Genomic DNA, 72,089 nt, shown 5'->3' with positions numbered 1-72,089 from the left:
CTTTTTTTTTTCTTTTTTCCTTTTTGAGACAAGAGTCTCAAAAATGCAGCAGTTTACCAGACTCTGGGAGACATGGATGCATTCCTGCAACATATTGAAGCTTTACAGACAAACACTCCGTATTGTAGGAATGGAGTGACCTGTTTGTTTTATTTCCTTATGGCCCCTCTTCATAGAATCATAGAATCATTCAGGGTTGGGAGGGACCACAAGGATCATCTAGTTCCAAACCCCCTGCCATGGGCAGGGACACCTCACACTAGATCAGGCTGGCCAGAGCCTCATCCAGCCTGGTCTTAAAACACCTCCAGGGATGGGGCCTCAAGTACCTCCCTGGACAACATCTTCCTGTCTCTCTTTTGTTTTCTTCCTGTCTCTCTTTTGTTTTCTTCCTGTATCTCTTTTGTTTTCTTCCTGTACATTTGAATTGCTGACCTCTCTTCAGTTTTCCACTTTCTTTTACACACACACACACAGAGCAGTATTACTAGAAAGACACAGAAGAGGGGGGAAGGAAAAGCTCGACCAAACCCTGGCCTTGCTGCTGTTATCTGGTGTTAATAGTGCTGTAAAGAGCAAATGCCTCGAGTTCCTGTTATTGCAAACAGCCCTGCTGCCTCTCTTTCCAGCAGACAGCTGCGTGGAAGCGACTGATGCTTATCAGAGCTGAATCGCAAGAAAAGGTACCTGAGTGGTACAGCCAAAAAAGCTGCTACCAGTGACAGCGAGAGGCAAAAAAATGCACAAGCAGAGACAAACCTTAAGTGACAGTCTGTAAACATGGTTATCACAGATAATACATGGTAAATAATGCAGGGCAGGTACTCCCATGTTTCCCATGACAGTAGATGCAGGCTGCACTTCTTAACCCTTAAGTCACACCACTGACCTCCTTTTTCTTAAGTATCCGAAGGAGGAGTAGATAGCTGGATGTATGGTAATCAGATGCTGGGTTACCACCAATGTCCTTGTTCTGGTCCGTTTTACTGTGACCCGTGTTAGGGTAGTTAATGTTTTTTTTAAGGGAGTATTTTTATTTTCAGTCCATATAACTTTACAAGAGCACATCCAGGCAGAGACAATCATGGTCTTTAAAATAAGCTCAGTCCTTAATTAATTGCTGAGAGAGGACTATCAGCGTTTTCCTTGATTGGAAATTAAATTTCCCAGAAAGCCTCTTATCTCATTATCAGCACCAAAGGAAAACAGCAGCATTGTTATTCTATGGATTGCACCTTCTCAATAGCTGAACCGCCAGCCGCAGGCTGTGTCTGATTGTGCAGGGGCGAGGAGGGAGAGGGGGGGAGGATTTGCCTGGAGTTCTTTGGTTTCAGGCTGTGCCATTTGTTTTCCTAGATGAGCGTTTTGGCAGGCTGTTGCAGTTTTTGTCTGGTCAGCTTCATTTCTGTATATAGAGCCCCGCATATAGCCCCTGCACGTTGAGGTCTCGGTGAGCTGGGTTTGTGTCCAAAAAAAGTCTGAGAAAAATCTGAGGAGCAGCAGAAGTTCACGTGGTCAACACGCTCTTCAACTGTTCTCTCTTTAATATTTTATTTTCATTCTGTTGTTTTTTTTCCCCACCAAGCTGTTAGTAGCCTTTTTGGTCTGATTTGTGTTGTTTTGTTGTTGTTGCTGCAATGTTTTGTTTGGTTTGTTCGCTGTTGGTTTTGGGTTCCACCAAGCTGTTAGTAGCCTTTTTGGTCTAATTTTTGTCTTGTTGTTGTTGCAATGTTTGGTTTGGTTTGGTCTCTGTTGGTTTTGGGGTTTTTTTGGTTGGTTTGCTGTTTTGGGGGGGTTTGTGGGGGGTTTCTTTGTGTATTTTTTTCCCCTTTGGTTTGGTGGTTTTTTTGGTTGGTTGGTTGGTTATTGGCTTTGCTTTGTGGTGGGGTTTTGTTTGTTTGTTTCTTTGTGTGTGTGTCTGAACCATGCACGCTGAAAAGTGATTCATTTTGTTAATCAGTCTTCCTTTGACCAAAAAGGTCTTTACGGAGACTATACATCCAGCTTGGTGGTATCAGATTTCAGTGTGAAAGTGTTACATTCCTGGCTGCCCTGCGCTCTCTTTGTCCTTAATTTTGCCTGGTAACATAAATTGAATACTTAGAAAGACTAATCCCGCTCAGAAAAATGAGTGAAAAATTTAAAAAAAGGGGGGAAAATATAGCAAAGGGGAAAAAAAGTTTTTATATATATATATAAAAATAAAGAAATATATAAATAATATATATATTAATTAATTAATTAAATCAGCTATTTCCCCCCATGTTTAATTCCACTTTTCAATCCATTGTATTAATTTACATTCTTTTGTTGTGGTGGTTGCATTAGTTCACATTAGTTGTTAGAGTTTTGTTTGTTTGCTTTGTTTTGTTCCCCCTTCCCCCCGCCTTTAATTTACTTCAGGCTTGATTCTACTTCTTGATTTCTGGGTTCAGATGAAGAAAGCCCTTATCTAGATCTTGGAAATTCACATTATATATATTTTTTTTTAATGAAAACAAAATCTTACTTTGAAAGACAGCTGTAATTTACACCTTTTGCTTCTATCAGCAGCTCATGACAGAAGTGGCTCATGCTGGTAACACTGCTTGAGTCATTTCAGAATCTTAAAAGCACTCTGTATTTGTATATGAAATTATTTAATTTGTTGTTTCTTTGACAGCCAGGACCTGCATTTTTAGATGTATATTTTCTTTTAAACGTTGTGGGTTTTTTTAAACCCTGCCTTTGGTATTGTCCAGACAGTAATTTTATAACATAGCACTTGAGGGGGGGGGAAGAGCATTTGCATCGCTGTAGCTTTTTGTCTGAATGCAGTTACAATGCCACAAAATAGTATAATTGGTGCCACTGTTAAGCAACAGAAATGTTGACTAATTCTTAGAAGAGAAGAAAAGGGACTTTAAAATGTGCACCCCCACCATATGTTTGAAAATCCAAAGGGGCTTTTTTGTAATGGTGAATCCCTAATGTAAAGAAACAGGCATCAGTAGTTCTTTTAAATCCTTCCTGCCTGTGTTAGTGAGGATGGCAACCTTCAAAAGATCATTAGAGTATCTCTTTGTTTTGAAAGTTACAAGTTAAGGAGCACCACACTTTGAATCATATGTCAGAATTGGTTTGGTTTGCATGTAAAGGAATATTTCAGTAAGCTGGGGTGTTTTTGGAGGGTTTTGTTTGCTTGTTTGTTTTGTTTCCTTGGAAGGCTGAAGTTCTTTTCCATTTTTAAAGGCTGTCTTTTTATTGTCTGCTTGAACACTATCCTCTCTGCTACTGTCTTTTCCTTAAGTAGCTTCACTCCTTTCAGAGACACAACTAAGAACCTGAAGATCTTCAGAAAAGGAGCTCTCTAAATGAATTATTCTGAATATTGTCATATTAAAATAAAAATAAAAAAGTTTGCATTTCTAAGCATCCCTCCTGGTCTTTAAAAACTGAAGCTGGCATCTGTGTGGGTTTGAATTTAAATGGTCCCTGCAGGCTCTTTAATTCAAAGAGTTATTTTATTCATTTGGTTGTTTCTTATTTCTTCCCGTAGGGTAACTGCAAACCTAGCTCTTACATTTGTTTACTTGCCTCACTTTGTTAAAAGATTATGTCTTCACCAGCACTTATGAATTTATTAGTGCTTAAAATTCACTTAAATCGTTGAACTCAGTCCAGTTTGCCTTTATCACTGCATTTTACCTGAAGCATTTTTTGCTGTGATGGTTCCCCATGTATCCCTAACAAAAATATAGAGTTTGCTGAGCAGAGGATGTAGGGAAGTGTCAAACATCATTTGTCTAGCTTTATTTGCCCCTATTAATATAGCCTTCATTTGTATTGCCTGCAGTCAACATTTTCAGATACAAGAAATTATGACTGAGTACCTTACCTCCATATCTAGTAAAAAGACATCAATGAAACTTTCTTTGACAAGGATAAACTTAATTTTCAGGCTGTGTTTCCTCCTCTCCTGATTTTACTTTCTCCCATGTCCTGGCCAGCATACTTCTCCTTCAGTGCAGTCAAAAGTTGTGCCAATCACTGGGAACACTGGAATTCCCAGGATGACCCTCTGTTCAGAGTCACAGAGGTACCACAGCAGAACACAGCCATGTTGTAAACATCAAAGGCTAGTCAGATCGCAAACAGGGATTAGGAGATTTTGATACTTGTCTTGAATGTGTTGGAAACACACTACAACTCAGGATGGAAAGAGCTGTCCATGTAACTGCTCCACCACCAGTTCACCAGATCACTCCAGGAGAGGGCAGGCTGATGAACACTGCTGACTCAGAGCAAAGGTTGATCATTTCATATCAATTAACAAACATAAGAAATATATCTGAGGCAGTGGAAACACAAAGGTCAGCACCTGGCTCAACTTTTTTCCAATGCCAGCAAGAAAGGACAGCATTTGAGGGGTTTTGTTTGTTGGTGTTGTGTTTGGGGTTTTTAAGTAACTATGTGTATCACCTGTGATACTAAAGGAAGAAAGTAATAATTGGGGGGAGGCGGGGGGGGGGGGGGGGGGGTGGGAAGGGGTGTGCTTGTGTAACTTTATTTGTGCCAACATGAGGAGGTTTGAAGTATTTCTGATATTTCTTGAACTAGGTCCTGAGAAAAGTCTTTCTTCTTCATAAAGGTAGCAGTACTTGTGCCATCAACAGATTGTTGGAGGGTGAAGTGGAGGTCCTGAAGGTTGGTGAGAGTAACTGTCATGCACTGGGAAATACACAAATAGTGTAACATTCAGAACAGGCCACCCAGTGCCCATTTATATGTGAGCAAGGAGAAAGCAGATCATGACAGGGCAATGAGGCCTGTGAGGAGAGGCTGAGGGAGCTGGGATTGTTTAACCTGGAGAAGAGGAGGCTCAAGGGAGACCTTATTGCTGCCTACAACTACTTGAAGGGAGGCTGTAACCAGGAGGGGGGTGGTCTCTTCTCCCAAGCAACCAGCACCAGAACAAGAGGACACAGTCTCAAACTGTGCCAGGGGAAGTTTAGGCTTGAAGGTGAGGAGAAAGTTCTTCACAGAAAGAGTTGTTAGCCATTGGAATATGCTGCCCAGGGAGGTGGTGGAGTCACCATCCCTGGAGGTGTTCAAAACCAGATTGGACATGGCACTTGAAGCCATGGTTTAGTAGTCATGATGAGTTGGGTGACAGGTTGGACTTGATGACCTTTGAGGTCTTTTCCAACCTTAGTGATTCCATGATTTGGGCAAAGATACCTGAATACAAATTGGTGAGGTAAAGACTGTATGGTCTTCACTTTAAATCTGCAAAGCAAAATGTATGCCCATCAAAACACAAGGATTACTTCTACTATATGAAGAGATACTAGCCACTTCTAAAATGCTCTAAAAGATACATGCTACAAAGAAAGGCAATAGATTTCAATAGAAGAAAGCATAGCATCTGGAAAAGATCTGCTGAGGCAGAGGTGACACAAGGACTTATGCTGATCCCGAGGGCATCACAGTAGCTTTCATAGCCCTGGACACCATTGATGTTGAGCTTATTTTTCCATCTTTAACTAGTGGCAAATTGTGCCAGTATTAGAAATAACTGTTGTATCACTTTGTGGTAAATTTCTCCTCAAACTCCAAAGTGTTTGCTTCTTATGTTGTTGCACAGTCATGTAGATCAGCTGCTGCTATCACTTTTCTCCCAGTTTAGCAGACAGTCTTGCTTTATAGATTCTAGTATAAGCACTTCTTCTAGCATCACCACTTTTGTTGTACTATATCTGTTTCTGTCTCTCCCCATTTTTTCCTTTTTCCTGCCATATCAAAAATACTACTTTTCTTGGTCCTGTGGTGGTCAAAGTTTACTCTGTATTTACTTACATCTTTTCAAGCTGCTCAACTCTTGGCTTTTTCTTTATTAGATGACATCATCTTTTATTGCACAGGTTTATTAGTTTCCTGTTTCAGTGCTATCTGCTGAAAATCAAGACATCAGGGCAGAATACAGTTGGGAAGGTTTGAGTGATGATATTAGCACAATATCATATGATAAACAGCTCCTGCTCCACCACCACCATTTTTGCACCCATCCCAGAGCTGGGGGCAAGATCCTCAAACAGCCAAGCTACCACACAGAGGAGCTCAACCCCAGTAAGGAGGCCCAGCAAGCACCCGTGGATGATACTGGAGGAGTCATCAATCATTGCCCTACCTAGCCGGGGGGCCACCAGGCCCCCCGGCCTTTGTTGTCACCACCACCATCACCCAGTGTGCACTGTGAGCACTCACCAGTGATGAGAGGAGGATCCTCAGCCCAGATGGGCTCAGCTTGGGGCTGCTGCCTCTCCTGGTGGGATTAAATAGGGGAGTGGGTGGGGAGGGCCAAGTGGCCACACCTGGGGTGGGAGGAGACTCCAACAAAGGTGCTCTGGATTTGAGGATAAAAAGAGGGAAAATGTGGCAGGTGAGGCACTTTTAGGGTGTTAGATAATAATAGGACTAGGGGGGAATGGAAAAGAATAGAAATAGATAGATTCAGATTGGATGTTAGGAAGAAGTTCTTCACCATGAGGGTGGTGAGACACTGGGTTTACCCAGGGAGGTGTTTGAAGCCCCATCCCTGGGTATTTTTATGGCCAGGATAGATGTGATTCTGGGCAACCTGATCTAGTGTGAGGTGTCCCTGCCCATGGCAGGGTGGTTGGAAGTGGATGATCCTTGAGGTCCTCTCCAACCCCAACAATTCTATGATTCTAAAACAATTTTGCAGTTTAAGCTGGATGTTAAGAAGAAATTCTTCATGGAAAAAGTGATTGGCCATTGGAATGTACTGCTCAGGGAGGTGGTAGAGTCACCATCACTGGAGGTGTTTAAAATAAGACTGGATGAGGCACTTAGTGCCATGGTTTAGTTGATTAGATGGTGTTGGGTGATAGGTTGGACTTGATGATCTTGAAGGTCTTTTCCAACCTGTTTAATTCTGTGGTTCTGTGAACACTTTTCTGCTTTCTGCTTGCCAGTGGAATCAAAGGATATCCCCTGCCAAAAAACAAACAAAAAACCCCAAACCAAGCAACAACAAAAATCCAACAACAATTAAAGAAAAAGGTAAGGCCACTAAGTTAATTTATTTCACACCCATGCCTCTCTCTCCCAGGAAATACAGTTTGCTAGTAAGTATGCACTTAGGTGTTATTACTTGTATCACAACCCTCTCCTTCTGTCTGTACCATACTTACCTTAAAGGCACTTAGTATTTTTCCTCACCAGACATCTTTTAACATTTTGCATACATTGACTAAATTACATACCTTGTGTCATACCCTGGGTTGGGGTATTTTTACAAAACAAGGTCTGTTAATTTATTCTATTAGGTCTATTGGTAGGGAGAAGTGTACTCTCCATGCTTCTGGTCAAGACTATAAATATTTGGGTTTAGTTCCCATGCTGCTAAAGGATAGCATGTATAAAACACTTAGCTTCAGGCCAGATAAAGCAAATTATAAATATTTGCATTAAAAAGAAAAGGACAGTTGATAGGGTATCCTGCCCTGCTCCCTTCACTAAGATACTCCCCTTTCAGCCTCCATCCATCAAAAATTATATCAGGCAGCAAAAGCAGGAATGAAAAGGAGTGCTCTCCTTTCTTCTCTTTTCTGGTCACTCCAGTTCACCCTGAACCTCCTTGATCTGATAGGTTTCCAAACAGTACACTAGACAAACTGAGGTATGGGTACACTTGCTGTTTTGCTGCTGCTTCTTTTGGAACAATAATCTCCAATAGAGAGAAAAGAAAAACATCTTAGAAGATAGCAGGAAAAATATGCTAGGAGGCTACAGGCATAAGAAGAAGGGTCTACTATGGAATAAAATCACACTGAAAATGAATCTCATTTGACCTGGTATGAGGTTACAATATCAGGTCAGTTATCATCTGTGTCATATTACTTTGTGGTAAAATTAAAGTGCTGTATCTCCACTGGGAATGCATGTTGAAAGAGCTGTATCCACAATGAGAGTTTAATTGCACACCTTTAGGAGCACTAAAAAGAAACACTAACTTCAGAGGTCAGAGTAGTACACTTTACTTAGGACGTGGATCAACATCATGTTATGCTTACTTAGTACACTTAGTGAAATAGAGTCAAAACTCCTAACTGGAGCCTTTTGACACCACTGTAGCACAACTGACAATAGTATACATAATTTTGACAGTCTCTAATTAGTAGATTTAGCTCAAATGACAATCTCCTGATGTAATAATCCCAGCCACAGGGTCACCCTTGTCTTTTTGCAAAAGTGACCATCCTGCAATGATGCTATCAGGAATTCATATGCTGGCCCTCCTATGCATACTCATAACCAGCAGCTAGTAATTCAGAAGCTGATTCTGCAAGTGGGTAAGGATGGTTGAAGCCAGCAGCGGGGTTGTTTGCTACTGCCTTAATTATCTCAAGCTGCTGCCTGGGAACTAATAGGAAGCCATACCTTTCAAGGGGAAGCTCTGACATCACAGAGCCCCATGAGAACTGGGCCTTTCTTTCCAGTGGTGCCTAGACTTCGCTTTCAGCTTGTACCTGGTATCAACAGTTTTCATTGATACATGCTGTCTCAAGATAAGGTTTCACAAGACAGCTGGGCTGATCTCAAAGTTTGCTACTGCTGCTGAAAGAGGTAGACCTTAACCCTCATCTGTCCTGGACTGATGGTTCTTTCCCTCCTCCTAAACTGTGGGATTTGCTGCTGCCCAACAGCAAAGGCTTAGCAGGGAGCTAAGAGAGGATGGGGGAAGGGAAGACCAGGACTGCTTCTTTTGATGTCACTGCAGAACAGGCATCAGGCTTTGTCACCCTGAACTGTAAACAGATCTCTGAACTTTCAGTGTGAGGTCACAAAAGGCACTAAACTGTCCTATGAGGCAGGCATTATAGCATCTATAATATTTCTTGCACAGCAGTATTTCATGTATGAAGGGGTAAGACAAAGTGTTTTGCCAAGTTATTTGCTTTAGTGTGTCATACTGTCCCTTGTAGACAAGCAAATACAATAATAGAATTATACAATTATTCTGATGAAACAACTGGGGAACAGGCAGATGAGGGAAACTGCCCAGGGATTCCAGCAAATAGCAAAACTGAGACTTTGTTCTGCCTCCCCACTCTCCTCACCATGTCATGCCATTTGTCTCTGAACTCCTAAATACATTTTGCTCATCCTCCTGGAGCAGTTCACTAATTGGTGAAAGGTTAAAATATAATTCAGAACGACATTCACCACTGAAATCTGCCTCTACAAGAGGCAATAAGCTGAAACCATGGCAGAAGAGAGAAAACTGCTTTCAGAAAACCAAACCAAAACACAAACCAAGAAACAAACAAACAAAACAACACTGCAGAATTTGTGAAGTAGTTTTGCCTCTTTGTGGAGGACTACTTGCAGAATGTCCCTAAATAGACCACAATTCTGCAATAAGCACCACGTGTTAATAAGCAATGACATTGTTATTAGCTTGCTGTCAGATTAACAGTGCTAGACTTCCAGTTAGGAGCTGCATATAATGGGCAAATGCTTTTCCTGGGCCCTCTAGGAGGCCATTTAAAACAGGTTTCATTGTAAATAGTTACACAAGACGTGACAAAGGTTGTTATCAGGGAAAATACACACTCCTGACATGGTCAGCATTTTTTTTTCCTGAGTTAATGTAATTACAAAGCACTATTGAAACCAACCCAACCTGTAGGAAAGGAAAATTACATAACCCTATGTAAAAAGGAAAAAAGAAACCCCACCACTGAATTGAACAATCCCTTTACCAAGTTAATTTTTTACAGATTTTACAGCAGTGTGATGATCCAACTAGAAACACATCCAAGCCGACCTGGAACACCGACTGAAACTCTCTGTTACAACAGGATACTCTTAAAATGCACCAGGCAGGGAAGAAAAGTCTCAACAAAGGACAGCTGAACCTTTCAGAGGGCTTCTGTTTGGGTCAGTGAGCAATGTCCATCGTTATCTCAGTGCACCACATCATAAACTTTCTTTGAGAGACTCATAGCATTCTGCACTGAGAGTTGTTAGATCTTTACTTTTGCTTCCATGGGAGCTTCCAACTCAGACAAGCAGAAACTTTAGTCTGAAAAAAAAAATAAATGTGATCTTCCTGGGGCAAAGTCCCTGCCATACCCAGCAGGTGTGGCTGCCATGAGGGAAGGAACTGAGGGCAAATAGTGACTTGTACACTTGCCAATGTATCAGTCAGCCAGATTGACTCTGAGGGTACATGCTTGGTACCCAAGGTAAGGGAAATGGAGAACAAGATAATGGAGGTGAAAAAAACATGGGATCAACAGCATGACTATTCTACTTGCAGTTTGCCATTTAGTAAGCTACATCAGCTTGTGCAGAGCTACCTTGATCAGAGTATCATAGTGTCAGTCAGGGCTGGAAGGGACCACAAGGATCAGCTAGTTCCAACCCCCCTGCCATGGGCAGGGACACCCCACAGTAGATCAGGCTGGCCAGAGCCTCATCCAGCCTGGTCTTAAACATCTCCAGGGACGGCGCCCCAACCACCTCCCTGGACAACCCATTCCAGGGCTTCACCACTCTCACAGTGAAGAACTTCCTCCTCACATCCAGCCTGAATCTCCCCACCTCCAGCTTCATTCCATTCCCCCTAGTCCTATCACTACCTGAATACCTCGATACACAGAACAGTTAGATCAGGCATGTCTATAAGTGACTCCCAAGAGCAATTTCAGAATTCTCAAGCTTCTAGGCACTGCTAGACAAAATCTGGGGATTTTAGGGACTGCCATAGTTACATTTGTCCTGGATACATGTCCACCTGAGGGGGAAAAAAAAAAAGAGAATTCAAGGAAGGGAACCTGAATCCAGGAATCACTGAGGTTGGAAAAGACCTCAAAGATCATCAAGTCCAATCTGTCACGCAAGACCTCATGACTACTAAACCATGGCACCAAGTGCCACATCCAGTGCCCTCTTGAACACCTCCAGGGATGGTAACTGCACCACCTCCCTGGGCAGCCCATTCCAACAGTTAACAACTCCAGAGGCAAAGCTGAGGGTTAAGCAAAAGAGGCAGGGTTGTGTAGAAATGATGATGGTAAGGAGGAGGTAGAAAGCATCTCAGAAAGGGCTAAGAAACTCTGTTATATAATATTGCCAACCAAAAAATTTATGAGTAAATCCCTTCTCCACACATCCCCAAATACTGAGACTGCATTAAAAATAAAGAATTGAGGAATTAAAGTTAAGCCTTTTTTTCCTTTTTTTGTTTTGTTTTCTTTTTCTTTTTGGTTGTTTTCAGTTGGCTTGCAGTTTTTTGTGATTTATGCAGGTGTTTTTCCTAGCCTATGAGCTGTGAACTGGTTCTGATATTTGCAAATTTTTAATGAAAGTCTTGCGTTTCATTGCAGTAGAAGGTGATACCTTAGAAGAAAAGAGCATGCCACACAAGGTTTCCAACAAGCTGGAAAAAAATTGCCATTCTCAGTGACCTCATGTATTACCCATAATAGGCATTCCCTGGAAGTACTGTCACAATCTTTATAACTGAAGGTTTCGTCAGAGAGATCCTCAGCATTTGTTAACTATTCTCTTTGAAACAACAGCAGTTACCACTGAGGTGCTTTTGAGGAGCTTGGCTGTAACGTCTAAACTCCTGTGACAAGCAAATTTTACAGCCAATAGCTAACCAACTAGGCTTGCCTGGGGAAGAGCAATATCAGAAACCCACACAAGAAATATTTCAGGAAGCAGCCATCTGAGCATAGTGTGTCTCCCACTGGTAAAGAGTGAATGGTGAAGTGTGGGACAAGGAGTAAACTGTAGGCACCTAAGCTCCTGATTCTGTATAACTAGCTGACAGACCTGAAATGGCACCTATCTACCTGTGCTTGGGGTCTACAAACACCTCCCCTGTATCAGCATCATATATCAGTCTGCCAGTACCAGATGAAACACTTTCCCTCACCCTGTTCTGCACTTGCACTCTCTATTATTTTTGCTCTGTCATTTTATTCCTCCCACTATATTTTGTGTTCTTCCATCCACCATTGGCTTGTACCCAGACCTTCAGGCATGGTGAGCTGGCAGGTCACAGATGTTAGGAGTGGTCTGGGTATGCCTGTGGGATCTGGTCTCTCTGGAAGAATAAGCAAATGAATGTTAGATTGAGTATTACATTCACTTGGCTCCTGTCTTAGTGCACCTTCTTGCTTCTTCCAACAACACAGTTGTTAAGGTAGTCACTAAAAATACTGCATAGCAGGCTTGTGCACTCCAGGTCACCAGCTGTCTAGGCCACTTAACATATATGCTTCAAAGCTTGGTATGAAAGGGCAATTTCCCCTGGTTATGGAGGATCTTGCCTCAGGGGGGCCTGAGATTTCATCTCGAGAAAGGGCTTTGAACAGCTTACTAGTGACTGGGCAATGTCAGCAGTGACAACCAGGAGAAACTTGGCTGCCTGGCAGGATAGTGGCAGCTGAGTAACAGTTCAGCAAATGTCACTGGTGTCCTAAGTGATAGATACTGACACCAAAGACTCTGATAAGTGCTAAAGCACCATTTATAAATGCCTTACATGAAAAAAATAAGCTGAAAGTTCAGTATAAGCCCCTACCAGCTACTGGCTTTGCAATATTAATAATGACCTGAGTTCATTTGGGGGTTAAATGTGAAATGCAGTTGCCTCTGGTGTATCTTTGATTATCTTCTTGTTCACCTCTACTCCCTAAAGAGCTCAAGAAACCCTTTCCCCACTATTCTTAGTTCATTAATGCCTTGCTTTTTAGATACAGTTTTTCCTCTCTCACATTTGCAAGTATGGACCCTATTCCTAGGCCTGCTTGTTTGGCTCTAATAAAACAATCTCTTTTTTCCAGGCACTAAACCAAACTCCAAACATCCTCATTCTACCCATAGATGTCAGCTTTTATACTTTTCTGGGCTTTTTTATGGGTGGTTTCCCTATTTCCCTTGGCCTTTCATCCCTCTAACAATTACTTGCAGCCTTGACCACACAAGAACCCCCAAGAAGTGTTGACCAACTCAAAGCAAGTACAACTCATGCTAACCCTGTGGAGAAGCATGTAACTTTTGCCTTTCTCTGGCTGTAACTTTAAATATCCATGTTGTAGGTACAACCCCTGGGTTGATGCTGGATGTTGACACTGAGTTTCCTCATAAGAAGCCAGCTGTAGGACTGTGGATACAGCACTTCTTCACAACTGTAGTTGTGCTTGAGCTAATTTCACTCAAAGGGCATTTCATGAGGCAGCTGAGATGTAGTTATTACTACAACCAACAAGCACGGGCCTTTTCTTCCAAATCCTTTCTCACAACTTCACAAGCTTGTGCTTGTGCTGCTTTTGTGGTACCAGTAATGATCAGTCATCTATTCTGCAGGTTAACCAAAAAGATTAAAAAGTGGAGGGGAGTAATTATTAGCTAATATGGTGAACTAAATTAGCTCACTGAGTTGTGAGATAACTATCAAAGCTCTATCAAAACTGGCATAAGGGAAAAATATTGACTGCAAAGCTGAAAGCAGAGAGGGGACTAAGATTGTGCTTTCTGTGAAACACTCTTGCTGGGTCACACAGGCATCAACAGATGTAACAGCTGAAATTCAACAAAGAGAGAACGAGCAAAGAGGAGAGAGAAATGTGAATATTACCTCTTTTGGAGACAACAAATTTTCAGATCACAAAATCAGAGAATCAGAATGTTAGGGACTGGAAGGGACCTTGAAACATCATGTAGTCCAACCCTCCTGCCAGAGCATGATCACCTAGAGCAGATCACACAGGAATGCATCCAGATGGGTTTTGAATATCTCCAGAAAGGGAGACTCCACAATGCCCCTGGGCAGCCTGTTCCAGTGTTCCCTCACCCTCACAGTGAAGAAATTTTTCCTCGTGATCGGCTGCCAAAGAACCAGGTCCTTATCATTTCTGGAAACCACATATATTTTTCTTCTTAAGAGAAAGTTTCTTCATTATTCACTTTTCTTTAATATGCACTGTGGTGACTATTAGCTCAGGAAAAAAGTCTGCTACAGGACAGAGCTGTATTTTCAACTGCATTACTGTTCCAGCCAACAGACATTGCATTTTTATTGCCATGTCACATCCTGGATGCACTCAGGGATAGTGTGGCCAGCAGGAGCAGGGAAATCATTCTGCCCCTGTATACAGCAATGGTTAGGCCACGCCTTGAGCCCTCTGTCCAGTTCTGGGCCACTCAGTTTAGGAAAGGTGTTGACTTGCTGGAACGTGTCCGGAGAAGGGCAACAAAGCTGGTGAGGGGTTTTGAGCACAAGCCCTATGAGGAAAGGCTGAGAGAGCTGGGGTTGCTTAGCCTGGAGAAGAGGAGGCTCAGGGGAGACCTTATCACTCTCTACAACTACCTGAAGGGAGGTTGTAGCCAGGTGGGGGTTGGTCTCTTCTCCCAGGCAACCAGCACCAGAACAAGAGGACACAGTCTCAAGCTGCACCAGGGGAGGTTTAGGCTGGATGTTAGGAAGAAGTTCTTCACAGAAAGAGTGATTGCCCATTAGAATGTGCTGCCCAGGGAGGTGGTGGAGTCACCATCACTGGAGGTGTTTAGGAAGAAACTGGATGGGGTGCTTGGTGTCATGGTTTAGTTGATTAGATGGTGTTGGGTGATAGGTTGAACTTGATGATCTCAAAAGTATTTTCCAACCTGGATAATTCTATTCTATTCTATTCTATTCTATTCTATTCTATTCTATTCTATTCGAGTACTGTTCTGGACCCCTCAGTTTAGGAAGGATGTTGACTTGCTGGAACGAGTCCAGAGAAGAGCAACAAAGTTGGTGAGGGGTTTGGAACATAAGCCCTACGAGGAGAGGCTGAGGGAGCTGGGGTTGCTTATCCTGGAGAAGAGGAGACCTTATTACTCTCTACAACTACCTGAAGGGAGGTTGTAGACAGACAGATGTTAGTCTCTTCTCCCAGGCAGCCAGTACCAGAAAAGAGGACACAGTCTCAGGCTGCGCCAGGGGAGGTTCAGGCTGGATGTTAGGAAAAAGTTCTATACAGAAAGAGTGATTGCACATTGGAATGGGCTGCCTGGGGAGGTGGTGGAGTCACCATCACTGGAGGTTTTCAGGAGGAGACTTGATGGGGTGCTTGGTGCCGTGGGTTAGTTGTTTGGGTGGTGTTGGTTGATGGGTTGGACGCGATGATCTTGAAGGTCTCTTCCAACCTGGTTTATTCTATGTATTCTATTCTATTCTATTCTATTCTATTCCATTCCATTCCATTCCATTCCATTCCATTCCATTCCATTCCATTCCAATTCTATTCTATTCTATATCCCACTCCTCTTCTGGACTTTAAATAAACCAAATCTGTCTTATATTACATGGATTTTGTGTCCCTTCCATAGCATAAGTATGTACCCCTAAATTTGGGTCAAGTCTAACTAGCATTAGTAAGGGGCTGGTGTACTTTCTTTCTGATGTTTCTGCATCTACAGCTGCAAACATTCAAGTAACCCCTGAGAGAAAATTATTTAAAGCAAATTATATTTCTAAACTTTAGCATCACAAGAACACAAAGGTGTAAATTGCTGCCTTTTCCAAACCTCCTTGCTATCCAAAAAGTGGAATAAAGCAAGGTGTGAATTTTGCCCTGATAGTAACTATCAATTGATTGAGGTGCTAAATGTGAAAACTGTTATTTTAACACTCCACAAGACAGTCTGTGGAAAACATTAATCTGAATTAAAGATAATTAAATCTTAACTATTGCTGGTTAATTTTTCCTTTACTTCTTATTTCCCCTAGTAGTGGGTTGTATTTAGTTTTCATCATAAAAAGGTAGCAAGTGAATGAAAGACCCTGGTTGTTAAAGGCAGAATCAAGCCATCTGGTCACCCCACATGTATGGATCAGTGACTCCTCCAAAGCATCACGTGGGTGCTCTGCTTGTGGAAGCTGAGGTAAGAAAAGGGATTAGGCATACCTGGCTGGACCTGTCCCAGTGGGGAAGGTAGGAGGCTGCACTCCCTGGCCTCAGGAATGTGACAGCTTTGGGCTTCTGGGCTATAATGTGAAAAGCCTGCACTCAAATCTCTATTATGAAATACTTAGCGCTCTTTAACTTTGCCTTCTAAAATCCTTTGCTGTAATCTCCCCATGTTGATGAGACCTTAATGTAGAATATCTCTTGACTCTGGCTGCTATTTTCAGCATATCAGCCTGATTTGCCCTGGGCTGGTTTAACTAATGCTGATAAGGACAGCTAGTGCCAAAAAGCTTAGCAGTACAAAAGTGCCCGTTCCTTGTATCAAGGCACAGACACCAGCGTAAGCCATGTGAAAATGATTTTGGGGAAAATGTTTGCGCAAGCTAGGCTGTCCGCTTCTCACGGCTCTAGATGTGGTGCCACAGCAGCTTAAACTGATCTCAGCATATTCACAGTCCTGCCCTTTTCCTGCCTGCCACCCAGCCTCCCTTTTATTTTCAAGCCAGCTGGCACTCAGGCAAATCATCAGGAAAACAGTTCAGGGAACTCAGCAGGCTGAAAAGGCAAGGTACCCATCTTTGGCCAGCCTGGCTTCCCTACATTACCAGCTACTGTCGTGAACACCAGTGCCAGCACCAGCACACATGGGGATATTGTGGCTGGTGGCAAGACTTTTAAATGACCAGCATCCAGGTGGATTCACACCTATGACCAGCAGCATGCAACTGCTAAACAGAAATTATCCCATCCCCCTGCTGAGTCTCCCCTCTCCTGGCCAAATCCCCCTGCATCCTTCACCATGCTGGCTCTGGCCTGAATGATGGGGTCTGCTGATTCACAAGAAATTGTGTCCCAGAATAAAATGCAATTACTCCATGCTACAAATAGATATCCAGAACTGAAGTTTAAGAGTACTATTTGTTCCTCCTTATCTTCCTCCCCGCCCCAAATTTTTTTCTTTTGCCTTTTTTTGAGATGTGTTGTTATCTATGTTAGGAACTGAACAGTCCTTTGGGGGAATTTTCCCTCAAGAATTGCAGTGTCTGGCCATAACAGCTCCTCCCGTGAAGGATGGAATCTGAACAGAAAATACCCCTGTTTTCTTTGCATGCTGTGGTCATGTCCTGTGTGATTTGTGTAATGCAAGTATGGAAGATTTTTATTTCATTGCTTCTGTAGGCCAAGCCCAGGAGTAAGAGAAGTTATCACTTCATACTCTTCCACTTTTCCCCTCAAAAACTCAAACCAATAGTAATTTCACACGGTGGAAAGTCAGGCAGATAAGGAAGTGTTTCCAGGGCAGGGAGCATAAATTATTCACAACCTGAGGTTGAAATTGGCAGATAATTTCACTTTAAGGAGTGGAGGGAAGTTTCAGAAATATGCAAACCATTGGAGCTCTGAAAAGCTTAGTTTTGGATATACCAAACAGTCTCTCTACGCCAATTCTGAATTTTTGTGTAAAAAATATGTAACATTTTTAAAAATATTGATTTTATTTCTTTATTTCAAGATATTTGTAAGTATAGGCTGGTGCTGATGTAGGGGTTCTCATATTGAAGTTTTTCTTAACAACATGGATTTTTTAATTGAATATGTCTTAAGACTCCTGAGTATGAGACAACATTCTCCATTAAGGAAATACTAAAACACTAAATGCTGTGGACTGTAGGCCTCTGCTGCAGTGGATATCTCTTTCTTGTTGCCTGGATTCTGCCTTCACTGTGGTGCCCCTTTTGTGCATGATCAAAAATGCTGGCACTTGTAGAAATCTGTTATAAAAAGTTCTGAACCTGATCTTTCTCTTTTTCAGTGGTCATTTTTAGAGTTACCTTTTTCCTTCATTGTGTTTAGTGTTCCAGGTCACTCAAAATCATAGAATCATAGAATCAGTCAGGGTTGGGTCATCTAGTTCCAACCACAAGGATCATCTAGTTCCAACCCCCCCTGCCATGGGCAGGGATACCTCACACTAGATCAGGCTGGCCAGAGCCTCAGCCAGCCTGGTTTTAAACACCTCCAGGGATGGGGCCTCAACCACCTCCCTGGACAACCCATTCCAGGGCTTCACCACTCTCACGGTGAAGAACTTCTTCCTCACATCCAGTCTGAATCTCCCCACCTCCAGCTTCATTCCATTCCCCCTAGTCCTATCACTACCTGATAGCCTAAAATCTACAGAATGTCACATCCCCTAATAAATCTGGTAGCTTTATTAGCCAGACCAGCATTAGCAGTGGGGGAGCAGGGATTTGGTTTTTGTTTTTTTTTAATAATTATTATGGTACTTCAAAGTACTCTTTTCAGGAGTGTGAACAATTTTCAGGGGTGTGCACATGACTGCATCAGTTTTGCTTTTGATTTAAGTGAGACCAGGAATAGGTCTATCTAGGCTAGACAAAGTGTGGAGCTCATGTTTCCTAAATGCAGTGCAGTATTTATTTTAATTACTAGCTAGGATTTATGCCACAGAAGGGTGAGCATCTCCTTTCTAATGACGAATCATTTTCTCTTTCTGTAACGACCATGATTGCCTCATTCTATTTGCCACGGTATATAATTTCTGTGTTGACACAAGTGAATGTACAGCAAAAACACCTCACTCATCCAGTCGGCCTAGGATGCTCAAGTAGATTACCATTTAAAGGACAAGTCTGTAACACACATAAAACAACAGAAGAAAAAAAACCTCTTAATATCCCTGCTTTGAGGTTCTGTTTCCTTTAGCTTTGTATTACATGAAGGATTCTTTCTTTCTTTCCTAGGAGGGAGAGAGGATTCTTTTCTGTCATTAAATACAATGCTTGAAATCTCCTGATTTAAAATTCTATGCGCAATGCGCAGTATCCAACATCTTACTGGGTAGATCTGGTTTTAAAAGGAGAGCTAACAGACACTGTGAATTGTCATGTCCTTACAAGATGTAAGCAAGCAGTGCTTATCTGAACCTTCACGGGAAACAATACATTTTACCCTGCATCTCCAAACACTAATTCTGAGCTGGCAGGTAAAAGCTGCTGCTATACTTAAGAGCAACCAGCTACGTTGACAGATGTCTGTGTAGAAATGGAGACATTGCTGATTTCATTGCTAGGAATCTTTACTGAATGAAAGGTGTAACACCTTTTTAGCCAAGCATTTGGGAAAATATCCTTATAAGTAGTTACCCATTTGACCTAATATTTTCAACATGGGCAAAAAGAACTTTTGTTTTTTAAACTCTTACCTCATACAGATAGAACATAATCATATAAAAAATTGAATGTGACTTTTTATGGACATCAAAGAAAAATAATGAACAGTAACATGATGCCTTTCACAATTTGTTTGGCCTGCACGATCTGGACTACATAGCTTTTGCATTTGTGTAAATATTTGGCTATGGGGATGCTTTCTTAATATAGACTGAGTTGTGGACATAACAGAGGAGTTGCCCCAGTACACCTTATCCATTTACAAGGATAAACCATAGTGAGAGAAACACATTTATGTCAGTCGACAATTTGCTATTGAAGTATATGGTAATATGTGCATAGCAATGAATTCAAAGAATGCATACGATTATGGAGAATAAACCTCGCCAAGTCTGCTTTGTCTTCAGATGAATGCAACTGATGGTTCTGCTGCAAACGGAGTGCAAACCCTGTTTTCCTGTCATCAGCTGGGGCTGCCATTTTGGGTGGCATGCAGCTGCATCACACTACGGAAGAGTCTGGCTGCATGCTTTTGCAGAGGATCTTATCTTCCTTTTGTCTTGTTTGCCAGTTTTCTTAAATCCCAGATCTTTCAGTCAAAGCCGTATACTCTGTGTAAGGGAAGCACGCGACGTTACAACAGCGTTGCTATGGGGACTGATAAGCCAAGTCCTTTTTGCTGCTCACAGGAATAGCAAGGGCCACGATTATCGACGGGAGGTCTGCCCTGCATCGGCCCCCGCTACGCTCTTACCACACCGGGCGTCACTTCATCTATCGCGGACACCCTCCACCCGCTCAAGTGGGGTTTTAGGGTGCTGGGGCCAACATACCACCCGGTTTCTATTGCCGGGCGGGAGCTCGACGGGCGCGGGCCAGCGGGGTGGGCCGCGGTACGAGTGAGCCCCGCCTGCAGGCGGCGTCGCTGCCGCCGGGTGAGGTGCGCAGTGTCGCGGCCACCCCGTCGGAGGGCGGGGGCTGCCCCTCGCTGAGGTGTGTGGGCACGTGCTACCGCACCAAGGGCGGCGCCGTGGGGCTCCGTACCGGCCCCGGGCGAGGAGGGGCTGGTAGCAGGTGCCGCTGCCAGGGGCGGGCGCCGCCGAGCGACATGAGGGTGGGGGCTGGGGCGGGTGCCGGCCGGAAGTGACGGGGCTGGACTGATTCACCTGCTGGGCGGTGCGCGCGGGGTGGGGAGCTGCCCGCCGGGAGTCGTGGGGCCGGAGTCGCTTGTGCCGGTTGCCTGCCGCCACTGCCGCGCTATGGAGCCGCCGCTGTTCCTGCTGGGAGCGTCTTTTGTGCTGCTTTGCTCCGCAGGTGGGTGCCGGGCGCAGGTGGATAAAAGGGAGCCCAGCCGAAGGGAAGGGAGCGTTGCGGCGCTGTCGGGTTGGGAGAAAGGACGGCGAGGGTTGGCGGTGGGGAGCTGCAGCTCTCTTGGCTTCTCATATGACCAAGGAGGTGCCTGCCCCGTCGCGCCTCTAAGCACCTCTCAGCACGTCTGCCCGTGCGGCCGCCTCTGCGTGTGTGTGTGGGGTAAAGGTGGCTGGGTGGCGGGAGGGGCTCTGTCTTTTCCAGTCCCTCATTCGGGTGAGACTGTGGATGCAACGGGGCATCGGCGCCTGAGGTGCTGTGCCCGGGCGGGCGTTGGCGGCAGGGGCGCACTATGGGGCCGAGCGGGGCTTTGTTCGCCACCCGCCGGCGGAGCGGCCGGCGCCGCTGCCGCGGTTTGCCTCTTTTCTCCCCACCCGTCTCTGTTTGCCTCCCTCCTGGCAGCCATCGGTGTAGTGGGGGGCCACCCCGCCAACTGTGGGCTCCATGTGTCTCCCGTGGCAAGCCTTTTTCCTCAGGCGGCGGCCGGGTCTGTGCGCGACGGGCTTTCTGCGGCGCCCCCGGCGGTGGTACCGTGCCGTGGTAGTCGCCCGGTGTGGCTGGCTACTGGCGTCCTGCCTCCGGGTGCGCCAGGGCGAGCGTGTGGCGGCGTGCGCGACTGGGTAGGGACAGCGGGACGGCGGCCGGAGCGGCTCCTGCGGGCGTGTGGCCAAGTGAGCGCCACTAGTGAGCACCAAAGTGAATAAAAGCCCCCAAAACCAAAAGAACAACAACAAAAAAACCCTCAACCAAACAAACAACACACAAAAAAACAACAAAACACCCAACACCCAACCCCACTCCCCGCCCCAAACACACCAAACCAACCAACCAACCAACGGATTTAAGCCCCTAACTCCTGCCCTGTGTGTATGAGATCTCTGGAATAAAGTTCAGGGTTAGCTCTGTTCTGAGAGGGTGGAAGGGGCTGGATGGCTTCCAAAGGAGCCCTTACAGCCCAGTTGTCCCAGCTCGATGGCCATGATGGAACTCTGGAGAAAACATGAGAGAATTTGAGAGTGGGGGAGAAGGGAGTTGAATGAGATGGATCTGAAAGTAGTTTGTTTTTCTTGCTGAGAGAAAACAAAAAGTAGATATGCTCAAACAAACAAAAAGACCCAAAAGTCACAACCAAACCAAACGTGCCTAGGCTGCTGAAAAGTAGGCAAATGTTTTTCGTTTTGAACCCTAGGTGTTGTGAGATTCCTGTAATGAACTCAATTGGAGTGTCGTGTTAATGTACCCTACACTTTAAAAAAAAGTAATAAAAGTAAGTTTCCACTAAAGTTGACCCAAGCACATGTGAAAATACAAAAGATGGAAGAACACCTGTGTAGGTTCACAGTAAAATGTGTATCAGTGGTGTCAAGAGGCCATTTTTTGTTTCCTGTCGAAATGTTACTGCCTTTATGTCACTGCTGTTTTGGGAAATTAGTCATGGGATCAAAATTTTGTCTCTCTGATGGGATGATGAAGTCTCATCTCCTGCATGAAAGGATATCAGTCGTTCTGCATTAACTGTTTCCCTGAGCAGAGTTAGAAACAACACATATGCTGTGTAAGATCTTTGAGTTGCTAGTATTTAGTTGACAAGGTGAGCGGTTAAGATTTATATTTAAATGCTCTTTGTGACTAAAGCTGCAAAAAAAGGGTGTTGTGAGTGGAATTATATCTACATATACTGCAAATGCATAGCACTGCTAGGATAGCAAAGGCTATGATGCTATAAAGCTCAGAATAAGTATGAGAAAATGTAAAGCCAGAACAAAATTTTGTGTTTTAGCTGAAGTGTGGAGGTATTTTCAGACTTCACTGTGGAGTTGGATCACGTAGTCAAGAGAGTAATATGTTTGTGTTTTGATTAGTGATGCCATTTGTGTGGTTATTTGGGTGATTGTACCCTGAAAGACACAAACTTTTAACAGTCTTCTGAAGGAAATAATTTAATAATCTATGTATCATAGGACTTGATACATCCTCGGAGCTTGTTTGGTTTTTTCTTCCCATTAGATTAATATTTCTGTGTCTCAGACATTACTTCCTTCACTGAGGGAATGGGTGTCAATAAGATGCTGTTCTCCATATGGACCAAATGTAGAGGAAGCCAATTTTTGTGCTGTTGAGTGAAAGCTGTTGACAGTGGAGAATTGTCTAGGTGCTGAAGTCTTTACTTGGGTTTGTGGTACTGGAATAACTTATGTTATTTTAAGGCTTGCACTATGTGCTACTTTCACAGCCCTTTTTTTTTGTTGTTTGGTTGATTGTTGGTTTTGGTTGGGTTTTGTTTGTTTGGTTTGGTTTTTGTTTTCCCTCCTGTAAGCATAACTTTTCATTTCACTATCATTAAAAGCAGAGAATTCCAAATAACTGATTCTGTATAACTAAGGAGGCTTGTTTTGACTGTGCAAATACACCTTCAGCAGGCAATGTGGCTATGCCATTACATGTTGAAATGGGAGAGTGTTTGGATTTAAGCAGTCTGTGAACTCTGCTCAGGGGTTTAATCCCTCTTTTAAGGTCAATTTCACAGTCATAAATAACTGAATTGGGAACTTCCCTTTCGCTTGCAGGAAGGGAAGAGTTCATCTTTGAGCATTTCAGGGTAGCAGAGGAGAACAGTTCTTCTCTGCTGTTTGTAATTAGTAATGAATAAATTCTACTGAGCACCTTGGTATTACACAGAATGTTAGGGGTTGGAAGGGATATTGAAAGATCACCTAGTCCAACCCCCCCACCAGAGAAAGAGCACCTAGAGCAGATCACACAGGAATGCATCCAAGTGGGTTTTTAATATCTCCAGAGAAGAAGACTCCACAACCCACTGGGCAGCCCGTTCCAGTGTTCTGTCACCCACACAGAGAAAAAACGTTTCCTCATGTTTACATGGAACTTCCTATGCCTCAACTTCCACCCGTTGCTGCTCGTTTTGTCATTTGGCATCACCAAGAAGGCCTTGACTCCATCCTCTTGGCACTCACCCTTTACATATTTACAAACATCAATGAGGTCACCCCTCACTCTCCTCTTCACCAAGCTAGAGACCCAGCTCACTCATAAGGAAGATGTTCAACTCCCTTAATAATTTTTGTGGCTCTGCACTGGACTCTTTCAAGCAGTTCCATGTCCTCCTTGAACTGAGGGGCCCAGAACTGGACGCTATTCCAGATGTGGACTCACCTGGTCAGAATTTCTGTGATGCTGTGATCAGAGGGACTGTGTAGGTATTGGTGACCTCTTCCTGGCTATACAGCATTTAGGAAACAATCACATTGCATTTGGAGGGAATCCAAGTTTGTTTATGGTTTTAGAAGACTGAGAATAAATGTAGGTAGCTAACCTGTGATCTTGTTTGTTAATCAACATTGCATGTGAGGTAATCTATTTAGCCTTCAGAAGATCTTTTGTACAAAATAGTGATGCTGTGCTCTTTAAGTGCTGAAACCGAGAATAAGGGTTTTGAGTAGAGTTGTAAGGTACATAACTAGTCAGTATTTCTTATTGCTGCTCTTCTGATGGTTGGTTGTGTTTTGGATGCTCATTTTTTTTACAATAGTAGTAGGTAATTTTGTACTACGCTGGAATTCTGCATTGTGTGATGGTTTATTAATAGAATATTGAACTTCTAAATGAAGTTCAGGTAAGCTTTGACAAAGGTCTGTGGTTAGTGCCCCATCTTTAAACATGCAAAAGTATTTCCAGTAACATGCATGCATGAGCAGAGCTTAATGCAGATGAGGTAAGCCAGCATTTGCTGGGTAGTACACTGTGTCAAATACATATAATAAGGAACTTAAGCCTGTTCATGTTTTTATGCATGCAACCTGATCTTGCGGAAGCTTTAAATTAGGAGAAATTTGACTATCACAGGAGTTAAATTATCATTCCTATCCCAGTTTCTTAACTTAACTGCTAAACCTGGGTATGCTTCATCCATTGTGGAATAATTGTGACAAGTTGCTGGACTGAAGTTCTTCCTAAGTGTTTGTTGACATGAAAAGTAATCTGAAGTTCAAGACTCCTTTCCTAGCTTTCCTAGATCTTAGTACATCAAGAAATATGGAAAACTTTAACCAGAGATGACTTCAGGAGCTAGTTACTGCTGTGACATCGAGCATGGTTTGAATTTGTAATCTCACCTTTACTTTCTGATAAAAAAAGATTGGTTTTTTATGATTCAGAATGCTGTTGCAGAGATTATTGTAGCTTGTCACTTTGGTCTCCTGTGACTCCATCTGGCTTCCGTGCTTGCTGGCTTCCCCTGTGTTGCATCAAATTTCAGCTGCTTGTGTGTTTTCACGTCCAGTGCTTGTCGCAGCCCCTTCCCAAGCCAAATCCACTTAACGTAGATATAAAACTTCCACTCTAAATGATTGGTGTTAGCTTCCATTGCTGCTTTACAAAAAATGCATTTTCATATGAGTCCTTATATGCTTTGCTACTGATTTCATTCATGCTTTGAGAAATTCTTGATAAATATCCTCAAATATGTCTTAGTATCAGAGCTGTGTAAAACTCATTTGCCACAGTGCCTACAGAGATCTGTACAGACTAGGGAGTTTGGTTTTGGGGCCAGTATTGTTTTGTCATACTTCCTAATTTGTTACTTGCATGCATTCATAAGGCTTTGATGGCAAGGGCTCTCTTTTTAATCTTGTTGCAACTTATGGTTCTTTTCATGGAGCTTTCAAATGCTTTGTGTAGCTATCAATAAGGATGAATTTCAACAACTGTGTGGCTTGCAAGAATATGTGCCTCTTCTCTCCCCACATATAACATGAATTCAGTTGCTATTCATTTATAATTTATTTGTTAGAGAATTCTACTTTTTACTACTTTGCATCTTTCAGGGATGGTTATGAGAAGAGCGGCGTCAGCCTGTTAGCCGTGCTACTAAGTGGCAGTGAAACTAGTTCTGTAAAAACCTCTTTCAGTAGCAGATTGAACACAAGCAGCCCTTGCATCCTTGCTGGTCATTTCCTTTGCTGTGCAACTGTTTTGATTGGGTGGGTGAATAGGTTTGAGTTGAAGCTGCTTAAGGCTTTCATAGTATTGTTTGAAACAAGACACAGTTTTGCTAACAAGTTGTTCTGGTACAGGGCAGGAATGAATGACAGGAAGGATGGCAGAAGACCATTAGGAGGAAAACCCTTTCTGCTTCATCAGTGTTCTCCCATAGGACAGAAATATCTGTATAACTTGGGCCTGGAGGGAGCTTAGCTGGGAAGTCTAACTACATCGCTAAATCAAGCAATCAGTTGAATGGTAGATGTTATCTCAAAGGTTATTTTTACACTGCATTTGATGTTGTACCTGACATTCATCTAGCTCCATGGCAAGCCAGCTCAAAGTTTCAAAGTCAGAAGAATACTAAATTTTTGTAAAGTCTGTTTTCTGACTGTTCCTTTTCCTGAGCTAACTCGGTGAGATGAGTCTGAGTTGTAACAGAAGAGTCAACTGGAACCTCAAATGCGTGTGTTTGGTGTGTCCTGGGGTTTTTTTTTGTTGTCATTGTTTTTGCCTGAGTGAATCATATATTCAACATTTCTGATGCAATAGAGGAGCAAGACTGGTTGTTGGCTGGAGCCATTCACCAATGCTGTGATGTCCTTTACTGTTAAAGGAGTTTCATAAATTTACAACTGTTTTAACTTGTATACAGGGAACTGAAATTTCATGTTCACTGATCTTGCATTTTCTGGTCTTCCTTTTAGATGTATTACAGCATAAGCTACAAGAAGTGTTTCATCACATGTTTTTTTTTAAGGCATATGAAAATATGTGTATATTTCAAATCTCTCTAGGTTTTTAAATGACTAGTCGACTTTGTGGTTATTTAGAGTGGGTTATGGAGCTTATTCCTTTCTGTTTCTTGAATGGTGGGGATGAAAGGTGGGTGGACATCCACGTCTTTTTCTCATTATGATGCTTCATGTTTTATTTTTAAAAGCAGCAACAACAAAACAAACAACAAAAAAACATGCCACACAACCAAGCCTGTACTAATGAATGACATAATTTTCAGTAGCTCAAAAGAGCCAATACCCCTTTACTCAACTGAAAATAATGTCTGCTCAGTTAAGTGTTTGATTGCACTTAACTCTCTGATGCATTGACTGACAGATGTGCCTAACACATTACAACTGCAAAAGAGCTGTTTGGTTCAGTTTCCTTTTAAATTACATCAAATTGACGGGGGAAAAAAATGGATTCATGTGTTTTGATTGTTTAGTGGGCACATAAGCTTTCAATATCAGTTTGTAATGGGGAAAGAAAGTGACTTACAGGACTGAAAGCAAAAGCAACCCATGCAGTTCATGTAGAACTGGTAGAGGACAGTCAGGCTTTTTTGTGAACTAAGTTGTCAGGATTTCAGTTCCCTTTTTTTTCCTCCCCCTTTGGGTGAAAAAAGCATTTGTGATGGTTTGCCCTCATTTAATTTTACACTTCTTAATACTACTTCTAGGTGGTTCCTTAATGGCTGTTAAGTGCAGTCTGAAGGTGCAGTTTCACACTACACCTATCTTACGGATGTGATGTGGTGAAATCTGGTGTTGAGACTGAGGGAGCTGGGGTTGCTTAGCCTGGAGAAGAGGAGACTCAGGGGTAACCTTATTGCTCTCTACAATTACCAGAAGGGGGGTTGTAGACAGGCAGAGGTTGGTCTCTTCTCCCAGGCAACCAGTACCAGAACAAGAGGACACAGTCTCAAGCTGCACCAGGGGAGGTTTAGGCTGGAGGTTAGGAGGAAGTTTTACACAGAGAGAGTGATTTCCCATTGGAATGGGCTGCCTGGGGAGGTGGTGGAGTCACTATCACTGGAGGTGATCAGGAGGAGACTTGATAGGGTGCTTGGTTGCATGGTTTAGTTGGTTGGGTGGTGTTGGATGATAGGTTGGACACGATGATCTTGAAGGTCTCTTCCTGGTCTATTCTATTCTATTCTATTCTATTCTATTCTATTCTATTCTATTCTAACTTCATGTATCCATCAAGGTTGCTACTTTAAGTGATGGTGTTTGGTACCATCTTCCCTCCCTTGTGTCTGAGAAGCACTGTGCACCTGCATCAGTCCAGCTGAAACAAAAGAAGAAATCTCTCCTGGAGATTTGTTTGTTTTGTTTTGTTGTGTTTTGTTTTTTTCCCCCCTGGCTTTGTGCTTCTGTGATGGACCTTGTGCTTGGAGGATGGGAGTTTGGAGAAGCCTACCACAAGAGAAAAAGCAAAACTTTCTGTGCAATGTCAGTTTTCAGCAAAGTCTTTGTTCTTTTTGTCCACTCTTTGCTCTGGGTTTCTGCCTTTTTAAAGTGTTACAGTGGCCTAAAGGGAGATAATGGGATCAAACCCGAGGATGGCAGGACCTTGGCAAATAATTGTCATTTCCTTGATAATGCAGGTTGAATTAGGTGATGCTGGGTCATTTATATGTGACTAAGCATTAGAACTCAGAACTCTTAGTGAGCTTCTGTAGATGTTGGTCTGAACAGTATTCCTGTGCTTAAAATGAAGATTAATCTCAGTATTTGTTGTACTGTCTCCTACTTCTTTGTGTTGTCCTCCCCCAAGAGCATAGCCTTTTCTTTGGCAATGAGATACAAATGTTCCTTCTCTCCACTTGATAGGCATGCCCCTCTTGAGTAAGGTCATCAACTGCTTCCGTTGCTAGGATACTCGGATGGTGACTTTGGGTGTAGCAACAAACAAGCTTCAAGAATAAGGAGCACAAGGGTGGTTGTAAAAGGGAAGGGATGTTGGATAGAATGTAAAGGCAAAGGGCATGTCAGGGAAGAAGTGAAAATTGTTGAGGAAATAAAGTAAAAGGCCAATAAAGCTTTAGCCTGTTGTTTTTAGTTTTTTTTTAGTTGCATAACTATTTTGCTTGAACTCAGTGGATTGTAGTTTGGAATTAAAGCTTGTTCAGGATTGGAGTTATTTGTATTTCTGCTTATATGAGTCTTAGAATTAAGAATTTTCTTACTAAATTGGGAGGATGAGTACCTTCTAACTTAACTGTGCAGTCTAATTTAAACTGGGGCATGGGTATGAAACATGATGTGAATTATGGTTATTCACTTAATGCTGAAGGCATCCAGACTGAAAACATGGTTATGATTGGTTTGGTTTTGTGGGAGGTTTTTGTTTGTTTGTTTTCCCCCTTTCTGTCTTTGAAGAACTATGCTTAGCCTATTTCCTACTGTTTGTTTGGTTTGTTTTTCCTGTGTGATTTGACAAAGGGTTTGTGGATTCAGGTGAACTTTGGCAGATATTTGGTAGCTCAGTAGTTATTGTTGAATTCATGTATTTTGTCAGAGTTTTCAGGCGAGACCAAATGCAGGAGTGCTTCAGCTTTGGCTTTCGTTCAGAGCAGATCACTTTAAGGTGGTGTTTGTGGCATTATGAACTGGAACAGGTCTTTTTGACCTGTTTAGCCACTAAGCTTACAGTATCTGCAGAACTGTAATTTTTGGAACGAATCAGATTTCAGTGGTTGCTGAAACCATGTTTGTTCTGTGAGTCTGGGGATCTAACAGTAGAAAGTGAAATTCTCTTTCGTTGTGGAAGCAGATGTAAGGAGAAAGTATGTCCATTATTTGAAGAAGTATCACTAAGGTTGGAAGAGACCTCAAAGATCATCGAGTCCAACCTGTCACCACAGACCTCATGACTAGACCATGGCACCAAGTGCCAATGTCACGCTGGGTACTTTAAGTACAACTTTAAGTACAACAGTAAATACACCTCCGGAAAGCCATGCTTGCCAGGCTCAGGAGAACTGAGGTTTGGAAATAGAAGATTGCTGTTTTCAGACCTGGCAACCAGAGAGTTGACTCTTCAGGTAGTAGAACCTCGCCAGGCTTATCCTGGCATGCAGGGTTTTTTCCCATGAAATGTGAAAGACAGATTAAAATCTTGCCTGTACTAACAATCAATGGCTATATAAAACTGAATCCATTTTCTCAGAAAATGTTCTGTAGATTTAGCTTCCTGAACTATTTTTATATTTAGTCTGGAGCTAAACAGACTAGGAAGGAGGAGACAGTGTGCCAAGCACAGACTGGGAGCCAAATTCCTTATTTTCTAGGTGAATGGTTTTATTCCTGAGCTGTCTTTACTTTGACCCTGTAAACTGTTCCTTTCTTGCATAGTAGAAGGGCTTCACTAAGATCTGTGTCTCTGATTAGCTTAGGGAGCACTGTCCCTGGAGATATAAAATGCAGATGTGTCTTTTGCCTGAATGTTAAATCTCTGTGGTCAGGGAATCAGTGTTCTGCCTGGTGGACTTAGGCTAGTGTAGAGAGGCAAGTTTTTATTTTGTCTCTAATCTTTCTGGATTGGGCTGGTTTTGAATTTTAGGTGGAGGGCTATGTGGTATGTTAATGCCAGTAGTTTTGGAAGTGCTTGGTAGTTTTACTTAGATGGTGTGGGGTTTGGGTGGTGGGGTTTTTTTTTGGTTGGTTGTCTTTTTGGGGGGATGGGGTGATGGTTTTGTGTTGCATTCTCCTCCGCCCCCCCCCCCCCCCCCCTTTCTTATTAACTACTTACTGTTCTTTACCACAAAATAATGTATCATAGTGTTGTATGATGACCACAGTTAAGTGTGAAGCATGGGAAGAATGTAGTCTGCAGAGCATATTAAACATTAACTGTTTTGGCTCTATCAGGACAGTACTTTCTTTGTTAGAAAATGCTTTGTAGTTTGCCTTTATCAGCAGTAGATTATCCTAAAAATCTGAATTATTTGCCAAGTTCTGGAATTATTACACACTAAAACCAAACCTGCTCTATAGGTGCAGTAATGCTGTACTGTTTTTCCTTATTTTATTCACTGTTGCATGATTATCTAGCTTTTGGTAGTTCATTGCCTGATGCTTGCAGCTTCCTTCCCTTCATCTCTTGCTTGTTCACACCTCAGGTGAGATTGCTGCAAAGGTCAGGTGTTCTTTGGTAACTAGGTGCAGGACTAAAGTAATAGGATGCATATTGATCCAATACATATTTTGAATTCTGTTCTGCAAGACTTGATAAGAGTATCTATGTACTTTGGCTATAAAAGAGAATTTTAGAGTTTCATTCTTGCATCAGAAATCCCCAAATCTGCTAAATTTACTTTCTAAATGTAAGGCAATGAATTTGTTTCATCCTTCTATTAAACTTCTGTCCTTTATGCTTTAAAAAAGATTCCTTTAATGCTTACCAAGCTAAAGATTACTGCTGATGTGTATTTTTTTTGTGTTGTTCCATGTCATGTGTCCTGTGAATAAACAGTGCAGTTGAGAAAATAAGTATGACTAGACCTGTTAGAAAAATTGGAATACAATCTTCACTCTCTTTCTCCCCAAGTTACTCAGCCTGAATTTCTGACATCTGATATAACTCCTATAGAAACAGAAGAGGGGTTAACTCTGCCTTAATCTGTGATAGATGTTATCTGGACAGGAGATACAGTGTTTTCAGAATGCTTCGCAGTATGATAATGCTTGCCAGAAGTTGTAGGGTTTATGACATGCAGAAAATTAGATGCACCAAAGCTGTTCAGTGTTTTAGGCCCAAGTTCCTGAAGGTTATGACTATAATCAGGCTTTGCTGTTGGAGGTAAGACGCTGGAAACTGAGAACCCAAACCTGAAACTAGGCATTTCTGGGCTTTGGAGCTCTCACTGGTAAAACCAGGATTCAGTTTGTGGTACAGTCACACTAAATGGTGGCAAAACAGCTTGAGGAAACTCTGCAGCTTGTGGCCATCAGCCTATGTGACTTGTCTCCTGGATGCTGTAAAAGATGTGAAAATGGTGAGTTGTGTCACACTATTCTTGCAAAAGCATCTTTTAATCTAGTTACTTCATTAGAAGCAACCTGCATTGCAGAGACCTCTGGTATCAGTTGAGGACACTGAAGTTTTGTGTAGAGAGGAAGCAGGCGAAAATTGAAATGATGGCTTCTTGTGGGGATTTTGGCTATGAAGGAGAGTTATGTTTGTCTTGGATTGTGCCATTGAACACTAGGAAGTCTCCCTTGTCTAGGGACTCTTTAGTGTGTGCTTACTTTCATGTGTACTGCCTACTTGTTAAGTGTGTAAACTGGACTCCCTCAGCTTTACAGGACCTTATTTCAGAAATCTGCTTTAGCAGTAAGATGACACAGAACATCTGCCTGAGTGGAGGTTGTCATGTGTTGAGCTGAATCTGCTGATGACATTCAGTACTACGCTGCCATCATGCCAGCTTCAAAATGAAAGTGCTGGCTGGAGCAAAGTACCGTGGGACTTGAAGTTCAGGTTGTAACATAAGAGGCTTCCTGTTCTGGTTGCTGCTTCTGGTTTCTGGATTTGGGGTGTTCATCTTTGCCGTTGGGTGGGCTGTGGGTTGGGGTGTGGGGGAAGGTTGCTAGACTCTCTGCTCTTTTTCTTGTCCAGTGTACAAGGGGAGGGAAGGGAGCAGGAGCTTTTTGTGTGGTTAGAAGCAATTGTTCTTTAATACCTGCCAGCTTTTTTGAGCTCTCTTGTCTTTCAGAACTGGGTCCCACAGAATTCTACCTGATGGGATGAGTCAGCCTACCCTTCTGAAGTGCAGGGTCAGTACTAGATTTACCTTCCTCGCCGTCTCAGGATTTTAAAGGCACACTATTTTATGGTCACTCCAGTCAAGGCAGCAAGTTTGTTCTTTTTTGTTGAAAACAGTTCCAAGAAAGTATCAGATTGGTTGACCCATTTATCATCTGGTTTTCCCTGAAATCTTCCAGGAGCTTCCTAGATTGTGTCGTACTCTGTTGCCTTCCAGTGGATGTCAGTGTCTCAGAATAACCAGTCTGTGATTTCTGAGACTTTCTGGAATTGCTGAAGTAGACTTTGTCTGCTTTCTTATCCCAGTCAGGTGATTTATAGCAAACAAATGGAGAGAGGGGAAGAGGTGTTGCTCTCCATGCTAAGAAATGGATATATTGTGAAAAGGTGTCCCCAAAGAATAGTCAAGAGCAAGTCGAAAGCTTATGGGTAGGAATTAGAGACCAAGGCAATAAGGAGAACCTTGGTGGTGGTGTCTACTACAGGCCTCGTGATCAAGGGGATTCTACTGATGAAGCCTTCTTACTCCAGCTACATGAGGCATCATGCTCCCAGGCTCTCATCCTATTGGGGGATTTCAACCACTCCAGCATGAAGAGGACACAGTCTCAAGCTGTGCCAGGGGAAGTTTAGGCTCAAAGTGAGGAGAAAGTTCTTCACTGAGAGAGTTGTTGACCATTGGAATGGGCTGCCCAGGGAGGTGGTGGAGTCACCATCCCTGGGGGTGTTCAAGAGGGGACTGGACGTGGCACTTGGTGCCATGGTTTAGTCATGAGGTCTGTGGTGACAGGTTGGACTTGATGATCTTTGAGGTCTCTTCCAACCTTGGTGATTCTGTGATCTGCTGGAAAAGTAACACAGTGTAAGTAATCCAGGAGGCTCCTGGAGTGCATTAAGGATAACTTCTTAAGACAGAGAGCAGACAGCCCTGCCTAAAGGAATGCGATACGGGATCTGGTGGTCACCAATGCAGGCGAGATTATCAGTGATGTCAAGATTGGTGGCAGCCTGGGCTGCAGCAGTCATACTCTGGTGGAGCGCTCAGTCCTGAGGGATGAGAGTCAGACAAGGAGGACCCTGAATCTCCTTCCAGGTAGTTGTAGAGAGCATTGAGGTTTCCCCTCAAGCCTCCAATACTCTGTATTAAATAATCTCAGTTCCCTCAGCCACTCCTCATAAGATTTGTGCTCTAGACTCCTCACCATCTTTGTCAGCCTTCTCTGGACGTGCTCCAGCCCAACACCTCCAGGTCTTTTTCTGCCAGGCAACTTTTCTGCCACTCTGCTTGTAGCATTGCCAAGGGTTGTGACCCAAGTGCAAGGCACTTGGCTTTGTTAAACTTCATATGTATACTTGTGTTCTTAGCATAAGGAAGACTGTGGAGCACTGGTGTAATAAAAATGAAGTGTTAGGAGATGTGCAGTAAGAAAAGAATTGATATTTCTAAAAAAATCTCTGAGACTTAGAAGGCTCAGACCAGTTTGGGTACCTCTCCTTATAAGCTAATAATGCATGCTGCAAGCTTCATGTGCAAGAGCGATTGTTGAGAGCTAGCCTTAGCTGCTTCACCTTCCACTGACCTGTTTACATGCAGTCATATGTGCAGGAGCACACTACTCAGACTTCAGAAGTTTCAGGTTTTGTTAATAGTCTTTTATGTGGGATAAATTTCTGGCAAGTCACTTTAGGCTGTTGGGTTCTGCTTTTATTTGGCTTCTGTTTACTATGTCGTGTCATGTTTTGGATCATAGAAAGGACTGCTGTGGTATAAGCTGAGACTGAGCTGTTGCTGTTTGTGTAAGCCAGCTGCCGTGTGATAGGCAGGACTATCGGAGCCTCGTTTTCTAGGAGCGTGTCTCTGAAATGTAGTACTTCTGGCTTTCAACAGAATTTTTCTTCTGTATTCCCAGTGTCTCTGTCTCGGTGCTCTGCTGTTTGAATGAGAAATGATTTGTGTAACATCCATGTTGAGACTGTAATCAAATGGAGCTGTCTGGCAATGGAGAGGCAAGTGATAGCTGAAGAATGTGACGCTTCTTAGCTATGTCAAAACAAAGGAATACCAGGGTCTTCTGGTTGCACTGGGCTGTTATCTTTGCTTTTCAATTTGTTTGAAATTGCAGAAGAGGGAGAAAAATAAAATACTGAGGGAGAAAAATAAAACATTAAGTTCAGTGTTTTCAGAAAAGTCATCCCAAAATCAACACAATAACACTTAACTGTCCAGCTTGTGTATCAACCAAGAATTGGAGGGTTTACACTTTTCTTCCATAGTACAGATGTGTCCTGCCACCTCCAAAGTGTGAACTCTGTAACCCACTACCCATCATAAAGAGACTAATGTCGTTGTGCTCCTCTTACTTGAATTTTTGAATGCTTTGGAAAATCCTCAGCATGTCCCCTCAGAGGGAGGGGAGGCAAATGTGTATTCTGTGGTCATCTGCTGTTGTGGAACTTCAAATGGCAAAGCAACTGCTATTGGAGATGAGCACAATTACTGCTTCAGTGATTGACTTTCAACTTCAGAATGAAAGCTTTTAATTTCCCAAGTATAGATTTGAGGCTTTTAAGGAAGTAACATCATAATGTATTTTATCATTGATCACTAAACTGTACTTCACATCCCATCTCACTTCAGTGTAGTAAAATGAAAATGCAGAAATTGAATTTGGAGATGAGAATATTGTATTACAGTTCCCTAATGAGGCAGTGGATGAGAGAGGAACAGAAGAATATGGAAGTCACTGAAAAGCAGATTAGAAATTTATGTTCTTTGTTACTGTGCTTTATGGAAACATGAATGTACTCTGATCTACTCATTCCTAGAGATGCTGGATTCCTACACACTATTACTACTGTCTTTGTTTATGCAAGTACTGATGGATTCCACCTGTTGTAGTTTGATGGCATCATAATGCAGTGTGCACCTGTATCTGCTAAAGCTTTGTATTCTTGTGGGTTCAACTTGCAAAGTGACTGGTTCCATATAGTCCAATAAACCCAGCTGTCCCTCTCCTCCATCTGGTTGGAGGCAGGGCCTCTCTAATTCTGACTGGAATCACTTGTGTCGTGGCTGCTCCTTTTTGGGTGATTTTCCACTGGAAACCGATGCAGCATTCTTTGGTGGGGAATTTCATTGTAATTCACATACTCATGCAGCTGAAGTGGGTTTTCCATCCAACTTCCTCATGTCCTTCCCATGGTCATGCAAGTAAAACCACAGGGTATGCTGTGGTGTGTACCTCCCAGATTCTCTGCCTTGGAGAGGGAAGCCTAAACACAGGACCTTGCAGGTGGGGAACAGGACCATTCTCTTGGGTTCACTCAATCTTCTGTGACTGTTCTTTCACATCTGAAATGCAGGCCTGTGTAGATGGAGAGAGACTTCCCTCACATTGCTGGGGTCTGCTAGTCATTTCATCCACCGTTTGTCCTTGGCCATCTTCCAGAGCCACAGATAAAGACTGAACAAGCACTGCTGGCTCTTTATCTTGTTCCTGTGATGACCTTGATTCATCCTCAGCCTTTGCCAGACAAACTGCTGTCCTTGTGTATTTCTTTTATTGTTTGGTTGGGTTTTTTTGTGCAGGAGCAGCTGATTCTGTCACAGGCTGGTTCTTTGGTGTAGCTGCCATGTTTATTGGTCTGTCTGTAGGTCCAGAGACCTCTTGCCCCCGAGTGCTCTGAACAGTGGTGAGAAGGGCTCAATAGGCATGAGTCAGGACTCAAAACATCATAGTCATTGCTGTCTTTCATGAACTTCCAGGCTGACAGCAGACTTAGGGTCTTGCACTTACTTGTTTGGAGGTGAAATTCCAAACCACCAGAGGTGACCACTGTTGTAGGCGCTTGCCCATACTCTCCCACATACCCTGCCACTCATTATGCAGCCTCAGGGCAGATCTCTTAGTGATGTTCTTGAGAGTCCTGTATTGCTCTGAACAGGCATGCCAGTAACCAGCAGAGTAAGGGCACAGCTCTAAGCTGTTCCCCTGAGGTGATACTGATCACTACAGTGAGCTCATACAGGACTCCAGCACATTGGCCCCAGCTGCCCCTGGAAAGCAAATACATTAACACAGCAGACACACCACAGGGGAAGAAAAACCCAACCAACCAACCAAAAAAACCAACAACATTTATAAAACTCTTAATGAGCCTCAAGCCTTAACGGTGTCCTCTCATTACCTCACTACTTTGTATCTCAACCCTTATGTCTCCTGCCATGGCAGATTGTCTCAGTTAAGACAGCTGCTTTTGAGTCCCATCATTGACTCCAAAAATGGACTGTCCTGTGTTAACACAGCCTGCTTTCACAACCCCCCTGCTCCTCACACAGACAGCAGGGAAAGTAGCACAGAAAAAAACCATCTGACTTGAGATAGAGTTTAATGAGCTGATGTGATGCACAATTACTTTAGACTGTTCCAGTAAAGTGCAGAAATTGAAGAAGCAGTAGCAGAAGCCAGCAACCTCCCCCAAGTCTGACCCTCAGCCTGCCCAGCAGAAAAGCCCAACACCCCAAAACCAGAAATCAAAAGCTGCAACTGGAAAAGGAAGCCTCTCATGTTACAATCTGAGCTTCAAGCCCTGTAATATTTTGCTTCAGCCAGCACTTTTGTTTGAGAGCTGACATGACAGCAGCATGGAAGTTACCATTAGCAGCAGATTCAAGTCAACCCATGACAGCAAGTTAAAGCAGGAGTGCATTGTTTATCATTTTTAATTCTATTTCCTCTGAGGCTATGATTCTACAGATGCACCAGAAGAATCTTATCTTTTATTATGGCCTTGCCTCTGTGGTGGCTGTGGTAATGTTTGTGTGACTGTCTGGCTATGATGGTCAGCAACCTATGCACATAAAATGACTGTGAAAATCAAAGCTTAGTACCCAGAAAAGTGTACAAAACAGTGGATTTACAAGTGCTAAACTTGTTTCCATGCCACGCAAAGGGAGCTTTCCACTTCCTGACTGTGATGTATGAGTCTATACACTTGATGAGGGAAACTGTTTGTTGTACCATATACTAATATAAACTAGAAGATGTATGGAGAAAACTGCCAATGAAGTGTCTTTAAAACATAAAAATGTTTTTCTCTAGGTGTATCAAGAAGCCTAGTTATAACTTCAGGTGAAAAATCATTTGAAACAGCACAAGGAGAGAAAGTTACGTTGCCATGTACTTTTGAAACCTCAGAAGAAGACCGAGGTCCTCTAGATATTGAGTGGGTATTGATACCAGCAGATAGTCAAAAGAAGGAACAAATAGTAAGTAGAGACCTTTTTTTTTTGAACAGTGTTAATTCAGTTGTTTGAGTAAGTCTATATACCAGCTTTGTTACTGACATTGTGAACTTCTATCTAGTCAGGCTGGAATGCTTGTGCTCTTAAATGACTTTGAATTACTTCAATTGCAGTCATATAAAATTTAGTGGAAGCAGCAGATTAAATGTCAAGAAATTTCTCACTATAAACTTGTCTGCTAAAGAACTCTAACATATGCTTTGGTTCCAGAAAACAAACTAAATTTTTTTTGTACCTGCATTTCTTTCCTCACTGATAAGTGATTCATGAGGTTTTAATTTTGAATATATTAACTCATATGGTTCTTAACTCTACCCTTTTCTTTGGAAGCCTTACCCTTTTTAGTAGACAGGTTTTACAAAAGGAAATCAGGGCAATTTTGAAAAGCTTTATTTCAAGTAGTAGTCAGTGTTGACATTGCTACTTGGGCAAGTGTATGGTGGGGTAGTATTTTGAAGTTGGAGATATTTGGTTATTTAAAACAGTAGGGAAAAAAATCTGTCAAGAATCTGAATACATCAAATTATTTTGCACATTTATATGGCAAGAGTGTTTCTGAATTGCATCTCTTTTTTATTATAGATAATTATGTATGATGTAGACAGGATTTATGATAATTATTATCCTCCTCTGGATGGGCGGATGCAATTTACTAAGTCTGATCCGCGAGCTGGGGATGGCTCGTTGGATATCCTGAATTTAAAGGCAGCAGACACTGGCACATACCAGTGCAGAGTGAAGAAGGCACCTGGAGTTCAAAGCCAAAAAATGCAGTTGACTGTACTTGGTAAGATAAAGCTCTTGAATTTTTGGTGACGTTGTTAATGTGTTCATTCCTGTCTTTGACACTTAAAATGAAAGCTTCAGTTGGGCGAAGTTGTACTGAATCTGTGATGATGCATCCATTACTGAGGCTTTGGGAGGGAGGGGTGGACATTATTCTGTTCGGGGAGATGAAAGGAATAACGAGGATTAAAAAAAATTCTACAGCTTGCTTGTATTTCAAAAAGTCTTTCCATGCATAGGAATGGTTTATTGCCCAAGCTCTGTCTTTAGCAAAACGGACCAATCTACCAGAAAACAACTCGCAGGCATTTTGATTGTGACTGGTGTTAATGAAGTTATACTTTCTTTATTAGTGAAGCCAGCAAGAACTAAATGTTCCATTGAAGGCTCACAGGAGATTGGAAAAGACGTGACCTTGAAATGCACATCACAAGAAGGATCCCCGCTTTTGTCTTACGACTGGAGCAGAGTGTCTGGCACACGGGACCTTCCCACCACTTCCACCCAGAGTACTGTCAAACTTTGTTTATTACTCTGAAATATTTAAGAAAGACTGCATTCATATTTTTACCTTAGCTTGACTTGTGAGCATTTCATGCTTAATATTAGTATAAGTGTGGCTTATTACCCTCTCACTGGGTAATAACTGACTTTGGAACAAGCTGGGCTTTCTTGTTTTTTATTCATACTGGAAAATGTTTCCAGGTTGAAGTTGAGATTCATACCATTAGGCTGCAGAATCATGCTCACCTGTTCCTGAGTGTGTTCTCTTGCTTGCTGATGTTGGCTTCTTTGGTGCTCAAGTGGACAGTAGGAAAGAGACAGAACAGAGTCTAGGCTAGCTGCATTCAGGGAAGTGAAGATGAAAGCCTGAATTTTGTTAGAGGTCAAACTGAGCTCTTCATAATCAAGTGACAGAGCTTCTTGCTTAAAAAAGGGTACACGTCTTTAGAAGAAAAATTGCCAAGAGTAACAGAGAAATCTTATGCTCTCCTTACAAGAGCTGACATAAAAGAAAGTTACATATTGGGAATTTTAACTGATGGATTCCAAATTATTGCGGTGGTGATGGTTGATTTTTGTTATGAGTCCTTCAGTATAGAAGGTTAATTTCTGCTAATTTCTGGTTTTGTGAAAGTTACTCTGGATTATTATTTTTTTTTTAAGATTAATGCTAAATACCAGCTCTTTTTGATCTTCTTGGTAATTGTGAAAGCCTTCAATCTTAAAATGGTGGGGGTTCCTTGAAGATGAAGCAGTTCAGGAATCTACTTAGAGCTGGTCTGTTACTAAATTATAGAATTCTGTGTTAGGATGAGAATTGGACATTGTAAGCATCAGTTCCTTTCCATTGACAGACCAGTTAGCCTGTAGGATTAGTGTTAAAGTCAAATGCTGTGGAATGAATTTGGAGTCTTTTAGAAATAATAGCAGTCTTACAGCATGATAGACTTGGGGAGGTTTTTGATATGCTTAGTGGGACATTTTTGCATTAAGATTTCGTCTATGTGCTGGATTAATAATTCTGTAGTATTGAATATGGAATCAAACGATGGAAAATGGTAAACTTCTGTCTTTTGTTTTGCAGATAAAAATACAGGTGAACTTCTCTTGAAAAATGCCTCTAAAGAGTATTCTGGCACATACCACTGTGTTGCCTCAAACAGAGTTGGCACGGATGAATGTTCTGTTGAGCTGAATGTCACCCCTCGTAAGTGTTTGCTGTATAATGGTCTCATAGTCATTTGTGTATTAAAACAAGTAATGGTTTCTTCTCTGTTAAAAGAAGAAACTGTTGGGTTAAAAACCCCAACCTTGTTGAGTAGCTGATGGCTGCCACTTCAAGTCTGTACTTCTCAAAATGTTGCTTTTTAAGCAGAAAGCTGTTACTCTTGTTGTTTTAAATGCATGTGATCAAAGCATGCCCTTTGTGATTCAGTGATATGCTATTAACTTGGATTGTGTGGAAATGCTGTTTTTAATGTTAAGAGAAAACAAGTTGGTCATATAAATTTGTCACTTAACAAATAGTATTGTTATTTATCTATTCTAGCTATAAATACAGCTGGTATAATTGCTGGAGCTATTATAGGAACTCTACTGGGTCTTTCTGTACTGGCTTTTCTTGTCTTCTGTTGCTGTAAAAAACACAGAGAGAAGAAATACGAGAAGGAAGTACATCATGATATCAGGTAACGACAGGTCTAGTTTCTGAGCAGTATTATTTGAAGATTAGCTTTTAAATGTGTAGTTCTGCAAGTGAGATACTTAACAGCTGAGATTTCTGTTGTAATCTGGAAGGCTTGTTAGTGTGCTAACAGCTCACCGGAGAGCTTTGTTTTGGGTATGATGTAGGTAGTCTGCCCAATTTCAGTAAATACTTTAACGGCACTGAATACTTGAATTGTGGGGTGTTTCTGTGTTGGTAGTTTTGTTGTTAGTTTGTTTGGTGGTGGGTGGGTGTGTTTGTGTGTTTTGTTAGTTTTTAACTTAACTAAGTAACATGTGAGCCTCTTTTGGGTGTTGTGTCAGAACAAGAAGAAACAAACTGAAAATGAATTGTGTAAACTTGCACTTAGTAATGGGAACTGAACTTTTTTTTCTACAACTGTTTTGTTTCTGTGTTTCAGAGAAGATGTTCCACCTCCAAAAAGTCGCTGTTCAACAGCCCGCAGCTACATAGGCAGCAACCGCTCTTCTCTGGGTTCAATGTCTCCCTCAAATATGGAAGGATATACCAAAACTCCATACAGCCAAGTTCCAAGCGAAGACTTTGAACGTTCTCCTGGTCAAAACCCAGCCTTTGCACCTTCAAAGGTAGCTGCACCTAATTTAAGTAGAATGGGAGCTGTTCCTGTGATGATTCCAGCACAAAGCAAAGATGGGTCCATAGTATAAAATACTAATTTAAATGCTGTTTTTAATGTGTTCATTGTAAGTATTAGAACTACCATGTTCCATCCCTCATTTAAACAATGGCATGCAGGTTTTTTTTCCTTGAAGCAAACGAACAAGTTAGTTTGAAAAGCCACCAATTCTCCTTTTTGATTTTAAACTTGCTATTATATAACAGTTGAACTGTTGGCTAAAAGCGTTGGAAGTTCCTACGTTACTATCGGACACTGAAGGTATTGGGACCTTGGGTAGGTTGCTGAAAAGACACTGTCAGCTGATGTGCAGTTCTGAGAATGTAACAGTGAAGCGAGTGAGAAGTAACAAAAGCATTTTATAGGTAGACCGTGAAGCTTCTCAGAGTTCCTGAAACTTTATCCTCAGTTTTGGAATAACAGAAACATTTGAACTTGGCCATTGTCTGATGTAGTAGCAGGGGGGCTGAAATTCTGAGCATGACTTTGAATTCTGTTCAAACTGAGGATTTATGCAGTTCTTTAACCTGCTAATATGTTTGGAGCACTTCTTGAGCTCTTATTTCAGGGGCTACCAGTTATGGGATTGGTTCAACTGATTTAATGACTCTGTTCTGAATTTAAAATTGCAGTGAGTAGCAATGTGACAGGAGACCTTGCAAGCTCTTTGAAATGTGACTTTTTCTGTAATGAATGGTTCTAGTTATGTCAGATCCCTTAATTCTTACCTGATACAGCAGGTCCTATCAGGTCACTGGTAGTGGTGTCAAAACTTTAAAATCCATAGTTTAACACTTACTGTCACAGTAAGAATGAATAGATGTCTTTATACAGGTCTTGAGTTAATTGCACCTTGCATTTTCCAAAGCCCATTTAGACTCAAAAGCAGGGCTCTTTATGTTTTTCCAAACCAATTACATAGAAGCTCTATGGGGTTTTAAATAAAGCTGTTAAGTAACTGGGTTTTGACATCTGTCTTCTTGCTCTAACATCATTGAGGAAACATCTTTTCCCATCTACATGTTAGCAGTAGTTTACCTTTTTTTTGAAGATGCTAATATCTTTCTGTATGAATTTTCAAGGAGTTTAAAGCTCTTTTCTCCTCACTTCTTCAACAGCCCTAAGTGTTATGACCAGACATTTAAGAGCAAAAGTTTCATGCAGCCAGAACCTGAGAGGAAATAGTTATGCAGAACTGGTGATGTATGTCTTGTGTTTCAAGACTTAACCCCTTCTTCCCAGTTTTGTACACTTGGAGCATTACAGGAGGAACAGGACAATTCCTTATCCTGCTTTCACACAGGTTTAAGGACTTCTGATAGCATCTGATCACTGACATTAATATACCTGTGCAAAGCTGGGTATAAAGCTTAGTGCAGTTTAAATCCCTGTGGATATTCTTCTTCTTTCCTTCCTGTTTTCTACTGTCTTCATCCTGTGCTGGGTGGCAGGAGTGGAGGAGTCCCTTCAGCTTACTCTAGCTGTAAATATTAAACCTCAAGGTATTTTTTAAAAATCTAAAGGCATATGTTGATGAATGAAATCCCTGAATAACCTACTGAAAGATGTTAGGAGTACTTGTACGTAGCAGCAGCCTGAGAGAGAACATTTTCCCAAACTTCTAGGTTTAGTGTCTGCTTTTCTGTAGCTGCTTCTAGCTCTGTGATTAAATCCTTTGGCTTTCTACTAAATGTTTGTCCTATCTGTAGTTAGGTGCACAATTTTTGGCTGGCACTATTAATGTAAAGAACATACCCTTCATACTGAAGTTAGAAACTTGAATGGCTCTGAACAATTCTAGACCTACAGTTTTACACATTTGGGACTTTTTTAGATTGTAAACTGATACTGATAGAGGTGAAACTTTTCTAATCTTTCATGTGTGCCTTGTTTAATAAACTTTGCCTGATTGTAACTTCAGTTTTTATGAAATTTCTGGTGCCTAAACTTACTGTTTGAACAGGTGCTTAGATGATGGTACACTTCTTGTAACATGACACTGTGATCTGATTTCTTGACTCTTATGTACTATTAATACCTCTTCATGCCTATTTTTGGATGTGACTTCAGTGTCTCTCTCTGTATTTCAAAATGTCAGTTAATCCTTCAATTGCTGATTATGATCTTAATTGTTCCTGAAAACAGTCCAGCTGTTTGTACTAATGAGATGCACGATCAACTTGTGTGGTAAATATTTGGTTTATTACCTGTGCCAAACATTATGCTTATGAAGAACAATGGATGAGGAGACCTCTTCTTGCATCCAATTATTGTGATAGAAGAGACTTCCAATATTTTAATCCTACACTGATTGTTTGCCTTGAGACTAAGGCCTTCCTTAATTGAAAGGGTATAGTTGTTACAAATACAAGTTGAGTATAAAACTGAACTGAATCACAGACCGAGAGATACCTATAAGCCTAAGCAACCAGGCAACAAACCTACTGAGTTTGGTTGTTGGCCATCTGTGGATGTACGTGAGATTAGATGTGGGGTTTGGATTTTGTTTCTTTGCTTTTGTTTATTTTATTTGGCCTGAGACCCTGTACTTACAATCAGGTAAGCCCTTGGACACACTAGAATGGAGACCACATTAAATCATACAGAGCAGAGTTTACACATACTTAATGCTCTGTCAGCTTGTACAAAATAATAAATGGACAGAACAGAACAGTAGTGTGATGTGCCCTTAGAGCCTAGCTGTTAGGCTTAGCAGCCTTGACAGTGTCTGTCTCTTTATGTAATTGCATGGAAAATGAAAGAAATGGAATCTGACATAGTCCTTATCTGAAATAAAGAACCTTTGGCTTGGGGTAAACTTTATCTCAAGTTGCAATCAACATGCCTTTTTGAGTGGAAACAACATTACTCCAAAAACACAATACTGCTATTTAAAGTTATTTTTCTCAGTAGATTGTTCACTTACACTGGATTATGATTCTCAAAAGCAGCTACTATATTTTAGCAATGGTTTCTAGCTGTGTAAGAGATGAACGGGTTGAACACGTGAGGTGTCCGATCTTACAGATAACTGCTAACAGAGCTCTTTTAGGAAGTAACGGCAGCTGATATGCCAGTTAGAAGGTGGCATTTTTAATGTCTCATTCAAAAAAAACAAAGGAAGTGAGTGTGTGTGTGTGTGTGTGTGGTATCATTATGTAAATACTCTTAAGTGAATTCAAGAAACCTCTATCTAGTTAATGTCATGACTGTAAACTTGCCTGTTGAGGACTAATATATATATATATAGAAGAAACCCCCAGTTTTAGCATGATACAAAGTGAATAAAGTGTTAGACTTGTAATACTGTAGAGGTTATGTAACACTTGTCCATACATTACAAGCATTTCCATAAACTTTATGAAACAGATATTTGTGCAACACTACCTTACCTAAAAATGATACTTCTTCCAAAACTCTGTAGTGCACAGAAATGCCTCGTTAGAGGGGTAAAACATGGCTTCTGAAAGACATGTCCAATGCATACATCAACTCTGATAGTCACATTCATAGTAGACATATGCCTCCTGCTTAACAGTACAAGACTTCTTAATTGCAAGTTTTTCTGTAACGCTGAATATTGTATGCTACTGATTTCCATGGTAAGCTTTTGGTTTTGTTCTTCACGATGTATATTCTGGGTCACTTTAGATCTTTGTTCCAGTCTAAAGATGTAATGCTACTTGTGTCACTTAAACCTTGTTTTATACACTTGATAGGTGCTTTGTGGGACCTTCTGGTTATTGGTCCTCTGGCATTGAAGCACAGCTCAACTGAAATCAGAGCAATAATACTTCCTGGAATTCAAAATGTTACGATGTTATGTTACACTTCTCATACACAAAGCATGGACTTGAATATTGATATGAATTTCAGTATGAAGTTTTATATTCACACTTTTGGGGGGAGTGGTATTTTAAAATACAAGTATTGTGAGTGAATTTGTAAAAACAAGATCCAAAATTGAAAAATGCTGTAGTTCCATGACAGACTTGTGTACTTTTTGAAATAAAACTGTTGGAGAAAACAGTAGTCTGTCTTTATTTTCAAGCAGCACTTTGTGTATGGCTTCAGCTTTCTCTTTGTGTAATTGGAAGTGAACTAATAAATGTGGCTGTATGTAACATGATGGCATTAATAATTTTATTTATTGCTTTTTTTTTCCCCCCCACATTAATTTCTAAGGCAAGTAAGACTTCAGGTATTCTAAAACTTGCACTTATTTGCAGTCCTTAATATGGGATGCACAGTTGCAGGGATCAATTTAAAAAGACCATTTGAGTGTGATCTCATCTCAACAGTTACCAGTCACTCTGAAACTTTAGGTTCAAATTCCATCCCTCTTTATTTTAGGTAGAACCAAGAATTTCTGAAACTGATGAACTGTCCTAAAATTCAAGCCAGCAGGCTTACAGCACTCAAAGCATGTTGATAAAATGCTTGGGTTTATATTGTCAGTTAACACACATTTCTTTTGACTCTTGGGCTGACTTGGGATACTCCCCACCCCTTGGCCTTGCAAACCAGCTGATTACTGACCTCATATTTTTTCTTCAGATCAATACATTGTGAAAGCATAATTTTAGGAATTTAGGCATTGCCTCTCTTTACATCAGTTGCATCTATTATATTTATATCATTGGAGGCCTGATTGCCTTATATTTATTCATGACATATACATAACTCTATAGTGTATGCATATCTTTATATGCTAATGTGTAGCCATGCCATACTATGTTTCAGTCACTTCTTGTGTATATGTTAAAAGAACCCTGCCTGACACGTGTGCACAGGCACATGAAGGCAAATGGATTACTAGTGGAAAAGCTTTTAGGATTTGTTTCTATTTCAGATTGTTTTGTGCTTAAATGCAAAAGGAAATGGAATCAAAATTAAGGTTCAGTTTTGTCTCTATCTGTAGGGCTCTAATGAAACCTTTCTACATCCATTTAACATCAAGACTTAAGTTCAAGACTTCCTTTCCTAAGGTGGAAATTTTGTCACAGATGGCACTTGTGTGTCTCAGCTGGCCCTGGTCTTTTATTTAGAGATGAGAAAATTGTGAACTGGATAAGCTGAATACTTTGAGCTTCTCTCTGGGAATTCCAGTAGAGCAGTTAGCACTTTCCTGGCTGGCTGAAAGAATACAGCATGTGGCAGTGCTGCAAAAGCTTTGTGGTTTGAGTATTAGACATTGCCTTGCATAAAGTCTCTTCAGTAGATTTATCTTGTTTGGGTTTTGGTGTTGGGTTTTTCTTTGGGCTGTGTTTGTCTGTTTTGTGTGTGTTTGTTTCCTCTGAACATCTTAGATTGCACTTTGAGCTTACTTATTTCACATTTGCTTCCTCAGGTGGAGGCTCAGGTTCTTTCAATCTGTATGATAACACCAATAAGCTATGGCAGCTTTTCCTTGCTTGCTTCTGTCTAAAATCTATAAAACAAAACCAAAAGAGCTTGTGAAGACAAAAAGCTGATCAAGGAAAAGCAAGAATAGAGTGGAAAAAAAGCTATGAATGTTGCCTACTTTTCCAAGTCTCAGATCATTCTAAAATACTTCCAGTTGTGGGATGAGTATAGGCGCTTGCTCAGAATGTGAAGACTTTCTCATCTTAAGTACCCACATTATTTTTGTATTGAGTTATGATGATTCTGTTGACTTTTTAACTTGCTTTAGGCTTTGGCAGAATGCTACAGGCTCAGCTATCAGAAGAAGAATATGAACCTTTAATTGTATAAAATAAGCACTCTTTCAGAAAAAAGGCCTTGGAGGATTGTCTGCAGGCCTGTGTTGTCCCTGTTCTTGACTTCCATTCAGTCAAGTGTCTGGAAATAGGGATCCTTAAGGAATCTGTTGTTTTTCATGCTCTAAGTCAATGTTAATGTCACTCTCATGAGTTGGCATTTGAAGAGTTCAGCTGCTAGCTGGGTCCCCATTTTTAGTGCATTAGTACAGTCCTTGAGCTATCCTTTGGCCAGTGCTGTCTAAAAGAGAACAGATGAAGGACAATTCTACCATATTATTCAGGAAACATTAAGAAAGTTGTGTAACTCATGCAGGAACCTTGTATGATGCCAGGGTTGGCATGTGTGATGGAGGGAGGCGAGTAGCTTTATAAAGAAGTTGCATGTGTTGGTTACACAACTTGATTATGTAACAGCTTTTAAAATGTGGCAATATTAGAAGAGACGTTACCATCTGAAAGCACATCATTTTACCTTCAGTAATCTAATTCTTTCTTTGAGGGAAAAAAATCTCTGGAGGCACTATGTCCACTGGGAAGTGCAGAAAGCTCTGTGATACAATGACAGTTGTCCCACTTCTTGGGACTGGATGCTGTGGTGGTGAGAGCAGCAGGCAGGACAAAAGTTGAGCGCTGTACCAGACTCTGTTCTTGGAGTACTTTTCCTAATTGCCAAAGAGGGAGAGGAAAGCAGCACGTCTGATCAGCTTCTGAAGAGTTTTGCAGAAGGCAACTGAATTCTGAAAGCACAAATGAACTGTTCACCCTCTTGAAGCCTTTTCCTGTTCTGGGCTTTAGCAGTATCAGATTTAGGGATTTCCAGACAGTCTGTAGCCTTTAGAGTTGCTTATATAGCCAGCATGTCTTCATTACTTAAATTGCAGTCTGTCTACCATGCAGAATTTCTCCATCTGATGTTTTGGATTTTATTACTACTAACAACACTGTATAGAGAAACAGAAGAAACTGCAGACTAGAGTTGCCCTTTCTGAGGTGTTCAGGAGAATCTTGACAGCACAGCTGCTTCTGCCCCTGTACTCAGCATTGGTTAGGCCACACCTCAAGTCCTCAGTCCAGTTCTGGGCCCCTTAGTTTAGGAAAGATGTTGACTTGCTGGAATGTGTCCAGAGAAGGGCAACAAAGCTGGGGAGGGGTTTGGAGCACAGCCCTGTGAGGAGAGGCTGAGGGAACTGGGGTCTCTGCAGCCATCATCTCACAGCATCTTCCTGGTCATCTAAAAGGGTGATGTTTCTAAGAAACTATTTGCTGAGCTATAAACACTTCTGCTGTGCCTTAATTAACTGCAGGAGGTGAAGATAGACGGAAATCTTAAGTAACAGTTTTACTAGTAGCATAGCTAGGGTGCGAGGTACACCAATACCCTTAGACCAGAAACACAGACAACTAGTGGTAAAACAAAGCTACTGAATTAGTTGTGACTGCTGAAGATGATGACAACTCTGAGGCACAGCTGGTGGTTTGTGGAACATGTCAAAAAGCTTATGTTGTGGCTGCTAGCACCGAACTTTGGATAAATAAAATGCCCTTCCATGTCACTTCCAATTCTGTAGCTCAAGACCAGAAACCATTCATCCCAGCTGTGTAGGGACTGTAAAATAAAAAATAAAGACTTGGCAATGACTATTTTAATATATTCTTCCCTGTTTCTTGTTGCTACACAAGAAAACTTAGTAGAAGGACACAGCTTCAAAGAACTGTTTGATCCTGCCCTGGTTTCATCCTTGTATTCTGTAGTACAATGTAAAATTGCTTAGGAATTGCAATATCTTTTTCTCTCACTTCAGACTTGAGTTGGGGCTTGGGTGACCTCTTTAGGTAACCTATTTAATTTAATGACCTATTTAAGTTAATCCCTATTTAAGATGAGAAAACTCACTGAGTTTCAAACACAGAACTTCAAAAAGATGCTGTGATCTCCTTTACTGTCTCTATCCTGCTTGAGGTGGGGGTTGGTCTCTTCTCCCAGGCAACCAGCACCAGAACAAGAGGGCACAAGTCTCAAGCTGTGCCAGGGGAGATTTAGGCTGGATGTTAGGAAGAAGTTCATCACAGAAAGAGTGACTGGCCATTGAAATGGGCTGCCCAGGGAGGTGGTGGAGTCACCATCACTGGAGGTGTTTAGGAAGAGACTGGATGGGGTGCTTGGTGCCAGGGTTTAGTTGATTAGGTGGTGTTGGGTGATAGGTTGGACTTGATGATCTCTAAGGTCTTTTCCAACCTGGTTAATTCTATTCTATTCTATTCTATTCTATTCTATTCTATTCTATTCTATTCTATTCTATTCTATTCTATATAAACATACTGTATGGCTAAACATGAGCACTTTGTATTGAAAGGAATTAATGAATTTTGTGTTTGGGGGCCTGCCCTCTGAGAGCTGACACTTGGGCAGCCCACATCCCTTTCTACAGCCAAACACTGCCCTAAGGCTCTGCAACATGCTGCAATGAGTTGCTGAGAAATGTTACATTTTCCAACAGTTGTTTTCTTAATGCTTACTCAAGAAAACAATTTAAGTAAGGAAATAGTTCTTGTAGTCTGCATCAGTTAAGACATTTTTCTGTATAAGCTAACCAAAAGCTGTGAACTACAGAGATCATTAAAGGAAATGCACAGCTGAGGTAGGAATGTAGTCTTTGACAAGTTTTAACAGTTGTAGTGGGAAACATATTACCTTTACGCTATTTTTAGGCTGGAAGTACATCTCCATCCCTTCTATTAGCTAAAAGTGTAACCAAAGCCTGATTGACTAGTATGGGTCAGATCTTAAGAGGTAGGCATTGAAAATGTCTGCTTTCCTCATTGAAATTAAGGTCATCAGTGATGTTTCTTCATTTGCAGCTCCCTCAGGAAAAAAAAAACCAACCTTCCTCAGACACATCATAATTGTGTCTTTTGGTCTTCTTTTAGGAATAGGACAATGAAAACAGATTGCTGTACAGATAACAAAGGTCTGATCATGATAGACTTGCATATTTGAAAGCCATCAAAGTTCTAAATACAATGTTTTTTAAACCAGTGCTAGATTGATACTAGAGGTATTTTAGCTGTATTATTTAAATGTGATAGCTGTGTGTCACTGTGGGTTTGGGGTTTGTTTTTTGGTGTTTTTTTTTAATGGTGCATGAACTATGTGGGCAGGCAGAAATCTCAGACAACCCATGAAAATCATTTGTTCCTAGAAGGAAAAGCTGGAAGGAGCACTGGAGCCTTTGTGCTCCACAGTCCTTTTTGTTGCCTGTATTAGCAACATTTCCGTGCCCCTGCTGCTACCTGGGCAAGCTAGGATTTTAATCAGCACTTTCAGTGGGGTATCCAACTGACAGTGAAAATTGGGACATTATATTCCATATGTGAATTTTATTGTGACAACATCCTGTGTCTCTGCCAACCCTATTAACTAGTTAGCTTGCTGCTGGCCTCACGGTTCAGTGGGTGAAAAATTGCTGTACATGCAAGGAAGCTTAGGACTTCCATAATGTTTGACATGGCTAACAGAAGCTCACCTGCAGTAATAACAGTACTAAAATAATCCCAGGGTAAGGGAGTCTGATTAACTATGTGGAGGGTAAGGGTTGATGTCCTGGCTCTGTCATGATTTTTTTCCTTTTTAGTGTTAACAAATGTGCTGCCCAGGGAGGTGGTGGAGTCACCATCCCTGGAGGTGTTCAAGAGGGGATTGGACGTGGCACTTGGTGCCATGGTTTGGTACTCATGAGGTGTTGGGTGACAGGTTGGACTTGATGATCTTTGAGGTTTCTTCCAACCTTACCAATTCCATGATGCTATGATCTTATTCCTTGGCTTTCACATCTGTAGGAATGGAAGTAGTTTTGTGGCCTTTTAGAGACTTTTGGCACTGGAGTTTTCTGTCATTGTCTTTTTTTGTAAAGCTGCCCTTGCTGGGTCTTTCCAGTCTGCCCCAGCTGCCCACCTAGAATTTATTTTCATTACTTTCATCATCTCAGAAAATATTTAAATACATGCATTTAAATATAGTTGTCAGAACACCTGTAGTTGTCTCTCTGCCCTGCCACATGTTGGTGCTATAATTCCATCCTATGATAGTCACTCTTCCAGTACTTCAAGCACTACCTGGGTATTTCAAGTTACAGTAAAAATAATAGTGGATCTCATTAGGCAGCTTCTTGAGGGTCTTGCATTACCAATGCAAGGGGAAATATGTTTTCTCTTGAGGCATTTTCTGAAATTAGAATAGAATTATCCAGGTTGGAAAAGACCTCCAAGATCATTGAGTCCAACCTATCATCCAGCACTATCTAATCAACTAAACCACGGCACCAAGCACCCCATCCAGTCTCTTCCTTAACACCTCCAGTGATGATGACTCCACCACCTCCCTGGGCAGCCCATTCCTGTGGCCAGTCACCCCAGCTTGGATGCCTGCTTGGCGCCACCTGAGAAGCAGACAACTCAACAGCATGCAGGACAGAGTGCTCATCTGGGCTAGTGTCCTGCATCACTCAGCTGGGTCACTTGACACTCCCTCACCACCCTTCTCCCTGCTGCTCAGTTAGTAGTGGTGTGTTAGAAGGCATTCTTGGGGTAAGGGAGTTCATCCTATTTATTTTGGAATTACAGAATCATCATGTGTTGAGTACTTTCCTTCATTGTTTCTGCCATTAAAGGTAGCTAGCTGCGCATATTTAACACTGCTAGGCTGAGATTCATGAAGATAGACATAAAGCTCCTTCGCCTCATTGTATTGGCCCTGTCAGCAGTTTCTGTTTGTATTTCTATGCAACTTTGCTTCCAGCTTACAGTGTTGGCTGACTTTCACTACTATATGCCACCTTTTTATTTACAATTGATGAATTTTTCACTGCTCAAGGAGGATGTTTTTCCCTTTTCTGAGTATACTATGTTGCTATTGAACATGCTTTTGTGAAGGGTCATTCCTTTTACTGATCCTAACCAGTTTGCTCCTAACTGGTTTCACTCTGTTTAGGCACTAGGTACTTTAGACTAAATACACCATGTATTGTATTTTTAGGCTGCCCTCTGGTTTTCCAGCTTAAACATAATGAGGTTATGATTGCAAGCACCTGGGCAGAGAGCAGTTTCTCAGTAACTGATGTTTTCCTTTGCAAGACTCAGAAGAGTTACTACATCTTGTTTGTAAGTTGCAACACTGGGTGGGTGGATTTTTATTTTAGTTGCTTTACCATGGCTGCATGAATAACTTCTAGCTGCATGCTAGGGTTCACTTGCCAGGCTGTATTTTCTTGTTTTCCACCCTTTTGGTTTTTTTTTTTGGTAGGTATTTACTTAGATGTGAAGGAAAGAAGGAAATTAAGACTGAAAGTATCAGGACAGTGCATGCAACGGAGAAGAGATTCCGTTGTATTTGTTCCCCTTTGCTCTTTTAGCTCACTAAAACATCTGATTTTTAAAACTTCAGCTTTCACAAATGTCTGGGGGATCCAAAGCTCTCAGCCCACCCCAGCTTGTCTCTGTGGGTTATGCAGCAGATCTTTTCCTTCATAAGCAGGGAATGTTAATTGTGTCTTGACTTGCTCATGAAAGAGAGCAGGCAGGATGTGCTGGATGGAGAGCTGTCATTAAATGAGCTCCTACTTGCATGCCTGCCTTCTTTCTGAGAAGCTAAATTTATAAACATTTTGGCTTGCAAGAGCTCTGTTTCTTCAGGCTTTTCCAACAGAGTGGGTTAAGATGGGCTGTGTGAGGAGCAGCTTAATCTTTAGTTAGAAAGTATATGTTTACTAATGATTAAGCAGTTACTTGTTTGAGAGCTATTGGTGCCAACGGTGCAAAACAGAAGCGTTGTGTTAGCTGTGGGACAAAGACAGGAATACAGACAGAAAGGGCATTTCTCACCTCTGTGCTCAGCTGCAATTAGTATGCCTCTTAATATTCCTTAGAAGAATTAGTATATAAACAATAGCCAGAATAAAGTGGTAAACCAAATTCTCATGCTAGATAACAGCTCTGAGTAGAAGGTAAGTACCATGATTTAATGGCCAGCAGTGCTCGGTACTGATCTGACTTACACTTCCAAGCAAGGTTTTGTGAATGTTCTCAATTATGTTTTACTGTGACATGCAACTGGAAGATTTAATTTGATGTATAACTCTAATTGCAGTGTGACAGCTTGCAAGGAAGAAAGTGGGATGTTACAGAGGTTGTCTGAGTCAGTTGTTTTAATTACTGCTCTTAAGGAGTAACTCTTGTGACATTGAGGCCTGTTTTAATAATCTGTGAGGATTGGTATAATAATACAAGTGCCTGTAATAAGCTGAAGTGATGAAGTAAGAAAATGAAATGTTTCCAGTAAATGCAATATATATCCATATATGTTTGTTGATTATTAATGAGGAAGAGTTGTTTTTTTGTTAGAATATCCTCTTTGGGAAATTAATATTAGTGACTGTCAGCAGTGCTTGAGCACAGACAGAATATAGAAAAGGCAGTTTTGCAGTGTGGAGTTGTAGCAAGAATGCTTAGTTATAATTTTTCTTACAGTATCAGACTTGGATACAGAGCAGATAGCAAACTGTAACTAGAACAAAGAATTACTTTTTGCTGGCCTTGTGCAAAAGTGTATCCTGAGGAAAAAGTCAACAAAAATAGCTAAGACTTCTAGGAAATGATAAAACACCAAGTGTACAAACTGGAATGAGTCACTGGATTCTTAGAGAAAATGTATGGCATCCTGCCCTGAATCAGGAACAGTGTGGCCAGGAGGAGCAGGGAGGTCATTCTGCCCCTGTACTCAGCACTAGTTAGGCCACACCTTGAGTCCTGTGTCCAGTTCTGGGCCCCTCAGTTTAGGAAAGATGTTGAGTTGCTGGAATGTGACCAGAGAAGTGCAATAAAGCTGGTAAGGGGTTTGGAGCACAAGCCCCATGAGGAGAGGCTGAGGGAGCTGGGGTTGCTTAGCCTGGAGAAGAGGAGGCTCAGGGGAGACCTTATTGCTGTCTACAACTACCTGAAGGGAGGTTGTAGCCAGGTGGGGGTTGGTCTCTTCTCCCAGGCAAGCAGCCCCAGAACAAGAGGACCCAGTCTCAAGCTGTGCCAGGGGAGGTTTAGGCTGGATGTTAGGAAGAAGTTCTTCATAGAAAGAGTGATTGGCCATTGGAATGGGCTGCCCAGGGAGGTGGTGGAGTCACCATCACTGGAGGTGTTTAGGAAGAGACTGGATGGGGTGCTTGGTGCCATGGTTTAGTTGATTAGATGGTGTTGGGTGATAGGTTGGACTTGATGGTCTTGAAGGTCTTTTCCAACCTGGTTAATTCTATTCTATTCTATTCTGTTCTGTTCTGTTCTTGTTACTGGTAGGAAACTGAGGCATCTAGGCAGACTTTGACAGATACATTAAAAATTTAGGGCAGTAAGTTGGTGCTGTGGAATCTGTGAGAATTTTCAAATACCCACAATGAAGACACTGAAAAGTTGATAGTAAGTTAAACTTAGTCATTTAAGATCCACTGATAAGTGAAGTCACTTTGGTACAGCACTGCACCGTTTTTCTGCAGGACACTGATACAAATTCTAACCTGAATGATCATAACTTGGGCAATGATTTGACTCATGCATTTAATTGCTATATGTTGCAGTATCTAGCCTTTCGTTAATGTAGATTAATGATATTCTTTCTTTTTGTAGTATGACTTCGTACACAAGATTGGTGATGTAACAGTGGTATAAACATGAAGAAACAGGAATAATTTTTTGCATGCCTTTGAAGTGTGGTGAAACTCAAGTTCATTATGAAATGAAGTGATGGGGGTTTTTTTTGACTTGATCTCACTTTAGATTCAAGATTCTTAACTAGGCTGTGTTCAGTTTTGTAAGTACCAAATATTTTCTTTTCCATGTCTTTATTGCAAAGTTTACAAAGTGACTGCCAGCATTTTTGTGTGCTAGTTCTGTGTCTTGGAAAGTGTGCACAATCACTTCTCTCTGCCTCTTCACTGTGCAGATCCAAAAGATTCTGAAATTAACAAAATCAACTCAGGTAGTAGAAATGTAGCCTTAACCAGGGGATGTTGAAAGAGATTGTAATCTGAAACAGAGTAGGTTTGGGTTTTTTTCCCTACCTTTCTGGTCTGCTGATTTGATAATAAGTGGTTAATCTATTGAGTGCTGTAGCAATACAGATGAAGTCTTAAAACCTGTGTGTGAAATGCACTGTATTTTAAGATTGTATATATTTTATAACACTTAATAAAATGTACTTGAATGTTACAGTTAACACATGCTTCAGCATAATCTGTTAATGCAAACATTGGGGCAATTCGTGTCTGTACACTGCCTCCTTCTTTCTGCTGCCCAATTTACCATGTAGGAGAGACCCAAGGGAAGAAGAGCACACTCTTTAAACCAGGCTAGTTACAGAGGCCTGGTTGCCTCCTGTGCTGTGGAGATTTCAGGTAATGATCTCATAACAAAAATATTTATCTACCTAACCATGTAAAGATGAGACCACTGTAGACTGATCCCAATGAATGGGAACTTAGTAATTAATTTTCAAGTCTGACACACTGCTAGCACTGAGGCTTTTCAGATAACTTGTTATCTGTCACAGCCCACGTCAATCAGAGCACACTAAAGGACACTGCAGCATTTAGGCAGTAACAGCAGGCATATGCAAACTTAAACTTGTCTTTGGTCAACTACATCATTCTGTGCTCTTGAGAAATACTGGGTATGGGGCCCTGTGGGTTTTTTTGTTTCTCTTTTTTTTGTTGTGTCTATTGTAATTACATAGACATGAACTGAAACATTAATCTAGTGGTATTTGTCAGGCTGTGGTCTGAAGGCAACCATATGAGGAGAGGCTGAGGGAGCTGGGGTTGCTTAGCCTGGAGAAGAGGAGGCTCAGGGGAGACCTTATTGCTGTCTACAACTACCTGAAGGGAGGTTGTAGCCAGGTGGGGGTTGGTCTCTTCTCCCAGGCAACCAGCACCAGAACCAGAGGACACAGTCTCAAGCTGCACCAGGGGAGGTTTAGGCTGGATGTTAGGAAGAAGTTCTTCACAGAAAGAGTGATTGGCCATTGGAATGTGCTGCCCAGGGAGGTGGTGGAGTCACCATCACTGGAGAAGTTTAGGAAGAGACTGGATGGGGTGCTTGGTGCCATGGTTTAGTTGATTAGATGGTGTTGGATGATAGGTTGGACTCAATGGTCTCGAAGGTCTTTTCCAACCTGGTTAATTCTATTCTATTCTATTCTATTCTATTCTATTCTATTCTATCCAATCCAATCCATTGGTGAAACTGGTGGTTATAATGCTGAATAAAAAAATGTTTCTTATTAAATTACTTTAGCTTCTGGTTTAGAGAGGAGCACAGCTAATTCTAGAATAAACTCAGATGCTTCTCACCAGAAGTGACCTGTAATTGGCTTTGTCACTCCAGATGAAAAAAGAAAAAAAGTGAAATCATCTAAGAAAACAATTTCTCAATGAGAAAAATAAAAGCAAGGAGGGTTTCTAATGTCATGGGCTTAAGTATTCTATTCTATTCTATTCTATTCTATGTAGCAAATTAAAAATCGTTCCAAATCTAGGTTCAATGTTATAATTACAGAAAAGATACTTTGCCTTTAATAAGAGCTTATTTCTATGCCAAAGCATTACATTCCTCATTCTCTCCTTTGACTCCATGCTGTCTAAACTTGCCTGTGAGTGAATCTGGCAAGTAAATAATCAGGGTAAAATTCCACTCAGATCGGTATGAAAGTTGCCTGGTCAAGAAGTGGTAACTGCCTGTGCAGTATGTCATCTGTAGGCTGGACATTTGTAGGTCACACTGGAGCAAAAAAGATACATTCTCCACGTAGGATGAAGAGCTGTCTTTTTTCTTCCTTTAGTAATCACCATTAAAGAGAATAAAGAGAAGAGCAACAAAGCTGGTGAGGGGTTTGGAGCACAAGCCCTATGAGGAGAGACTGAGGGAGCTGGGGTTGCTTATCTTGGAGAAGAGGGGGCTCAGAGGAGACCTTAATGCTATCTACAACTCCCTGAAGGGAGGTTGTAGCCAGGTGGGGGTTGGTCTCTTCCCCCAGGCAACCAGCACCAGAACAAGAGGGCACAAGTCTCAAGCTGTGCCAAGGGAGATTTAGGCTGGATGTTAGGAAGAAGTTCATCACAGAAAGAGTGACTGGCCATTGGAATGGGTGGTGGAGTCACCATCACTGGAGGTGAACCATGGCACTTGGTGACATGGTTTAGTTGATTAGATAGTGTTGGGTGATAGGTTAGACTCGATGAGCTCGAAGGTCTTTTCCAACCTGGTTAATTCTATTCTATTCTAAATGCTTCATTCCTGCTGGTTTAGAAAGGGAGTAGAAAGGTAGGAGTTACTATGCAAGCTTATAGTTCTGTATAAATAATGAATTTTGTAAAAGAACTCTATCTTTCTTTTTTCTCCCCAGAAAAAGCTGCAAACTTGATGCACCAAAGTATGTTCTTGAAGGAAGAAGTGAAACAATTTTTGTACTTAACTTCCTGCCTGAATTAACTTTTCATATGTATATGGTTTAAGTAAAGAAGTAGCATGTAACAAATGCTGTCATTGAAGGCAACTATTTGTTCATTTTGCAAATAAATCTGCATTATTTTTCCTTCAAGAAGCTAGGAACTGCACAGATATTTTCTCATCTGTTTAATAAATTGCTTGGCTAATCTACATGACCTTACCAGGTGTCCAGGTACCAATACCCAGTCTTTTAAAAGGTACTTTCTGTTGGGTGTTTAGTCCAGATGTCTACCCCAGTGTGGTCACCAGGTAATTGCTGTTAACTTTCTGTTGCTGTGGCATAAACAGGGTACAAGTTTGAAAGCTTGTCTGATGCTACACAGAAAGTCTGAAGATGGAGCCTGACTCACTCTGTGTTCTGTTGCCTTTCTCAGGCTTGGAAGATTACAATGAAACCTGGAGTTCATACCTGTATCTAGTATTGCAACCATGTGGCTGCTTAGGAATGACTGCAGATTTCATTCATTTTACTTGGTTATAGATAAATTTTTCAATCATTTATCTTTTGTATTTAATCCACAGAGTAATTTGGTCATGGCATGGTCAGTGGGAGCAAATGACTATGGCTCTTGTGCCAGCACCATTAAATCACAAAATCACAGAATCACCAAGGTTGGAAGAGACCTCAAAGATCATCAAGTCCAACCTGTCACCACAGACCTCATGGCTAAACCATGGCACCAAGTGCCACGTCCAGTCCCCTCTTAAACGCCTCCAGGGATGGTGACTCCACCACCTCCCTGGGCAGCACATTCCAATGGCTAACAACTCTCTCTGTGAAGAACTTTCTCCTCACCTTGAGCCTAAACTTCCCCTGGCTCAGCTTGAGACTGTGTCCTCTTGTTAATGAGAAGTAGTAGTGCATTTCACATACACTGACTTACTGCCAGGGCTTGCTTTTTATTTCACAGGAAAGTTCAAGCAGGTGCTTGTTTGGTAACTGTATTCTTGTCCACACCCAAAAATATCTCATCTCATGTTTTATATGCAAGCAAACTGGCCTGGACTTGGAGAATCAGACAATGTTGAGATGTTGCCTATACTTGGAAGCCTTCATCTTTGCTGTAAAACAGATAAACTGACTTGCAGTGCTTTCCCATCCTCACTGCTTAGTGTGTTGTTCTGTCAAATGGGAATTGTTAGACTGAGCTGATACTTTTTAGGCTGTTAAGATCAAACCACTTAAATTTTATTGCTCCAAAAGCCATTATAATTACAGATATCTGAAGAGGAGTGCTGTACTTGTCCATTCTCGTGCTTACCAGCATCATCTTCGTGGTTACCATGCCTTGCAGTCATGCAGGCCTGTAAGTTTGATGTAGGCTTTGGAAATTATACCTGTTTCTTCATGTTTATACCACTGTTACTGAGATTGGTTACATGGGTTCAGACTGCCCCCGTGGTGTCTTGCATGCTGCCTAGGGTTTAGGGCAAGCCAGGTACTTCACTAGGTGAACTTAGCCATTGTCTAGAGGCTGACTCAAATTCAGACTGTTTTCTAGAGGCAGTAGGACTGCAACAGGCTCAGGAATGGGAAGAACTACGTGAGTGCAATGCAATTTCACATTGCTACAGCTGTGATCATGCCTGGATTTATATCATTGTTAAGTATTTACATAAAACCTCGAGCATATACATTTTGAACCAGCATGCTACAGAAAGCTTTGGACCAGTCTATCAGGTTCTTTGCTTTACTTTCTTGGCCTTGGGCTTGTGCAGCTGCCCTCAGCCACATCAGAGACATGATGCACTTTAAAATTACTTATATATGGTGTAGTGTAGTTTTAACTCAGGCATGTTCATCATTTCAGTTGAGCTGCACCAGTATTTTTGCTGACAATAAGGGAGGACAGTGTGAGCATGAAAACAAAAATAAAAGTACAAGAAAAGGGCAGATGGCTGCTTTCAGTAGCAGTGCTCAAAGGGCTCGAGACATTCAAGTGCCCTGTTCTGAGCTTTCCAGCTTCAGCTCTTCTGTGATCCTGAGAGAGAGTCATGTACCTCTAGATTCCTATCCTGGTCAGAAACCCTGTAGTTTGAATAGGATGCACATCTTGCATTGTGTTGCATGTGCCTCCTTTTGGCTATCACACAAGAACCTTCTCAAGTGTCCACAGGTATCCAGAGCATGTTCCCAGGGCACCCTACTCTGGTTAGGGTTGGATTGAAGCCATGCTGGTAATAGCTGCTGCTTTTTATACTTAAAGGGGATGGCAGCAGATAATGCTGAGGTTGTCTTTGACTATGAGCTTGTAAAAATGTATGCAGGTATTTTATGTGACTCTAAAGTAATGCCAAGTCTCTCTGCAAGGCATCCTGTGAAACATTCATGTGGGAAATCACCTTTGGCTTCAGTGGCTGTGCAGATAGGTCACTGGAACTGCAATTCTCTTTGGAGACACTTGGTCTCCTATGTTACTTAGAAAAAAACCAGATTGCTGAAATACAAATGAAGAGGAATAGCTTACTTTGGTCTTATAGGGAAGGTAAAGAGGGAAACCATTACTTTAAAAGAAACCCCATCATTTTTCTCTATGATTTGATGCTGTGTCTCAAATTTTGCTGGCTGAAGACCACATATCTGAGACCCAACTCACTGGATTTTAACACCACTCTTAACATAGCTACCACTTTAGTTCTCATTCATTCCAGTTAACTCATGTTCCTCCTATGACTTCCATCCTTTACAGGACAATGTGATACGCTGAGAATCTCAATTTATTTGGAACTGTTTCTTATATAACCTAATGCAGGCTGCATTAACATTCAGGAAACAGCTAGACATGAGCAGGAGCCTGGGCTGGTATGGAGCATGCCAAAAATGTCTAATGCACTGTACGTACCGTGTGCTTTATAAGTAGTTCCCCAGTACCAAAGTAAATGGCATTAATTACAGTTGCAACATAAGCCATGAAAGTAAAAGGAATTACTGCCTTCTGCATTAAGGCAGGGTCATGCTGCATTTTACTATCTCTGAGTGTCCAACTTGCCAGTGTCTGTTCTGTTTGTCCTCATGAGTGAGGCATTGTTAATGCAATAAGATTTTGCTGTGCTTCCAGAAATGCTGTGTTCCATTCACATATGTTTTTCTCAGCTTTGAACCTTTTTCCATGCAGTCCTCCTATCAGAAAACAGTCTTAAAAAGGCTTTGATAGTCCTACTCCTGAGGTTAACAAAAAATGAGGTGGCAATTCTAATAGAATTAGAATCATAGAATCATTTAGGTTGGAAAAGACCTTTATGATCATCAACTCAAACCTTTAACCTGACACTGCCATGTTCACTGAAGTTGGAGTTTCCAGGCAGCTCTGAGCTCTGGGTCTCTGGCCCAGAAAACTGGGGAGGTGGAGCACTTACTTTCCTGGGACATAGCAAGTGTGTTACATTTTATGCAGTTTTGGTTTCTGCTTTTCTGTGGCTTTTTCCCCCTTTTGTTTCTTTTCTTTCTTAAATCAAGGGGAGTCTTTTGTCATCTTTGTATTGTGTGATGGACAGTGCCTGACCATTGCCATTCTAGAGCCTCTGCTTCAGCTTCAGTACAATAAGCCAGAGAGGTTGGATTAAACTAGCTTGTATGGCTTTCACTGGGGTGAATTTGATACGTGTGTACAGTTCCTACTTTGCAGCAAAACTATCTGACAGCAAAAAGAAGCTAATGGGTAATCTGCTCCAGATCTAGCTACAGAAGAGGAGGTGCTGTGGGGAAGCAGCAGTGCAGAGCAAAGGTGTGGCAAGCAACAGGTCTGACTTCATGTCATGACACAAACTCTAATGATTATTGTGTAGCATCTCTGCACAGCTAGCATTGACCTAGTTTATATGGTAGCAGACAAAGAAATGCTAACATATAAAATCTGTTTGTGGTACAAAGGGCCACACCTGCTTTTCTACATAGCTGATCAGAAGAGAAAAATTTGATGGTAGATGGAAAACTCAGGTTTTGCTTTTATTTCTTTTAGTAGCAGGAAATGGATCACATGGCATGGAGCTCCAGGGGACCAAGGAGAAAGAGTGTGCTTTTAGAGCCACTTTCACTGACTCCTAGGACTAGCTCCATTGCTCTCTCTAGTTGAAGAGTAAGCCCAACTGTTACTTGCCCTAAAATAATGCTATTACTGTTCACAAAATGCATTGTATGCAAGTAAGTTGTTGTCCTATTATATTATACTACAGAACTGTATTTTGTCATGTTGGTGGATTGCTTGAACTAAGAAAATGTATGGAAGAAGACAAATGATATATTATCCACTGATATTGGTGGCAGCTTCTCTTCTGTTGTGTCCCCTGAATGTACTAGCTAGGCACTGTGCTTTCATGCAGAAGAATAAGGATTAAGTTTGTCCTGCTGTGAGATGATTCATGTATGGGGAATGTGCATATTCAGAAAGAGTAAGATTCAAGGGTACATCGCTGAAGAGAAGCTTGCTGTAAGATTCAGTAATAAACCAATAGCTAAGCAAGGAAAATGATGTCTAATAAGAGAAATTTAAACTAAAGATGATTGCTTGTCTGACCATTTCTGCTAGAGTTGGTGATCTTTGTTCTTCTTTTAAAATGCATTTATTTTTTAGACACATAGTTTATTCTTTTAGGTAATACATAGATATTTATGTGTATTTATATTAGACATTTTATTTTATATGGATGTGTTTTTATAATATCCATTCCCTGAGGTGGTTTTCCAATTTTATTATATGATTTTGCTTTAGAATAGAATTAACCAGATTGGAAAAGACCTTTGAGATCATCAAGTCCAACCTATCACCCAACACCATCTAATCAACTAAACCATGGCACCAAGCACCCTGTCCAGTCTCTTCTTAAACACCTCCAGTGATGGTGACTCCACCACCTCCCTGGGCAGCACATTCCAACGGCCAATCACTCTTTCTATGAAGAATTTCTTCCTAACATCCAGCCTAAACCTCCCCTGGTGCAGCTTGAGACTGTGTCCTCTTGGTCTGGTGCTGCTTGCCTGGGAGAAGAGATCAACACCTACCTGGCTACAACCTCCCTTCAGGTAGGTATGGAGAGCAATAAAGTCTCCCCTGAGCCTCCTCTTCTCCAGGCTAAGCAACCCCAGCTCCCTCAGCCTCTCCTCACAGGGCTTGTGCTCCAGACCTCTCTTTAATACAGTGTCAGCACTTTACATAATACTAGAACAGAACTGAGTATTTCAGATTAGTGTAACAGCAGCTAGATGTCAAACTGTTATTTCCTTCATCTAAAAATGTCTGAGGCATGAGCCTGTATTTAGCATAATAAAAATGTTTCCCAAGTTCTATAGTATTCATGCTTTCCCCAGAGATATTAACATAACCCTGCAATTGCCATGAGTTCTATGCAGCATTGAGCACTGTAGGAAATACGTTTTATGTTTGTTATATGTCTTTAAGACACAGTGGAAATTCATAGGCCATAACAAGCCATGCATTTCAGTCTAGCTGATTTTCTTTTTGTACAATTAATTGATTCTGAAGGGGAAGGGAAAGGGAACATCAAGCCTAATGTATTTCTCAGTAGAAAGCCTTCTCTGTAAGATTTTCATTTGGGGGTTGCTTAGCCTGGAGAAGAGGAGGCTCAGGGGAGACCTTACTGACATCTACAACTACCTGAAGGGAGGTTGTAGCCAGGAGGGGGTTGGTCTCTTCTCCCAGGCAGCCAGCACCAGAACAAGAGGACACAGTCTCAAGCTGCACCAGGGAAGGTTTAGGCTGGATGTTAGGAAGAAGTTCTTCACAGAAAAAGTGATTGCCCATTGGAATGGGCTGCCTGGGGAGGTGGTGGAGTCACCATCATTGGAGGTGTTCAGGAGGAGACTTGATGGGGTGCTTGGTGCCATGGGTTAGTTGTTTAGGTGGTGTTGGATTGGTTGATGGATTGGATGCGATGATCTTGAAGGTCTCTTCCAACCTGGTTTATTCTATGTATGTATTCTATGTATGTGTTCTATTTTCAGAAAAGCTGCATTTGAAATCTCTCTTCTGTAAAAATAACAACAACCAACAAATAAATCTGCAAATGAAGACAGTGCATAAACAGAAACAATTATTCTGCTCAGATTTCAGCTCTTGTCTTTGGTGCAAGCAACTCAGGCATGACAACATGGTTCTGGTATACAAACCCTGAAAAATAGGATTTACAAAGCAAAACCACCAATCAGACTGCAGTTGTCTTTAGCTTGTCAGTTTGACTTCCCCCGAGTGGATTAAAGACAAGCACTCGTGTCACAGGGTGCCTGCTTAGAAGCCTACATGAAAGCTTGTGTATGGCTCTCATTTCAGTTCCCACTAGCCAAGTAACCTCACCACAGAGACCCTTTCTTCCAAAGCACTGCAGATCCCTCACTATGACTGTTGGTCATGAGTGCTGGGCCAGTAAGAACTGGTTATAGCACCAAGGGAAAAGAATGGCAAAAAAGCATTGTCGTCTTCACTGCTGCATCATCATCTTCATTGTTGCAGCATCTCTCCCATGCATCCTTGCTGCATAGGAGAGAGTCTCCTATGTCTCTTGGAATTTGTCTCTGCTCCTCCTGCTGGCCACTTTCCTTCCTGTCTCTTTTTTGTGTGTTAAGTTTTCCCTGTCACTATATCACTGGTATCAGTGTATGCCATAAGTTATAGTTGCTGCTAACAAAGCTCTGTGCCCATAAATATGGGCAGCAAGGACCTATTTAATTTCTTTTTGATTTCTGTTGAGGCACAGCTTGTGAACTGGGTAGGCATTGAATCAAAGGGAGATGGGGCTAGAAAAGCACAGCATGTTTTGCTGAGCTTCATGGTTACTTTATTTTATTTTTTCAATCTAATTGAAGTAGAAATGAAAAAGAAAGCAAGCCAAATCCAAACCATTGTTCCTGAAGCAACAAGGTGTAGCTGAAAATGATGATTGTAGCTCCATTAAAAGCAACGCAAAGGGTGTACTGTATTTGCCTGTGGAAGTCTATGTTGATGAGATTCTGAGATCTAACCTGAGTGCATTAGGAAAGCATCAGCTTCAGTCAGTTCCACTGCAGAAGTGGCTAACCTTGCCAGAGGAAGTTGGTTTGCATTTACTTATATGTGTTTGAACACTGCTGTTCTATGGAAGCTACTGTAGGGAATATCCATTCCCTCTTCAGTGTATGTGGCAGACACAGAAGAGAGAAATATGGTTAATAGCCTCTTGCCAATATTCAGTTCTGCTAGGTATATCATATAACCATCTGACAGGCTTCATAAAATTAGCCTCAGGCTAATGGGTTCTGTGTTACTGAAATAACCACTCAAGTGGGGAATAACACCCTGAATATTCACTAGATACCTCAAAGTGTCATAGGCATGAATGAAAAAGCTTTCTGAAATATGAAAATATTTCTGTCCTTTTATGTCCTCTGAACTCCTCTGCTCTCTGTTCATAATTCTGGTTTCTCCTATGGAGTTACTTAGTGTTAGCTTCATCTCTGTAACTGAAGCCATTGGAAAGCCTGTACTGTCTCTCAGTTTCTGCAGATCAACGTGTAGGCAGTGAAAAACTAAAGTAATCTGCCACTTTGGAATAATTTGCAGCAGCAGGCATTCCCAGTGCCAATCAGAGTGCAAATCAGATGGGGAATCAGTGATCTCAAAAGAGGATTACTTTGGATTAGCTGTCCAGTGAAGCAGGCACTTTGTATAATGCAGCAAATAGCTCCAACGTGAGCCAGTTCATCACTTTCGTGAGTCTTTTTGTTTTGGGGTGGGGTTTTTGTTTGGTTGGTTTTTGACTTTGTGTTTGTTTTGGTTTTTAAAACTCACATTGTTTTATGAAATGGATTTTCATACACTGATTAACAATATGTTGACAGTGTTTGTGCCTAGAAGACAGATTATTTGACATGCTGCTAAGCACCTAAAAATCAATGGCCAGCCTTTCAGGAGAGGGAGGAGATATGGTAGGAAGCAGTCTAAGCTGGGGTTTGGAACACAAGCCCTATGAAGAGAGGCTGAGGGAGCTGGGGTTGATTAGCCTGGAAAAGAAGAGGCTCAGGGGAGACCTTCTTGCTCTCTACAACTACTTGAAGGGAGGTTGTAGACAGGCGGGGGCTGGTCTCTTCTCCCAGGCAAGCAGCACCAGAACAAGAGGACCCAGTCTCAAGCTGTGCCAGGGAATGGCCAGACTGGATGTTAGGAAGAAATTCTACACAGAGAGAGTGATTGGCCATTGGAATGGGCTGTCCAGGGAGGTGGTGGAGTCACCATCACTGGAGGTGTTTAGGAGGAGACTTGATAGGGTGCTTGGTGCCATGGTTTAGTTGATTAGGTGGTGTTGGATGATAGGTTGGACACGATGATCTTGAAGGTCTCTTCCAACCTGGTCCTGTCCTATTCTATTCTATTCTATTCTATTCTATTCTATTCTATTCTATTCTATTCTATTCTATTCTATTCTAAAGCTCTAGATCCAGGCAGCTTTACTTTAAGGCCAGTCCAGATCCAGCAGCACTATTTTTTCCTCTGTTTAGATAGTAAAAGCTTCAGATTATAGTCCTGGCTGTATCCTAACCCCTCAATGTGCTGGGAGAGGTGCAAGCAAGCAAAAGCTTCAGGATTCACCAATGCATAGTCCATTCACAGCATTGTTTCTGTGTTTAGAGCAAACCTGAACAAGCACTGGGAAGCTTAATCCTTGTTCCAGATAAAGGTCAGCCAGCTGCTACTTAGTCAGTCCCAAACTTGTCATTCTGTCAGAGGTTTCCTCCTTTGTATCATCAGCTTGATCTCTCCTGTGGGCTCTGCATCAGGCCAGCAGTAAGCGAGAACACAATTGCTCTTGAAGCTTATTTTGAAACAGGCAAAAGGGTTGTTTCCCTGGTGCCCACTGTCCTAGGTGAGACACCAGTTTCAGCAATGAACAAAGTAGTATGAAAAGTGACAGGGAGACTTACACCTCTAAACTGCTGAGATGGAATAAGGTCAAGTGTGGCAAAATGCATTACATCAGCTGGAGAAATCCTTCTTTAAAATAAGGCTCTTGCAGGCTATGCTCATATATTTCACACTGCCTGTTCAAAGCCTCCACTGAAAGCCTCTGTATCCACCGGGGCTGTGGCAAAGATGTTCACATATGCTTCTGCAACAAGCAGTATAAATGTGTATTGTCATTTATGTATATTTAGGAGGAAACTTGATGGGGTGCTTGGTTGCATGGTTTAGTTGATTAGGTGGTGTTGGATGATGGGTTGGATGTGATGACCCTGAAGGTCTCTTCCAACCTGGTTAAACTCTATTCTACTCTACTCTACTCTACTCTACTCTACTCTACTCTACTCTACTCTACTCTACTCTACTCTACTCTACTCTACCCTACTCCTATTCTATTCTATTCACAATGCAGCTCTGTATGTTCTCGTTCCTCTACAGCCTGCTGCTATTGAAACACGCCAATGATCTTCTGCCATAAAGCAAAAATCTGAATCTACCTTTATAACACAAGGAAAGATATTGAACAGTTCTGCACATGATTTTCCCAAGCATGTGTTCACTACACAAAGAGCAAAACCCAAATCTATATACAGATATGTATACATGTGTGTGTGTATATATATACTTACACATACATACACCACTCCAAAAGACACTGATGCACGTGGCAACCTACTAGCAATTAGATGAAATTTTCAGATTTATCCAATTGCACTGAACTCTGGCCTCTCCCATCTTCCTTAGGTGTGCACACTTAAAGGCTCAAATAGTCTGATGGAATGAGAAGGCAATTCTATGTATCCATCACTCAGAGGGTACGACAAATGACAAACCTGTAGTGAATAAACTCCTACTAAGCAGACAGCCACAGTGTGCCTATTTGTGTGACAGATGATCTTTTGAGGTGCTCAGAGATAAGTGGGCTGTAGTTGACAGATGAAAATATTATTTACATAAGAAGAAATAACCCAGTCTATGGCTTAGCTTTTGACTTAGAGTAAAAAAGGATTTCTTGATATCATGTATTTTTGATCTTTCAGACTAGTGGGGTTGGGGGTTTTTGTGTGTGTAGAACACTTTCCCCAAAGGAAGGTGCACAGTGACATCATGTGAAAGAATAGAAAGATATACTGTCTTGCACTTTAGAATAGGAATAGGAAGAGAATGGAATAGAATAGAGTAAAGTAGAATGGAATAGAATAAATTAGACTAGACTAGACTAGACTAGACTAGAATAGAGAGTTGAATAGAATGGAATAAGAATAGAATAGAATAGAATAGAGAGTAGAGGAGAATAGAATAGAATAGAATATAGAGGAGAAGAGAAGAGAAGAGAAGAGAAGAGAAGAGAAGAGAAGAGAAGAGAAGAGAAGAGAAGAGAAGAGAAGAGAAGAGAAGAGAAGAGAAGAGAAGAGAAGAGAAGAGAAGAGAAGAGAAGAGAAGAGAAGAGAAGAGGAGAAATAGAAATAGAATAGAGTTAACCAGGTTGGAAAAGACCTTTGAGATCATTGAGTCCAACCTATAAACATTTATTGCTAGCTTCACTAACACTATCCTTACAGAAGCATAAATCTTCTCCTCATGTGAACTGAACTCACAACAAATAATACAAGTTATGGCTTTTTCTGTCCCACTTCTTTCCTAGGGTGTTAGCCTGTGTTTTCATGTTCTAAATGGCAAGTGAATTTAGAGTGATAGCTGCTCAGCAGACAGTGATATATATAAAAATTGGATTTGAAAGCAAGCATGTGTTCTGCTCCAGGCGTCCTCCTGTGGCCAAAAATATAGCCAGCTTGTATTTTGCTGTAGTAAGAAGTTGTAAGAATAAGTACATCAACAAAATTCAGGTAGTTTCTGGTTCCTCAGCTCCTGAATATCTTTGGGCTTAATGATACTTATGAAGCATTCATAGGCTGGATGTTAGGAAGAAATTCTTCACAGAAAGAGTGATTGGCCATTGGAATGGGCTGCCCAGGGAGGTGGTGGAGTCACCATCACTGGAGGTGTTTAGGAAGAGACTGGATGGGGTGCTTGGTGCCACGGTTTAGTTGATTAGATGGTGTTGGATGATAGGTTGGACTCAATGATCTCAAAGGTCTTTTCCAACCTGGTTAATTTAATTCTATTCTAAATGTCAACACATAGGAATCGTAGAATTGTTTAGGTTGGTAAAAACCTTCAAGAACATAAAGTCCAACCATCAAGCCAACACTGCCATAGCCATTAAACCATGTCCTGAAGTGCCATTTATGCATGTAAGTGCACCACCTCCCCAGGCAGAGCCTGTTCCAACGCCTGACCACACCTTCAGTGAAGATCTTTTTCCTAATATCCAGTCTAATCCCCTCAGCCCTGCACAGTCTGGGGCCACTTTCTCTTGTCCTGTTGCTAGGTATTGGGGAAAAGAGACCAGTTCCCAACTCCCTACAGTCTCCTTTCAGGTATTTACTGAGGCAAATAAATAAGGTCTCCCCTCAGCCTTCTCTTTCTCAGACTAAACAACGAGGACTTCTCTGCTAGCACGGGTTTATATCTGTTTTCCAGCTCACCATCTATACGTAATCATATGCCAAGTGTACGCAGCTCTGTTCAACAAGACAATGCACTACATTTTGTTTGCTACGGTGCTGTCACTAATGCCCTTTGGGGTCAGCTAGGTAATAGTGAAGGACTTGGCGGCCCCACATTGTTGCAGGAAAAGAAAATGCAATTACCGAAATATACCACCAGAGAGCGCTCTTGTCTCACTGACAGCAATAGGCAGCCTGCACAGAGCAGATCTTCGTCTCTGGTCTTGTAATGGAAGTTTTTATGGGCACTGAATTATTCTTTAGGTATCAAGAGAAGACGAAAGATTCAAAATTCACAGCACCGATAGAAAACCCACCTGGATGCGTTACTATCTGATTTAATATAGGTGATCCTGCTCTGGCAGTGGGGTTGGACTAGGTGATCTTTCGAGGTCCCTTCCAGCCCCTAACATTCTGTGATGCTGTGAAAGCAAATACTCTGTGCTTGTGTGAGTGTGTGAGTGTACACAAGTACAAGGAACTTTTATTGTACACTTTGTCTTGTGACCAAATTTGCAAATGCTTGGCAAATGCTAAAACTAATGACAAGTGGGAGGTTAAGCTTGTACAAACCTAGTCATCCAAGACCTCATGCCTACTAGACCATGGCACCAAGTGCCACATCAAATCCCCTCTTGAACACCTCCAGGGATGGCAACTCCACCACCTCCCTGGGCAGCTCATTCCAATGGCCAACAACTCTTGGTGAAGAACTTTATCCTCACCTCGAGCCTAAACTTCCCCTGGCACAGGTTGAGACTGTGTCCTCTTGTTCTGGTGCTGGTTGCCTGGGAGAAGAGACCAACCCCCTCCTGGCTACAACCACCCTTCAGGTAGTTGTAGAGAGCAATGAGGTAACTCCTGAGCCTCCTCTTCTCCAGGCTAAACAATCCCAGCTCCCTCAGCCTCTCCTCGTAGGGCTTGTGCTCAAGGCCTCTCCCCAGCCTTGTTGCCCTTCTCTGGACACATTCAAGTGTCTCAATATCCTTCTTAAATTGAGAGGCCTTTCTCTGGACACAGTACTCAAGGTGTGGCCTGACCAGTGCTGAGTACAGGGGCACAATGACTTCCCTGCTCCTACTGGCCACACTATTCTTGAAGCAGGCCAGGATGCCATTGGCCTTCTTGGCCACCTGGGCACACTGCTGACTCATGTTCAGCCATCTGTCAATCAGTACCCCCAGGTCCCTTTCTGTATGGCTGCTCTCCAGCCACTCTGACCCCAGCCTGTAGCACTGCATGGGGTTGCCGTGGCCAAAGTGCAGCACCTGGCACTTGGACTTGTTGAATGCCATCCGGTTGGACTCTGCCCATCTGTCCAGCCGGTCAAGATCCCTCTGGAGAGCCCTTCTGCCCTCTAACTGATCTTTGGTGGAAGCAGATCAAACAGCATATTAAATAGCCACCAAGCAACACATATCCTCTGAGTGAATTAAACACATGACAAAAGTTCACACAATCTTACCATATGCATGTCCAAGAAGTCCTGAAGAAAAATACTATGTTATAGGCCACATAAATTATTCTGGCAGGTTGTATCAAGCCAGCTTAATTACAAGTTGTCTAATTCCACGTTCTGAGTTTTTGTTTGGTGTGTATGTGAGTCACTAAAGAACTATCAGCACTGACAGCCAACAACTTCTGTGAAGGCCTGAAAAACCTAGGCTGTTAGTTGTGGCTTGGGATTCACATAAATAAAGCTTCAAACTTCAGCAGTTTCTCTTGGGAGTGGATGACTATGCTTAAGAATCCTCCTACAGGAGGAGGCTTTAATTAGTTTTGCTTACTCAAAAAATGAAATCTAAAAACCCCCAACATTGTGTCAGCAGATGTATCCTAGTGTAGCTTTCAAAAACTATTCTTAGCAGAAATGGGTCTCTCAAAATCATTCTACTCTAATTTTCACCTGAATGAGCTGCTTGCTGTGAATCCTGTGGTATTCCAGCCCTTGGCATCAGTGAAGACAGACACCTTGCTGCAACACTTGATTGACCAGATGTGTAATCATGGTTGATCATATCAAAAGTTCATCATCTCCAAGGGATGGTTTATAGTTACAATTCAAGACTGTGCTTCAGAGAAAGGGTGAAAAGTCTCACCCTGCAATATATTGAATACCTTTCATTATATGTGAAATTCTCCTCTTAGGCTTTCATCATTCACAGTTAGTGATAAACAAACCTTGTCATTAGTTGACTTGCTGGAATGTGTCCAGAGAAGGGCAACAAAGCTGGGGAGGGGTTTGGAGCACAAGCCCTATGAGGAGAGGCTGAGGGAGCTGGGGTTGCTTAGCCCAAAGAGGAGGCTCAGAGGAGACCTTATTGCTCTCTACAACCTCCTGAAGGGAGGTTGTAACCAGGTGGGGGTTGGTCTCTTCTCCCAGGCAGCCAGTACCAGAACAAGAGGACACAGTCTCAAGCTGCTCCTGGGGAAGTTTAGGCTGGATGTTAGGAAGAAGTTCTTCATAGAAAGATTGATTGGCCATTGGAATGTGCTGCCCAGGGAGGTGGTAGAGTCACCATCACTGGAGGTGTTTGGGAAGAGACTGGATGGGGTGCTTGGTGCCTTGGTTTAGTTGATTAAATAGTGTTGGGTGATAGGTTGGACTCAATGATCTCAAAGGTCTCTCCCAACCTGGTTAATTCAATTCAATTCAATTCTATTCTATTCTATTCTATTCTATTCTATTCTATTCTATTCTATTCTATTCTATTCTATTCTATTCTATTCTATTCTTTGTCTTCAGTCTTCTGCTGTATTTCTGATCATTTCAGGAAGGTCTCAGCATACAGGCAAAACTTGTCTTTCCTTCTCTCAAGCTACTGAGTTTGCAGCTGAAAAAGCTGGGTAGGAAAATCTCAGGGATGCCCTTGGACCTGTCAAAACACAGCTGTGTTCAGGATACTTGCATATGCACCTCAAGGTGTGCAGGTGCTGATGTCTCATGAGGACACTTCATTCTTCATCTGGGATGTAAGGGCATGAAAGCACTTCATCACACTGACCACCTAGCTATTTATGTGGATGCAGTTCAGCACTTCTGCAATTGTTCTACAGGCTAGTGGAGTGGAGGTAGTGCCCAGGACATGGACCAACCTTCTGCCCAGCAGTGCCCATTCCCAGGGCCAGATGTGTGATCCTATCCTTTGAAGAAGCATTGATTCAACTGTGTGTCAGACTGCCCAAGGAACTGATTTGCTTGAAAAATAAGATGGCAAAAGTTCCAAAGGGAGGT

General features: G+C 41.8%; 1 protein-coding gene across 1 annotated transcript; it reads left to right on the top strand.

The window, feature by feature from the left end:
- The first annotated feature begins 20,398 nt into the window (after positions 1-20,398).
- Positions 20,399-45,162, top strand: CXADR (CXADR Ig-like cell adhesion molecule). Its single transcript, XM_009901883.2, has 7 exons — positions 20,399-20,488; positions 37,198-37,364; positions 37,983-38,187; positions 38,540-38,695; positions 39,775-39,897; positions 40,240-40,378; positions 40,817-45,162. The coding sequence occupies exons 1-7, from the start codon at positions 20,434-20,436 to the stop codon at positions 41,082-41,084; spliced, it is 1,113 nt and encodes a 370-aa protein (XP_009900185.2). The 5' UTR covers positions 20,399-20,433; the 3' UTR covers positions 41,085-45,162.
- The last annotated feature ends 26,927 nt before the right edge of the window (positions 45,163-72,089 follow it).

This window comes from Dryobates pubescens, chromosome 12 (genome assembly GCF_014839835.1).
Source record: "Dryobates pubescens isolate bDryPub1 chromosome 12, bDryPub1.pri, whole genome shotgun sequence".
In the NCBI taxonomy this organism is placed as follows: domain Eukaryota; kingdom Metazoa; phylum Chordata; class Aves; order Piciformes; family Picidae; genus Dryobates; species Dryobates pubescens.
Note: the sequence above shows the minus strand (reverse complement) of the source record. Positions and strands in the feature narration are given on the sequence as shown.

What these genes read in the sequence shown, in the direction of transcription:
- CXADR (XM_009901883.2), top strand. Translation starts at nt 20,434, where the DNA reads ATGGAGCCGCCGCTGTTCCTGCTGGGAGCGTCTTTTGTGCTGCTTTGC. An exon ending in AATGCAGTTGACTGTACTTG is followed by an intron (nt 38,188 to 38,539) that starts GTAAGATAAAGC and finishes TTTCTTTATTAG; the next exon opens with TGAAGCCAGCAAGAACTAAA. An exon ending in TCCCACCACTTCCACCCAGA is followed by an intron (nt 38,696 to 39,774) that starts GTACTGTCAAAC and finishes TTTGTTTTGCAG; the next exon opens with ATAAAAATACAGGTGAACTT.